A 70,450-nucleotide genomic window follows, 5' to 3' on the forward strand; every position below is an offset into this window, starting at 1 on the left:
TTGAGGGAACATGGACCAAAAACATGCAATTTTGCATGAGCACTATATCATTCAAAATGTTGAGTAGGCCTATTATAGGCCTATAATTAGCATAATTTTAATATATTATGTTATTTTTGATAATTACGGTAGATTAAAAAATGTAATATAACTTGAATTAGTCTTTGTACAAGTCTTTGGGCTTGTAAAACGCCCAAACGCATTTTAATTGCCCATATTTTCAAAAAATTACCAACAATTAAAATTATATAGAATTGCAGATTCATACGTAGTGGTAATAAAATGAAAGTAAATTAAATTAAACTTCAACACTACTTGTGTATTTTCGCTTACCGGGAGCGCTTTCGAGGAACTTCCTAGAGGTTGGTCTCTAGCCGTTTCCAAGAAATACATCAGAGCCATCAACATCGGCTGACGACGAGGAAGTTCCTCGAAAGCGCTCCCGGTAAGCGAAAATAAACAAGTAGTGTTGAAGTTTAATTAATTACTTTCAATTAAAATATGCCAGTGAGAATTTTAAAAAAGGATAGGGATTTCCGATTTAGGGCTAGCTATGTTTCATTTGGCAATACAGGACAGCATTTTTTTAATCGGAATTCACCTGCTATATAATTCACCTTCATCAACACCAATATCATCAGTAGATGATTACTTCATCAACACCGATATCAGCAGTAGATGATTACTTTATCAGCACCAATATCAGCAGTAGATGATTACTTCATCAAAACCAATATCACCAGTAGATGATTACTTCATCAAAACCAATATCAGCAGTAGATAATTACTTCATCAATACCGATATCAGCAGTAGATGATTACTTCACTTGAGAATTGTGCCAAGTTTTTGAATGTTGTTTCTGTGGTTTTGTATGAATCCAATCAGTAGGTGGTTACTTCATCAACACCGATATCAGCAGTAGATGATTACTTCATCAACACCAATATCAGCAGTAGATGATTACTTCATCAACAACAATATCAGTAATAGATGATTACTTCATCAACGACATTATAATAACACCAATGTCAACAGCAGATAGCTACTTCATCAACACCAACTGAAGCAGTAGCGAGCTACTTAATCAGTACCAATATCAGCAGTAGATGATTACTTCATCGACACCAATATCATCAGTAGATGGTTACGGTATTTCATCAACACCAATATCAGCAGTAAACTACTTCGTCAATACCGATATCAGCAGGTAGATGATTACTTTATCAACACCAAAATCCGCAGTAGGCCTAGATAGCTACTTCATCAACTCCGATATCATCAGTAGATGATTTATTCGTCAACACCGATATCAGAAGTAGGTACCGTAAAATGGGGTAACTTTGGGCACTTTTCAGAGTTTTTAAACCACTGCTTCCAAACAAAACCAGTTCTATTTCTAATTATATCTTTTTATGACATTTGGGTTCCCTTCTACACCTTGAAGTTGAAAAAGATTTTAAAATAATTTTGTAAGGGTGCCCTAGGGGTTAAAAATAGCCTGACCTAAGTTACCCTGCATTTGGGGCAACTTTGGTCAGAGTATTACACCCCATGAAGAAAAAAGATATAAAAAATTGATCTTCGCTGTATATGGGCAAGCACACATCCATGGTCATAAATATCGATTTTTATTTTTTCTGAAAAAAATGTAAAAAAATGCTCATTATTTCTTCCAAATATATTTCTTAACAAATTGACACCAAATATGACTAAAAACAATATTGCTGTATGAAAATATGACCATTTAAAAAAATATATTTGACCGACCAAAGTTACCCCGCTGACCGAAGTTACCCCATTTTACGGTACGTGACTGATTACTTAGCACCGGTAGATGATTACTTCATCAACACGTAAGAATGTGCTCCAAAATCTTGCAACAGATTGAAGTCAAAGCTACTGTAGGTGAGCTTTTGTTACCTTTTTTGAAAAATGGTGTGATGTGGGACATGAGCCGGTCAGTGGGGGAGCTGGGAATATCAAACTGAATAATAATGATCATGATAGGCCTACACTAATTTTGGGATTATGAAATAGGGCCTATTATCTTGTTTTGCCAAATGAAACATAGGCCTACTGGGCTAAATACTACCGTAATGAACCCTTTACAGCTAGTTCTAACTGACATTCATACACTCTTAAGCTGAATTTATACTCAATCGCTTTTGAGTAGGCCTATAGGCCTATAATTAGCATAATTATAATATTTTATGTTATTTTTGATAATTAGTTATGAAAAGATTCAAAAAATGTAATATAACTTGAATTTGTCTTTGTACAAGTCTTTGGGCTTGTAAAACGCCCAAACGCATTTTAATTGCCCTTTATTTTCAAAAAAAATTACCAACAATTAAAATTATGCTGATTTAGGGCTAGCTATGTTTCATTTGGCAATACAGGACAGCATAATATTTTTTTTAATCGGAAAAACTCCTATCCGACACTACCATGACTCCCGGCCATGACTACAGCACTAAGCACTTCGCCTGCTAATTCACATAATAGTGCAGGCTATACAGTGCCCGTGCGTGCGTATGGACTGTTATTAATAGATTGAGTCTAATTCATTGTTTCCGGTTGAATGTCAAAGGTCGTAGTTAGAGTACACAAACTTCGCTCAAAAAATTGTAATTGACGGCTGATTTATACTGAAGAATTCTCGTTTTGTGTGTGTCCATTCCCACTGCAAATGGGTAACACTCGTTGTATGTTGTTTGCATTTTCTTTCTCGTGAAATATTCTTGGAAAAAATGTAAATTTACTTCACCATTATGATATTTAATGTAGGGCAGTTGTAGGCTTTTGTGTAAGCTTACTTCATATCATCATTAAACAATCATGATAATTGGTACGATCTTTTCATTTCATGCTTTAGACCATCCTCGCTATCATGGCTTTTCTGTCGGTCGGACATCCAGGCATAAACCGGCTGACATTAATAGCACTGGAGTGAAATTGAAAACAACATTCGCATTCACTTAACTCTGTAGAGTTATTAATTTTTTATTACTTCTGTGGTCCGGATACGCGCTGGTGAATTGCGATCGTGTAGAAGTGACAAGGTCGCCTACTACGCGCCGCGCCACGGCAACGACCAATGGGTCAACCGGCTTGTTGTCAAGTGCATTGATCAGCCAATCAGCGTGATTGTTTATTTCTTCTGTGTGTGTACGCTCGTCTACGCTTGGGCGCGCACAGCTTGGTTGGACCACGGAAGTAATAAAAAATTAACTTAAGTGTATCATTAAGTGTTGCTCACGCATGCAATACATAGTATTGCAGCGTGGTAAAGACTAAAGCGAGTCTCTCTCGCAACTATAAAGTAATGGTCGTTTTTTAATCTGTTCAAAATGTGACATGTACACCAAATATAGTAGGTATATGCCAGGCAAACCTTAATTAACACATTTGCTAGTCAGCCAAAGTCGCCTAGAACACAATACATTTACATAGAAATGAACCTGTAGAGTCAAGGAAACCTACATATATGTTGTCTATACTTCACTTGACCCAAATATATGATTTTTTATGGTGATGAGACACTCGCACATGGAATTTTAGAGAGATTTTGATAGCAGTTCCACATAGAAATTTTGCTATCATCATGATTTTTGATGAAAGTCAATCTTTGACAAGATGTACCTTTGCTACGGAAAGTGCTACAGTATGACAAAAAGGTTTTCAGTTTTGGCTTTCTTTACTCAAGCACTTTAATTTGATATATAAAATGATGCAGTTTGATGGCAAATTTGAATTCACCTGGCATATACCTAAATATAGCCCCCGAAATCTACATCTACCGAAATGGTCTACTTTTAGCGTACTTCAACTCCGAAACAGTTTAGTCAATCTTAAAAATGTGACAACCCTTTGCTTACCTTTGGACGAATTTGTAGCAGTCTCCGTGTCGAAGAATGCCCGGTACTTGCCCGGTACAAACATAGAAATGGCCACATTGCTTCAGTCCCGTTAATGAATATTTCTTCCGTACTCACATGGGCGTCACAATGATAGTCTCCTACACAACCAGATTGTGGCGGTCTGACGCACGTCGATCCTAACAAACCTGTGATAGCCACAAACAGTCTGGTCTGAGACTAATTTTATACACACGTATGCGATGACGTATCAGCCAATCGTAAGTCTCGTTCATGTCCGTTGAGCTGCACTGCTCATGCGTCATGCCGATCAGTGGCAAGCGACATGAAAGTATGAAACCAGCATTAGAGCCGCCATTTTGACATGTGCGTTCTTCTCGTGAGTTTTTAAACATTATTACCATTGTGCGATGTTGTTTCGTTGACTATGAAAAGAAAAAATCATAATTCAGAGACCGGTATCAGATTTCAGAATTAGGAGTTCTGCTGAACTGATATTGTATATAGTGCTTGCAAAAGTACTTCTTTCAAATTATTTGTCTTTGTTTGGTTGTGTACTTTCAGTTGAAATGTAAAACACACAGATCTACAATATGGCCAGCAAACAATCAGCAAAACAAGATGAAAGAAATGCAAAACTATCACACGGTCAACCCAAATTGGCACCACCACCATCACAAAATACTTCCAGAAAACACTCCGCAGGGAGAATGGTAAGGGCATCATCAAATACAAAAGCAGCAACTCCAGGGAACTCAAGAACACATAGCGGACAGGGAAGAAATAGACCTACTCAGATGAATAATAATAATAACACTACTAGTGAGACATCTAGAATGGGGAAATCTGGTAGTGCTGGGAGGATGAAGAGTAACCATGGTAACACCGGACCAAGTAGGATAATGACTAATGGAAGCAGTCGTCAAAGAAGTGCTGACAAAACCAAAAGGTAGTATGGACTTTTATAGTGAACTTCTGAGTCATGCTTTTTCAAATCATTATGGTGGGTTGGAGGAGATCATGATCATTTTTTTAGCAGTGCTTGTCCTCAAATATTAAGACTAATAAAGTTGACATACCAGGGAATGGTATATGTTCTATAAAGGAGACCCCAAGGCTTGATATGTTGGCAGTAACTCAAGAACTGCAAGACCTATGGAAATATAAATATGATTATTTATCTTCCTTGACTCATTTGCTATAAGATCAAAGTATTTTACTATAAAAATGCCATACCACTGGCCTTTAAGTTCTACCATTTCTTTGTATTAATTGCAAGTTTGCACCTCCCTTAAATAGGAATAACCACTTTATAACCCTCTGTGGCTCGAAGACACTGTCTTTGAAGCTATTTCTAAACCATGAAGCTCCATGGTTGTATATAAACACCTCCATTGTTTGAATGCAGCAAACACGCATAAATTAAATTTTCTAATGAAACAGTATGTAAGATGCAAAGTTTTTCAAAATTACCCACAATTATCTTAAGTTTCTTCATCAACTCATACGTTGATAGACAAACATGTATTTTTTCTCTTCTAGGCAAGGATCCGGCTCTTCCAGACAGACTCCTCCAAAATCCAAAGACAACCTTAGTCCAGATCTGCAATTTGATGAAGATGATGTTGACTTGGATGATGAACAACCAGTCCAATTTCTTGATGTTACTAGTAATACCAATACTACCAGATATAGTGAAAATGGTGGAACTATTTACCCTAAAACCATTGTAAGAATATAATGTTACCATATTCAATCTATTTAGCACCTTTATTTAGTAGCACTACTACCTGGTGCTGAACGGATCTGTAAATGCTATTGTCCATTTTGCTTCCTCAAGATAGTGACATCAGTACTTCTTGTACGGATTTATCACCTTTGATCCCGCGTGTAAACATGCCAGGTTTTTTTTTAGTCAACATGTGTAATTTAATACTACACAAACTGCATCACGTACTGATGTCACTCTCTCTCTCGAGGAAACCAAATAGACTATTACAATAGTAATATGATGTCTTACATGCATTTTGCTGTGTGTCAAATCTAATGGCAGGTTCACTGCAGGAGCAATGTGCCACTGCAACAAAACACTGAGAAGAAGGTAGCCTGGAATAAAGCAAATCATTTTGAGCGGCAAACTTAGAATCACAGTGGAGAACTGAATAGGCATAATAAATTTTATTTATTTATTTATTTATTTATTTTATTTTATTTTATTTATTTTTATTTATTTATTAGACTCTATACACTGGAGATTGCACAATATCATAATAACAGTTAAATATAAAATAGCAAAATACATTCTGAAAAGATTACATTAATATACATGTTTAAAATACAATTAATACCAGTGCAGAGAATGGGACGAACAGGTGCGTATCACCTCTAAGACCATCCCACCTCAAGACCAAAAATAAGCCGCCCATGCCCAGTCCCTCCCCTTTAAGTAGACCTGCACATAGTGCAGCTACATGAAGAAAACCACGTGCACGCATTGTTGGCTTCAAATTTGAATCAAATTTTGAGTTTAAAAAAGAACCGCATTAGTTTTAAAAATAGAAAAAGATAAAGAAGACCTAGTACTAGGAGGAAGCCGATTCCACAAAGATACAATGCGGTTGAAAAAAGATGACTTGAATGCCTCAGTCCTACAAAAAGGAACCTTAAGAAGAAGAGGAGCAGTAGATGATCTAGTGGTGGGATGCCCTTGTCCAGACCCAGAGTTGCAAAATTTGACATATTTGTCAATGTCCAGGTCATACACACCTGTAATACACTTAAAAAACAATGAAAGGTCAAGCTGTTCCCTACGCATTGTAAGAGGGAGCAAGTTCAATTGGCACAAGCGCTCCCGATAGTCCAGATCAGGATAGTGCATAATGAATTTGGTAGCTCGCCTCTGGACACCTTCCAGGCACTCAACATTGTGTCTGGAGGTACCACTCCAGAGGCAGCTACCAAACTCAAGATCACTCCTGATCAGGGCTAGATACAGGGCTTTGGTGACTTTCACAGGTGCGTTAAAACCTACAGTGCGCTTAATCAGACCCAATTTTCTATTGCACTTTTTGACTACATTGTTGATATGAGTATTCCAGTCTAGTTTTGAAGATATTTCAATACCAAGATCTTTAATGGATTTAACAGAACTAAGTTTAATGTTGTTCATGAAATAGTCAAAATGAAATGGTTTTCGTTTTCTGGTGACCGAAATAACTTGACACTTGGAGGGATGAAAATTTAACTCCCAGGTGCTGCTCCAATCAACAAGTGCATTGAGATCATTCTGGAGCAATTGGCAATCATTTAAACTGTCAATATTCAAAAACATTTAGCATCATCAGCAAAAGGGCAACTTTGGTATTCTTGGCAACACTGGGCAAGACATTGCTATTTAACACCATGACGAGGTGCCCCAAGATGGATCCCTGCGGGACACCGAAAACCACAGGCAGCCAGTCAGAGTAAGTACCATCCACAACAACTCGTTGGCGTCTGCCTGTCAGGTAAGCTCTAAACCAACAAATAAGATCGGAATGGAAACCAAAAGAACTGAGTTTGTGAACAAGGAGGTCATGAAAGCACGCTATCAAAAGCTTTGGAAAAATCCAAATACACCATATCGACTTGCCCAGAGTTGTCAAGAACAGAGTTAATGTCATGGAATACCTCAATAAGCTGAGTAGCTGTGGAGCGGCCCTTAATAAACCCATGTTGGAGATGGTAAATCTGGTCTTTGACTACAGGAAAAATAATATCAAAAATGGCACGCTCCATAACCTTACCACAAATACATAGTAATGAGACAGGTCTATAGTTACTGGCTTGCTGTTTGTCAGATTTCTTAAACACAGGGACAACGTTAGCATCAAGCCACTGGCTGGGGAGTTTACCCTCTGCTAGAGATACATTAAAGATATAACATAAAGGATATGCGATTTGATGGCAGCATTCTTTAAGCACTCTAGGTGACAATCCATCCGGACCAATAGCCTTTGATACATCAAGCTTTTTAAGGATTTTAAGCACCTTATCTTCCTGAATTACTGTAGTACCCAAAAGATCATGGTGACGGATGGAAACTGTAGGAAGACTAGCACGGACCCTAGGTTGAGTAAAAACAGAGAAGAAATAGTTATTGAAAAGTGTGGCTTTCTCACTGGGAGTGGAAGCTGACGTGCCATTGTGACTCACAAACTGAGGCAAGGATTTAGATCTCGTTTTGGATCGATAAAAAAGACCAAAAGCGCTTTGGGTTGTCAGACAGCGTTGAACTAAACCCGGCAATGTAATCATCATACTTGCGTGAGATCAGGTTTTTGAGACGATTGCGCAATTTCCTAAATTTGGCCCAGTGGTTAGCCAAATCACTTTTCTTTGCACGTTTCCACGCAGTGTATTTCTTTTTCTGTAGATGCCGAACCTCTGAGTCAATCCAGGCAGGACTTGTGCTGTCTTTTACTTTGACCTTAGGTATATTCCTGTCAAGGATGGAAACAAAAATATGAATAAAGTTAGACCATGCGGAATTGATGTCAATGGCATTATAAACCTCAGAAAAATCAACACAATTCAGCTCAGCTCTAATTTTGTCAAAATTTGCCTTCTTGAAATTGTAAACATGCCTGCTTATTGGTTTTAAGCGAACAACTTTGGTTTTTATAGTAAATTCCAAAAGCTTGTGATCAGTTTGAAAAAATTCACAAGAGGTTACAACATCAGACAGTTTATCAGGCGTGTTTGAAAAAATAAGATCCAAAATGTTATCACAGTCAACCCGAGATGGAATAAAATTGACTTGGGTGAGACAATATGAATTCACGGAGTCAAGAAATTGACTCTCAGCATCAGATATATTTAAATTGTTTCTACAGCCATCTATCTTTGGCAAATTAAAATCACCAAAGACATGAATAATGTCAAAACAATCAGAAACACGAGATAAAGTAAAATGGAATCTGTTTGCAAAAAGATCAAGTTTGTAGTCCTGTGAGCGATAACATAAAATCAAGGCCATCTTCTTTGATCTGTTAGGTCTTAATTCAACAACAATTATTTCAGCATCAGATGGCTCAAGATCAATCCTCCGAAGAGACATGACAGATTTGTTTACACTACAGATTACACCACCACCACGACATTTCTTTTTGTCAGGTATTCTATCCTTACGATACAGTATGTAGTCTGGGTGGGAAACCTCAGCGTCAAGAATATTATCATTCAGCCATGATTCTGTGACGAGGACGATATCAAAATCTTTTTACACAGAATAAAACCATAATCTCTTAATTTATTGCACTTTTTGTTGACAGTCTTAACACTCCTTGTGTTTATATACAGAGTTTTCAGTTCATTGTTTGAATCTGGACCAGGGTTTAGTTCGATATCACCACTGATTATGATCAAATTGACCCGAAAGGTTGCACAAGAATTTGAGTAGTACTGTAAAGGAGCTGTAAGTTTCTGTTTCTGGAAGTTCGGCATAGACTGGTATACTGCTTGAAAATCTGTTGTCCAATAGCCAATGTCGTGACTAGTATTGAAGTTGGTAGTAACAGTTGTTGATGTTGAAATGACAAGCAGTGTGATGGCGGCGAAATACATGGTGAAAAAATGGAACATGCTCACCTTAATAGACTGAAGATTCAAGAGCTTGACAGTTAGGGATGTCAGCCAGCAATTGTAGAACAACTGGTTTCAGCTCCAAGTCTGGTCTGGACCCAAAGTACTGAAGGAAGCTTAAGCTTACAGCAAATGGTGCAGAATTCGGCAGGTGTAATTTCACAAGTGCAAAATACAATTTTAGCTATCAAAATGCAACTTGCAATTCACATGACAGTTGGCATACATGTGTAATAATGGTATAAACACCCTAATTTGGTTTTAAAACTTTAGCTTCTGAATAAAAATAGTGAAAAATATTGAAAAAACAGGAGCAGTGAAAAAACAAGTCATCCTCCTTCAAGCATCTCAGAAAAAAAATAAAGAATTATTTTGGTCATTGTATTTTTTTAATTCTATTAAATTCTTTTGCTTATTATAATGCTTTTAAGCATTATAATAAGCAAAAAGAATTTAAAATTAAAATTTGTAATTTGTTTTTATTATCTACCTTTGTTATAGAAAAATAATGTTGCAATGTAAGATTTTATATAAACTGTTGAATTTAGTAAATCCAGTAAAGTACTGTACCTTTAAGACCAGCAGCATTTTATTTATATAAAATAAAAGCAGCAACTCAAGAGTAACACCATAACAAAATGTTTAAAGCCATAATGTACAATTTCATCAAATTCTAATTTTGTTAATAATTCATTATTCAAAATGTTTAAATAATATTAGTAATAACTGCCGGGAAGGGTTGCTGTCCATTTAAAGCTGAAATAACAAGGAAAAGTGAAAGAATTCCCACTGGTTATTTATGACCATTTAACATGCAGTTCTTTGGGAGAACATTAAGTCATAATAAAAAAAAATGATGACTTTATGTCGAACTTTGCTGACCTACAGAGACAACAAATTTGGTCGATTCCATTTAGGTGCAAATATTACAAATATGCAAAAAATCAGGTTTGAAAAAAATTAACCAATTTCATAAGATCATACATTATGGCTTTAATTCAAATCCTTTATGTTGTATGATAAATTTGTTTGATAAAAAGGGGGGGGAATGTAGACATCATGAGTTCACTCATGCCTTTTGGCTGCCATATGCATTGTTGTAATAAACCTTGAATAATAATAATAATAATAATAATAATATAATATACTTTTTTCCTCTTACAGTTAGAACAGTGCCAAGAAAAGCAATACAACAAAGTGTATGAAATTGATCTCCATGCTTCCAAAATAACAAAGATTAACAACTTGGAAAAGGTAAATGTGAAGAAATACATAGGGCTATTCCATTTAAAACCCACACTACCCCTGCCGAAGATTTAGCTAAAGTCTTCCAAAGAGGGAGTATGAGTTTCAAATAGAATAGACATTTGGGTAACTTCCATTTGAAATACTCACTCCAGTTGTGGAAGATATAGGTAAAGTAATAATACAGGGGGAGTATGGGTTTCAAAATGATTAACCTAGACCAAATACATTTGAAAAACATACTCCCTCTATGGAAGATATTTCCAAAATCTTCCACAGGGGTAGTGTGGATTTTAAATGGAATAGCCCAATTGCTATTACCTAAGTGCAATCGGGTTTTATGTACAATTGCAGCCTTTTGTTATAAAAATTGTAGCACTGTTAAAGTCTGAGGGTAGAAGGGCGTAATCTCAAACCCAGTGTCTCATGCGATAACATTTCTAACAAATTTTGATTCCTCTATAAATACAACTTGATTACACTTACACGACACTCTACCCTTCATGGTCCCTTATTTTAAGCAGACAGAACATCTAGATCCAAAATCAGTACCATTTGTAATGCGACCAAGCTGTCTGATTTCGATCAAAATAAAAAAATTCAGTTATCAATTTCATTATATGAGCCATTTTCAGAGCTGTATTTTGCTGAAAACTACATTATTCCAGAAATGGCCATTTTACTGTTGCTCAGAACAATAAAATACAAAGGAAGTTTAATACTATTATTGGCTATTTCTCAAAATCAATATTCGTGACATCCCACTTATTTTGCTTGATCACATCACATTTTAGTGATGTTGTTTTGTTCAGGATGTGTGCTTTATTAAAAACTCGTTTATGGCGATAGGCCTATCATGATGGTCATTGATAAACAGTGAATTGGTTATATCTTCTTACCTCAAGCATAAGTTCCAAATGTTGGTGACAATTTAGTTTTGTTGGATGTGATTATAAATTTGGCTTTGGTGTTGACATAATAACACAGGAAATTGTTTTATCAGGAGGAGAAAAGAAATCAGAAAATAACCTGTACATTAAACTTAGGTTATCTTAACTGTACTGAACAATTGGCAGTTGGTATCGGCACAATTACATTAAAAGCTTGTTCGTGACAGTGACAGTGGACCAGCACAACCAAAGGCACAGGACAAGACTGAAAGACATATTTTATAAACACAAAGTAAGCATTTATCAAACCAGTAGAATTTCACCAGAACTATAGGATGCAAGATGTAATGTGTTTTCAGGCTACATGTTTACCAAAAATAAAGGAAGCTAATAGCTTTTATTTCTTTTCAACAGTTCACCTGTCTACGAGTGTTAGATCTGTCTAGTAACCACATAAGAAGGATAGAGAATTTGGATGCTAATAAGGTAAGCTTATAAATTAATATTAAGGGTCAGAGTTGATTGGAGTATCTAGCCTGAGTGAGAATTACCAACTAATTTGGTTCCCTAACATGCTCCCTTTTGACCCATTGACACTACACTTGCTGGCAGAAAAAATGATGCTTGTTAATATTTTGAGAGTGCACATTGTGTAAATACAGAAATGGGCCGATTGGCTGATTCAATCGTTTTACAATCATAACAAAAAAGCAATAATCTGATCGGGCAATTATACGTCAAAGCATTGCTGGTCGGTGCAGAGAGGCACTCATGAATGGAACACAATTTACACAAAACTCAGTATATGTTGCTAAAATCAGATCAAATCAGATTCAAATGAATGGACCAACGTTTCAATTGAAGTCTCAACTTTATGCTTCAAACTACTTATTCCATTCAATTCAAATTTTCTCTCATTGTTTTATTATTGTTCTCTTTTCATCAATAGGAAATGAAGGAGCTGAAGCTGTATGATAATGCCATCACTGAAATAAGTCATTTAGAAAGGTATGTTTAGTTACGTAACTTGTGTATTATTAAAAAAAAAAAAAAATTAAAAAATGCTCACATTTTTGTCAGAATAATTTCACATCATCAGCGGTGTGATACTGGTGAATGACTGATGTATGACATTTACTTCTTGACATCCTTTGGAAGGTGTATCTAAGAGTAGGGCTAGTCTCTTTCTTGATGAAAATCACCTCTCTCACTTTTATTAGCAATGTTTTTCCTTGTCGGCTCTGCAGATCACTTCAACGTTGTCAGTGTCAGCATGTCCTGTGCGTTTGTGGTGCTCTGCTATAATTGCTGATATGTTTGTGGCGGTGTTGGCAGTATGTTCTTTATGTCACACTTCTAAAACTAGCATTATATCTCCAATGTATACTCTGTCGCAATCTCCACAGGGAAAAATCTGGAGTTGTGTATTTGCAATACACAACTCCAGATTTTTCATCTTTTGATGTTTATTTTTGGGGGCAACAAGTACTTGACAGAGGGATTGATGGGGTTTGATTTTTTTGTAGTTATGTTCTGTAGCAAATTAATCAGAATCATGTATTCATATGATTAAGGTCATTGTGGCATGTCATTTACAAACTATACTAAAATGCAGTAAACCTTGACGAGCGCGTATTATAAGGATACATCGCATATTTACTACGTTAGACGCACTTGTCTCTGATTGGCTGCTAAGGCGATATTTTGTTGCCGAGTGGAAATTTATGAATGAACTGTGCGCCGTACGCGTTGTTAGCGCCGAATTTGCAACATCACGGTAGTCGCGCTCGTCAAAGGTTTGCTGCATTTGACTATAGGATTGAAATAGTTGTGTGAGTGTAAAAACATGTGAAATTGAGGTAACCCCATGAGAACTACCTGCCGATTGGCCAAAAAGAAGTTTTCATTATCAGTTGGCCCAATCAGCAACATTGTTAGAATAATTTCACCATGCAAAAAAATTGGGGTGAATTATTTGCAAAGCTCATTCTGATTGGTGATTAAAGTGAAAATATCATGTAATTGACCAATCAGAGGCAATGTTAGATCGGCAGGTAGTGCTCAGGGGTTGAATGCATTCTTTGTGCAGTATAAGCAGCACAGTGTAATATGTTAATTTTCACTGTTTCATTTCTGGTGAACAAAATCCACTCCAACTTTGACATTTAGGTTCATATGTCACCAAGCTTCTTCAACAGTTTTCGGATCATTTAAATGTACCTTATATTTAATCATACTTTTTATTGTATTTATTGTATTTATATAGTACCAAAGAACTGTGCACACTTCAGTTACAACACAATAGAATTAAGCAAATAGGTAAGTGACCAAATGTATGCTTTGATCAGCTGGTAATCGGCGGGAATTATTAGGCTTTTACCACTTCGCCGAAAAGTAGACCCACTTTAAGAGTGACAAAGTTGATTTGCCTGGTCTATATTTTGTGTGCTAAAGAAAGTACACAAAGTATAGGACTTCTAGCTGGCAAGATGTCACAAGACAATTCTCCAAATAAAATATATTGATATTAATCTGTGATGTTATAAGGCCTGCCGATTACGAGCTGATCAAACTATAGTTGCATGATATTGTCCAGGCTGTGGCCCAATCCCTCAATGCATCCCTCATTTGGTGACATTTTCAGAAGTTCAATATTTTGAAAATGTGGACAAAGTGATAAGTATCCTGGAAATTAAAAAAATTGTAGTCCATAAAAACAGAGGGCCTGTCTATTATTTTAATTAATTAATTAAAAATTTTTGTAACATATATGAGGGGCAAATTTAATGAAAAATCCATACAGGTTTGAACTTTGCTTTGAGAAGCTAGAAAATGTTGAATATAGTAGAATAGGCTTCTTCAAAATGACTGACCATGTCCAAAATCATGCAATGTCATGTGTGTTCAATTTTACATGCACAGATAAATATATGCCTTTTTTTCCTTCTTGGTAAGAATCCTTATTATGGATCTTCATTAGGCTGCTAATTGGAGGCTGCTGTAAAGAAAGTGGACTGTACTTTTGCCTGGCCCTTTGCAATGATATGTTAAATTTGTTTTATTTACTGAAGAAAGAAAAATAAATAAACGTTTCTATAGACCGCATCTAAATACGATAGGGCCCAGAAGATTACAAACACTTCCAATCATCTTGATAATTTCTTCTCTATTAATTTCTAATATCACAGTATGATGACTTAATTATAAACACTATGGAAATATATATTTTCCCCCTGTTTTCTAGGGAAGGGATTGTCATACCTAAGAAAACTATCTGTTTTAAGATTAGACAGCAATAAACTGAGCAAGATAGATTCAAGAGAGATGGCACCGTGTGGACAACTGACATACCTAGATATCAGCAGTAATAGCATAGATAATCTAGCAGTAAGTATGCCGCATACAAACTACATATGTTCCCGCAAAGCTGAAATTGGACAGCAGAATCCAGCCACTATAATGAAAGACAAAGATAAAAAGACTAGTTTGCGTCTGACGTCACTGTCAATCAAATTCTCTACGCTCCTTGATTGGCTAATAGCGCGTATAAGGAAGGTCGATTCATCTGGCTGGTGCCGATCGGAGAAAAGGAATAGCAGTGACTGGCGAAAAATACGTACTCTTACAAGGCAAAAAGCATCTTTTCTAGGCATTGTTGACATGGTGCCTTCACCGAAGAAAGTTTCCTACTATTAAGACCTAACTTTTGAGATGGTTTGTATGTTTGATGGTGCAAAATTAACAATAAGTTTTACCGCCGTGTTCAGCAACTCATATCATCACAACACTTGTAAACAAACCGTGCTCGGAGTTTGATTGACAGATGACGTCAGACGCAAACTAGTCTTTTTATCTTTGTCTTTCATTATAGGACACATGGGATATATTGCTAAATTGTAGTTGCAATTTCATTATGACTATAATAAGGATTACAAGGCTTCAATGCACTAAAAAATTAAATTGCCCCGATATTGTGTCCCTTACTACCTTTGATAGGCATTGTTACAGTTGCATATATTTGAACAACACAGACGTAAAGTACCCAGATGGCTATATAGATACAACTTGGCAACAACAGAGCTAAGTGATTTCTACATTAAGCATTGAAATCGAACATCTGTTTTAGAAAAGCAATATCCCTGGTTGGTTCATTGCAATATGTGGAAGTATATCAGTGATAATTCACGTGTCAAGTATAACCAATTAGCTTTTGTACCTTGACGGAACCAGCAGGAGTTTATTGGTTTCCTTATTGAAAGAAATGGTAACTTTTAGTCATAGGTTAGGTTATTAATGAGTTATAAAAACTTCTATTTGGGAAGTGAGGTGCAGTAGGTGAAGATATAATGATTAATTGACAAGCCTAGATAGGTGTATTTAAAGGAGTATTTCGTGATCCTAGCATCCTCTTTTTATGACATTTTTCAGTAGATAAAAAAAAAAAAGCTTATTCCCAAAATGTCAGTTGATTACACTGCTCCATAGGCCACTGTTGTAATTTCGTTCTGGTATACCAGAACAAAATTCAAATTTGACAATATTTTTGCTAAACGACTTAATCTGCAAGAAATTTTTGGTACATAAACAATATTTTGCCAGAGGTTTCCAGTGGTATGCATAGGATAAACCTTTTCTTCATTTTTATTTGTTTTTTATATTTGTTTGTTTTATGTAGCCTTTGAATTGTTTGTCATCACTGGAGGAACTCCATGCAACACACAACCAATTGAAATCAATAGCAGATCTCAGTAGATGTAGAAAGGTGAGATTAAACCAAACTACCAACTGTGTTTGCCAAAAGATGGTGCTTTCATGAATGGTAGCACTAAATATTGATAAAGATGAAAGTTATGAATGATGTCAGGTGTACATGGTAAATGAGCGAATACGAATGAGCTTGTGAATCAATAATTATTTAGGGAGGCTGTGTGGTGTTACTTGTAGGTACTAGCAAGTTTGTGAATGGAGTACTGTACAGTTTGTGATTTTGATTGACTGCAATTTGGCCGGTGGGCCACGATGTTATTTTTAATAAAATTGAATTGAATTATTTCCCTATGGTTACCTTTCTCTCCTGTCAATTACAGCTAAGGGTTACAACAAGATCATTTTAAACAGAATCCTTTTTACTTTAAAAGGATGGGTACTTTGTGATCCGTAGCCTCATCCCCCACTTATTCCAAACAAGTTTATACCAATAGAAACCTATCTAGTACTACATGTTTGTATGCAGATTCAATTTGTATTCAACACAGAGTAGTCTATTAACATATTTCAGTTATTTGGATATTAAATTGCAAGCATTTAATATCCGAATAACTGAAATTTTGTGTGGGTATCTATTGAACCATACCCCAAAACCTGAATAACAAATTACTCCTTTAAAATGCATTTTAGCTGATTTACTTTCAATAAGACAGGTCAATTAATTTGTTTGTTTGTTTATTTTGCAGCTTCAAGAAGTTGATGTTTCTTACAATCAAGTAACAGATATAAGTGGTTTGAAGAATTTACCCCATCTCACAGTAAGTTGTAGTATTCATGCATATACTGAGGTAGAATTATATAACAAATATAATAATTATTATAAATGTATTCAAAAGTCTATCAAAATAAGAATTGCTGCCACATTACTGACAAGTGTACAATATGTAAGAATTTGCTCATTTGTTTTTGGGCATATCTCTACTACATTCTCCAGGCATGTCGACAAGGTAGCGATAGCCCCTGGATCTGTAAGCATACACGCAGAGGGCCAAAAGTTATCCGTTGAAAGAAATAATGCCTTCTGGTTTTCCAAGATGGTGTAAAAGTATAATCATGCTTATTGGTAGAGTTTAAACCGATACACACAACTAAAATTGTTCACTTACGTGAGCTTTCGACACGACGACTCTGTCTCTTTTTCAAACTGATGGTGATTGGGTTACTGATCTGGGTTGTCACATGACATCGCATCATGACGAGCTGGCGATGTCATGTGACAAAACAGGTTCATAGACCGGAGGTAGCTGGTGGCGGCCTTTGTCCTTGTTGTATAATCATGCTTTGTAAGCATTTCCTAAATACAGTGCTTAACTTTGATGTCGCTATATTTTGAACCATCAATTTTTCCAGCGCTGGGCATGGGTCTGCATTCAGCGGCTAGCGTACAGACTATGACACATTTTGTTAAATTCTTTCACCAATATATTGATATTTAGCATCAAGTATGCAATTTCTCTCGTTCATATGATAAATTTAGGGATTCAATCATGTTTCACCGTTGTTCATCACCGTTTAACAACGATGTGGTCACGTCGTCTGCGTGGTTTACTTGCGCGAGGGCAGCTTTAGCTGCCAAAGACAAGTAGACGAAAACGCGCCGGACGCTAGTTGTTACTCGGTGATGAACAACGGTGAAACATGATTGAATCCCTTTCAACAACGAAAAGAAGCTAAAGATCGTATAATTTAAGATTATTTCACGAGGAAATATCAGTTAATCATTGTCACTAAGTCTTACAAAAACTTCGATGATCTCTCTGTTAATATCAGCAATAAAACTACATAATAAAACGGCAAAGTTTAGCCGCTACCTGAAAAATACTGAATTCAACTTGTAAGCTTGCATACGCACAAAGGTTCCAGGCATGACAAATTTTACGCACTCTCGCGTAACGCGTAGTCTCGCTCGCGTTCGCTTATACGCTACAGTAAAAGTGTGGATTCATCACGGATTAACAACGGTTGGCTCCTGTACAAAGGTATAGGAGGAGTTGTTGAAATAATCATAACCCTTGTAAGCAAATGATTTAATTTTGAGGCCGGGTTTAGTAATATGTGGCATTTACAATTGAAATTTGTCAACATTCAACTCATTTTGCCTGTTTGCATTTCATTTGATATTAGTCAATATTGCAACAGTAAATCAATATCAGTAAAAAAGAAAGGTTCTTTATATGTTTGAAGAATTCAAACAGAAACTTAACAATTGTTACACTGATCATTTCCGTTCTCTCAACAGGTATTAAGCGTGTCTAATAATCTTCTCAACACATCTTGCTTGAAGGCAGTTGGAAAATTAAAGTAAGTCTTCTACATAAAACTGATAAACAGTAAAAGAGTTTTCAGTGGGTCTAGTCAAAACTGATTATGGAAGATTATGTTGGCACAGATTAAAATTTGTTTACCAGTACAACATTTACTTACTTGAGAACTCTAGCTTCAAATTTGCACAAGATAGTTACGCTTTTGACGCTAAAGTATGTTGCTGTCATTTTTCGGTCAGTAAGCGTTGACATTTTTTGCCACAGATTGTTGCACAGCCGCCATCATCGGCGCTGTGCATTGTTTTTACCGCGTTCTTCTTTCTTCTTTCTTTCTTCTGTCAACATCATAATCAGCCATCGTAGCCACATGCTTTCAGGCATGTTGACCATACTTGGTCAGTAGAACTGTTTGGTGGTGCCATAGATGTCACATGATCAACTTCCGGTCAAATGTCATCCACTTCCGGTCAATGGCCAAAATTTGGATTTTCACTAAAAATGCTACTCCTCCCACATATTACATAGCACCGTGACGTCACTTACACACATGCATCATCTATAGCCAGTGTCTAAAAGTTGTTAACAGAATTGGGATCAAAGGTCATTAAGGGGTCACTTCCGGTAGTCTGAAAAATTTGTAAAAAATATTCAAAAAATCACTGTCTTTACAAATTACATAGCAGAGAGTCGCCATTAGCACATGCATCGCTACTAGCTAGGGTCTTTAGGATGCCTACAGTTTTGGGGTCAAAGGTCATTAAGGTGTTACTTCCGGTCAAAAACCAAAATCATCAAAAAAGTTTAAAATTTTTTTATCTCAAAATGTAAACAGACCAGAGTAATATAATCATCATACATGAATTAGTGTTACCTAATGTATGTATGGTATTTTTATTTTTGGGGTCAAAGGTCATTAAGGGGTCACTTGCTGTTTTTAGCTAAATAACTTTAAGAATTTTTATCTCGACAACTAAACATAATAGAATTTTTAAATCAATATTGGAACAATGCATTTTGTCGGTGTACATAAGGTTTTTTTTTTTTTTTTGAGGTCAAAGGTCATTAAGGGGGTCAAAAGGTCAATCATAAATTTAAAAAAAATTAAAATCCATGTATAAGTTCGATTAAGCTGAAATTCACCAGGAATATTCCTTATGACATCCTAAGCACTATGTAATATTTTATGGGTCAAAGGTAATTAAGGGATCACTTCCGGTTCTCACAGATTCATTTGTCACTGCTGGCTGTGCATCCTCGCGGTCGCAGGCGAACGCAATCAGATCTCGTTATTTATTCTGTTAATGTTGAAATTTTGTTGAAAGTTATTTTGATGAGTCAACTGTATCTTTTGAGTAAAGATTGCTTATTTTGAACAGTCCAAAATTTTGTTTAGCAACATTTTTGATGTGATCGCCTGTTGTAATCGGCTGTGTTTATTTCTGAACTTCCATTGCTTTACATGGTGTCATGCTTCAGCAAATCCAACTAGATTTTGAATGCATTGGTATCTAGCCTCGAAGCTATCGGTGAGCAAATTCATTGGCTAGACTTCTTGAGCAAATCATCTGTAGATCACAATAAGAATATTGCCCTTTCACACAGTTTTATAACAACTGGAATTACTTGAAATAAAGATATGCTGAAGTTTGACCGGATAGCAGAGTTAATGAGCAATTAAGAACGATAGGTTTGCATATTGAAGTAAAGCAATATTGTAACATTTGCTGAAAAGGACACCCTTAATGTTTTTCAAAATTCCGATTTTAGACAATTGTAATGTACTTTAATAAACTAACATACATTTGTACCCTACAAAAATCAAGGCTTTAGGTGCAGTTTTTGTGACAAAATCTGAGATTTTGAATAAAATGACAGATGACATTATTTAATTCAAATGACAAATATTAGTCAAACATGTCACAATGTTCATAACACCTTACGTACCTGGTGTATGGCACGTTCATAACGCATTAAGACAACCAACCCAAGTCGCAACCAACGAAGTGACACACATTGGCGACATCAGTCATGGAATTATATAGCAGTTTTCTATGTTTTACTTCATTTGTTTGGCTCAAAATTAAAAGGAGACATATCTGACAGTAAAAACTAACATTTTGTGAAAAAGAAATACAAATCTATTTTTAGATTGGTTAAAATCCATCCTGATCATAACTCAAAGATATTCATTCATCCTGATGCTAATACTAGTCTAACACATCTAAACCCTATGGCAATAGACAGCTCTTATGCTTAGGTACTAATTAAATGTCATCAATTAAAAAAACATACATTATGTTGCCTTGTTTTGTTTTTATTTTTTCAGATGTCTGCAGACATTAGACATATCTCATAATAGGTTATCAGATGTCGATTCCATACCTATGCAGTTCCCATCATTAGAGGTTCTAAATATTACTTACAATAACATCAGTAAATGGAACACAATGGTAAGTTCCTGCATGTATCACTTAAGATTCAAAGTAAAATAAAAACCAATAATACATTGACCCATATGTCAGCTGTAAAAAGTTGTCTTAGCTAGAAATTAGCTCTGTACGTGATGTTAATCAAACTGCTCATTCAAATTTGATCTTGCAAACATTACACATGCACCCACTGCCTACTGTGGATCAGCAACATGTTTTGCTATGGCATTCACTTAAGAATTTGATCTACTACTTTGAAAGTTGGAATAAAATGTATAACATGCAGCTGTAAAAATACTTTATTTGCACCTGACAAAGGCATTAACTTTACCCATCTAAAACCCCAGTTCATAATGACTGGTGGAGTAGTAGCTAGCTAAAACAATGGCTTTGTTATTTGTGCATGTAACTGAAGAGCAATGTTATTGTGGTTACAAATTTACGGCTGGAAATATGCTTATTCTGAGAACCTTTGAAAAATAGCACATTCCCTCGTTCACTCATATGATAGACCAGTATGAGTGATGCATTATTAGACCAAGCTAGTTGAATAGTGACTATCAATGTAGTCAATGACTTACTGTGACATAAAGTAAAGATGGGTATGGTATATAGAAAATAGTTACCATGTTACCTTCCAAAGCACAGTTGCACAAGTTACAGTATGTATTTGAAATAGATTGTTAAAAGCCTATAGACCTTTTTCTCAGACGTCACCAATCAATCGATATTGGGGTCCAGCATTCGAGTCATCAGCACCCAAAAGCAAATACATGCTGGCGCTATGCTAGCGATCAACTTTATGCGCCACGCTAGGCGTCCTGCACGGAATTGCCAGCTCGCAGTACGCGTTTCATTCGTCACAGTGTAAAAGTAAACAAGAATGTTAAACAAAACAAAGATTAATTTTCAAATAGCATGACGGGTTTTCCGTATCTTTTGTTTTTTGTGGTATCAAAACAATCTGAAACAAAGGTAACCAGTATAGAGTTCCATTTAAAAAATTATTTTATGGAAGCTAAAGTGAAAGATGACAGAACAGAGGAGAAAATACGCAGTATTTGGTGGGCATGTGGGAAACGCACGTGTTGTTTGTTTACATCTGAGACCCCAATATCGATTAGGTGACGTCATCAGAAATATTTTGTCAAACTCCACCACCAAACAATGTACAATTGTATAGGTCGATCTGATCACAATATCATGTCTATTGCATAAATCATGATTATAACTTGTTTTAAAAGTGTAATTTGCTATTCTCTATGTCTAATGCTATAGCATCGTACCATGCTGAATTCAACAGCATTGGAAAGATAAAATGTGTAAATGGACATTCTTTTAAAATAAAAGAATGTCCATACTATTAATACTAGAATTTCTATTTTGATGTCTGTTTTTGCCTTTATCAAATTGCTTTCACATTTGGAATTTATCTGCTTCAGGAGCACATCTATGCTTTTTCCAAAAATGCAAAAAATCTGAATTTTTATGACAAATCACTGAATCATTGTAAATAACTACGCTTTATGATTTTCTCCCCAATTTATTGCAGTGTTCATTGAGTAAGTGTGAGAACTTGTCAGAACTGTTTGCATCAGGCAACCCATTCTGTAAAGACAATGGAGAAAAACCCAAGTAAGAAAACTGATTTTGATGATATGCACACGCATATTGAAGTATATTTGTATGATTCTTAAACCTATGGTACTACAGCAATAATATCATAACCTTTTAAGTGAAGGCCCAAAATTGAATGATTAATTGGCATCTTAATTCTAGTATGCCCCAAAATGTTGGCATGAAGCATTTTGCATGTGTAATTTGATAGCAAAGCATGCGCCATTGTCTATATGGTTTATTTGAAGCGATGATGTCATTACTTTGTTGCAGTTACTTTGTGTGTGTACAGATGCAGTGCCTTTGATCATGGGTGTAAACACACCAGTTCGAGTTAACTTACGAAATTTAATACTGCACCAACTGGAGCATGTATTTACGTAACTGTCTCAAGGAAACCAACTTGAGGCTGTAGGAATCAAAATTTGCTGCATGCAAACTATTCGCAAACATCCAAAGTCCCCATGCTTTGTATGCTGTGAATTCTCGCATATTCATGAGGGCTGATGGTATTTGTCTAACAAACACGCCAGCATTGTGTATATGATAGAGTGTTGCGCTTCATCACGTTTACGTGAAAGACATTAAAAATATGTGGTATGTGCGTAGCAGTTTCGTCTGACACACTTTAGGGAATGATCACCCCTCATTAACAGGTGATACTGGGATGTTTGCGAAAAGTGTGCAGTAGTCTGTATAAGAAACACTATAGTGTATCACATTATTGTCAATAAGTATATCAGTATTAATGGTTGAATACGCTGGCGAAGTTACGTAATAATCGGATTAACTACCATAGCAATAGGTGAAAACAATTTTTGAATATACCGCGCTCCACTGATACCGGCACGCGGTACCTCTTCATTGAACCATATCAAGCTGATTACTTGCACCTGTAAGATTAGTATCTTTGAAAAGACCAGTATTGTATTCAATCTATGATTGCAGACATACACAGGTGATGAGTGTAACCTGCTTTTACTAAGTTGTAGTGCAGCGTGATTTGTTCAATTTTGTTTTCACCTATTGCTATGGTAAATAATCCGATTAATTACGTAACTTCGCCAGCGTATACTGCAATCATATTAAAGACAATCACCATTGTTGGTAGGTTTTGTTATCTTGTTCAGCTCTATTTATGTAAGCATGTAATATTACATGGTTTGCAGATGAACAGAGAGTGAATACCCAATGTAGTAAAATGTATATGCAGTGATGTAAGTCTTTTGGAATTCTGAAATGGGGCAATTTACAGAATTGGATGATGAAATGTTTTTAAAAAGCCAAGTATTTGATCATAAAAAGAGCAGACAACTTTTTAAAGGGTATCATTTTTCCCCAGACAAGCCCCCATAAATGCCGCATGCGGCCAACTGTCCAAGGGCCAGGTTGATTGTCAGAAAATGGATCTTTTACCCACTTACACCCCTGCTTGTGTGACCATACCAGAGGAGATAACAGACCCGAAAGTGTATTTTGATCCTTACATATAGCACTTTTATATTTTACAGCTACCACAGTGAATTACAAACAGTAATTCCATCTTTGGAGATTCTAGATGGTGCTAATGTCAAGAAAAGTACAGCGCACTCTGCACCTGTTATGAGGCCCATGTCAGCAGCAAGCAGTAAGAAAACACTTTTCAATAAACTTTTTAAGGGGGTACTACACCCCTGTGGTAAATTTGTGACTATTTTTGCATTTTTCTCAAAAATTAATAACACATCGGTAACAAAAGTTATGTATATTATTGGGGCAAGGAATCCAATTACTACACTGAAATTTCAGTGAATCACTACAAGCGGTTCAGTAAATATGAGAGGAAATGACGTACAGCCTAGCGGTACCTCATTTTCTATCACAAGTATCGAACCGCTTGTCTTGGGTCACTGAAATTCCAGTGTAGTAATTGAATTCCTTGCCCCTATAATATACATAACTTTTGTTACCAATGTGTTATTAATTTTTGAGAAAAATGCAAAAATAGTCACAAATTTACCACACGGGTGTAGTACCCCCTTAAGAGAGCGTGAATGACAGTGAAAATGACTAACATATTAAAGTGGCACATTTTTTACATCATTAGTGTAGTGTGATGCAAGCTCATCAAATTATTTGAAAGTAGATAAATTATCACTTGAGTTGTATTTATAATGTAAAGTAGACTATTCCATTATGAGAATGGAAAGTTTAGTGTACAACATGGTATTGTCCAATATCATTTTCTAGATTACCTGATAAGTGAGATTTATTTTGTTTTTCTTTTCAGTTCTTAGTGCAAGGCAAGTTGAGAATCAACTGAGGACAGTGGAACGGGACCTAGCTGATTTTGGAGCTAATCTCGCAGCAATGTAGGTGTATGATTGTCCAAAAGTTTCATCTGTTGGTAAAAACTATCATAAAACTTTAATTCAACTTTTAAAACAAAATTGGTATATATTTTGTGCATAACATAAAGGCTTCCAATATAATTATGCTATAGGTAAATCCATATATTTCAAAGATCAAATTATTTACCTCCCAGCAAACCAAATATGTATGATAACTTGTCCTGTTTGCGTTTGTTTTGGTTTTCAAAGAGCTTTATTGGATTGTGATAATTATTGACAAGAATAACTTTTGTTTAAAAACAAGCAGGCAAAACTGTGCTCCTTTCACTGTCAATGGGAACCAACTTTTTCAAAACTTTTATGGTGGCAATGATCCAACACTTTTGTTTATTGTTTATTTCTTCTTTACCCTGGGTCCATAATCAGAGGTACATTTAAGTATCCGTCTGTACTCCCATATGGCCCAGCATAGAGTGGAGTGAAGCAGTGTCACTTCCAAGAGTTGTGTAAAACTTTGTTGCTGTCTCAAGCAGTTGATCATTAATAAAGCGTTGAATTGTTTAGCATGTTTAGTGTGTGTGTTGCTTCAATTTAAGTCAAGCTTCTTAACACCACAAGCAGAAGCACTTGAACTTGCTAACTCTGGATAGTAGATAAATGAATCCAAAGTGACAATACTCTCATATGTTTTCTGTCAGTAGGATTTCAGAAACAAAATCATGTGCTACAATAAATCAATCAGTTACCATATCCAATTAACCTTCATTCCATCTCATCTAGAGTACGCATTTCATTTTATTTTTCTAAAAGATTTGAGAGTGCCAGAACAACTGTTGGTTCCTTACCATCAGAAGCTCCCAGTCCACGACCTGATTCCAGACCATTTGGGGTTCCTAGTTCACGACCAACAAGCCATTTAAGCATTAGGAGTGTATCATCTGTAGGAGATTCCAGACCAGTTAGCAGATGTAGCAGGTAAGATTGGGAACCAACCAAGTGATACAGATGGTCAACCATTTACACTGTCTTTCAGAAAAGAACAGCACTCTCTTGATCTGATCGATGCGCAGGGTTTTATGTTCCCTTCATGAGCACCGCCCTGTGCCGTCCAACACTAATGCTGGTTTCATACTTTTTGCCGCTTGCCGCTGAGCGGCGTGATGCTTCATCATGCCGCTTGCACTTGTCTGCAAGCGGAGCGGCACACTGGTGTGCTCAGCACCGCTCCAAAATCGTATATTTTGTTCTCATACGTCAGAGCGGCACCGCTCCGAGTTGACTTGAATTCAACTCCCAGCGGTGCTGCCGCCCCGGCAAAGCAGTGGAGTGATCGATATATCGGCTTGTCGCTGGTCACCGCTAGCGTTTCTGGTGCAACTGCGCAGTGAAGTAAAATCAAGCGGCATGAAAGTATGAAACCAGCATTAGACGCGTAATAGGCTAATCAGATTACTGGTCTGTTGTTATGATTATGAGGCATTTTTATTAGCCAAGCAGAACCCCACTTCTGTGAGAATTTACAGGTGGGTATTTTGCTGGTGACCATGATAGCATGGCTTCTTTTGCATAAACAGCCTTACACAGGTCTGTGACAGAACCATGTGCTGTATGTTCCAAAATGCATTTCAAATTTCAAACTTGGGTTAAATGATTAACTTGGTCACAACTACGTAGCATTAGTTTGCAAGATTCTTGGGTTAAAAGCTGACACACAAAAATAGCTCGCAAGTTTTCAGTTACTTAACAGTAACATTGGCTGCCTGAAAGTTAAGTCATTCATGCTTTAAACATGTACATGCAGCTAGTAATATTCAATCTTTCATCATTATTCTTATTTTGCGTTTTAGAGATACAATCAAATCCATTGTTCTTTCAACTCTGTGGATAAAGATTTCTGAATAAATTGTGAAATGTGCCATTTTGTGGGCATCATGGATCCAATGCATAAACTTTGTTTGTAGGTGACAGTTAGCTTTAATATGCTTACTCAAGTATAAAAATATACTTTCAGCCAAGGTCTTACTATTTGAAATGAAAATTATTGATAATGTGCCATGTCAAAGTGGCTTTGGCTGAATCTATTATGATTCGGTCTTAGGTGATACACCAGGTGACCAAATGTTAATTTGGTATTTCTCTTATTAATTCTATTATAGCTAAAATAATGGTTTCTCGATCATGAGAGCTCAATAGGCACGCAATGATAATTGCGTCGGCGTACAACGCCTACCACACACGCTTTGGGTAGCGCTGCATTTCCTGTGCATGCACAATCGATCGCGCTATCTTGTCATTCCACTAAACTTGCGACATTACGCAGTGCACGCAGTACATTCATACTCTCATAATTGAGAAACTATTATTTTAGCTATACCTCCATTTCCCCATTAATCTGTCTACACACATCATATTCAGGCGCATTATTCGCATGATGTGCAGCAATTGCAATTGATAAGCAAACATATTATACATAGAGCATTACACATGGTTATGCATCAAATTGGTGGATACGTGTATGCACTCTACCTTAATGTTAACAACAAAATATTTGGGTAAAATTGATATTTTCTCTTTAAATTACACTATTTTGCTTTAATTGAATAGAAATGATAAAAGGTATTACAGTATAGTATCCTTAACATGTACACTCATATAATGTGCAGTAAACATGTTTAAATGATGGGTTTGGCTGCGCCTCCCCCATTATTTACATTTTACTGTCTCGGACAACATTTGGGTGTAAAGGATACTACTTTACCCATTATTTCCTTTAAAATAATTAGCATTAATAATTATGAGCAGACATTTTACCTCATTATCATTGCTTCATTTACAGCCGCCGTAGAATAGCAGATGCAAAAGCCTTTGCAGCAACATATTCTTGAAGAATGAAGATGGGAACAATAAAACAGGAGGGCTGAGCTTCATGGTAACCAGTTACGGGATAACAAATATTTCATTGGTTTCTATATTTAGTTATATCCCAACTATATCCCATATCTGAGCAGCTTGGACAAAGATAAGACCTGAAGATTATGATCAGGGATCCATTTCACTACCATTTACGACGTTCCATAAGTCTCAAAATCCATCATAACTTACGACACATCGTGAAATCAATTTTGCTCAAATCTAGTAACAGGTATTTAGTGCAGGAACTCTTCACAAAGATTTGACTACAGTAGAAATTTCATTTGAATGAACACAGCTGCCATCAGCGTGACGATTTTGTGCGATGAATGCCCGTGTGCGACTGTGTGGGTAACACGAAAGTGAATCCAACCATGCCAACTAACTCATGATTGGTAATTAAATTATTGTTTCCAATGACGTGTGTTCGCATTGCATTTTGAAATATGTGATATACGACCACGGTTATATTGAGTATGTGAAATTTCTGCTGTAGCAAGAGGGTATTTGTAACTTGCGAATGGTTATTTGAGTTGTGAAGGGTTAACAGTTTAGTGAATACACCAGTTATACCACACCCCTGGTGTTTGTATCTGATTCAGGACATTTTTCACTTTACATCCAAATTGGGCTATTCCAGTTGAAATCCATACACCCTATGGAAGACACAGGGGGTGTAGTCACTCATTCAGTTAACCTCGATTGAAATTCACACTCCCTGTGTGGAAGTTTAAGGTCATGTCTTCCATAATGTATGAATTTCAACTGGAATAACCCATTGCAAACATGCCTGTACTAATGATGCTGGGTGCAAAGTGGCGAAGCAATCGGGAGGTATTATACTCTCCCCCTGCAAAAAAACCTCTTCGGTTCTACCTCATTGAGGAGCATGGTGGGTGGTTTTTTTATTGTTTGGACAAGTAGGGATGGGCTTGTCGGTGAAGTCATACTTACACCTGCATGGTTTGGTGTTATACGCCGACAAAGTGATGTAATAATCGGATTAACTACCATAGCAATAGGTGAAAATAATTTTTGAATACATCACGCTGCACTACAAGCAGGTTGCACTCATAGATACTGATCTTACAAGTGTGAGTGATCAGCACAGGTATATTCAAAAATTGTTTTCACCTATTGCTATGGTAGTTAATCTGATTATTACATCATTTTGCCAGCGAATAGTGAACATGAGTTCATGTTTCAATAAATATATTAAATGTAAGTTCTCCAATATTGTGACCAAAGAAAATTCAACTACCTTGTATATCTATATCTGTTGTTTACATTTTTGAGTATAGAAACTAGGTTGATGAAATGTATTGTTTTTGTACATTCATGTAGAAATATTTTAAACATATATAAATATAATTTTTATTTGGTGCCTTTGCATACAGACAAGCTCTTCTTAAAGGGATTACCACACATAGCAGGCCTTAAATCACTAAACTGTAAATGATGTACATTCTTGTAGCAAAATATGATTTGCTACAATCAACAAGTGATTGAATTTTGATACTTGGTACGAATGGCAAGCATTTGTGTGAGCTTGCTGTACGCTTGGCACAAATTTGAATAAGAAACAACAAACATGATGCTATAATGATGTATATTCATACGTAGCGGTAAACGTAAATAGGAAGCAATTTCAGACTTCTACGCTACTCAAATTTCACTCACCGGAGCGCTTTCACCGGGTCAACCGTCGTCTTTAGCGGAACCAATGGGGCGCCACCATATCTTTCAGTTTGACGTCATCTACATCTGTGACGTCATCGGAGGTGTTCCAATAACATCATACCAGCAACAAAAAATCTTCAGAGTAATAACATCCGCTGAAGACGCCAGTTGACCCGGTGAAAGCGCTTTGGTGAGTGAAATTCTAGTAGTGTAGAAGTCTAAAATTGCTTCCTACATGTATTAAGCATGATGCTATTTAAAAATCAATCTTGTTTTTGTTTTGCCACTGTGAGCAGGGTCACACTTGTTAGTGATAATGCATGTTGCATCAGCACAATATTTTAAAATTTGCACATGAAGAAATGTCATGCAGGTCCCATAATAAGACCTTGAGGTCCCTATTAGAGGATTTTGGTTATGTACAAGTTTGTACATTCCATGTTGTTTGATGGTGGCATGTTATTGGCTTCCAGGTATTTTAATGCAAATAATTGTTAATATAACAATACTGTACAAGTAAAATATTTGAAATAAAAGTTGGCATTGCTTTTTAATTGTTGTAATAAGCAATGTACAGGTACATATTTGTGCTGTATATTTTCTTGCAAGTATAATTAGACACCACATATGGTTTTCTAATACTGTACTGACAGTCCCTAATTTTTTTGGGGGAAGAGGACATCTTTGACAGGAAATTGGGATCATTGCATCGGCAATTTTAAGGTATTGTAGTACAAACAACTAGCCATGTCCTGCATGTATATCTGCTTCTCGTTGGTGTGACTCTTTTCATGCAATTTCTGATTTGTATATGACATGAGCATGCAAGTAGAAATACAATAAAAATACTTCTGAAGAAAGGTAAAGGCGATGTTATCAAATTTGTTGCATTGCAAAGTTGTTTTTGCCGTGGCCACTATCCATGATTGGGGATTCTTATCAGTGGGAGTGGTCTATTACGTACACACACACCCCACGTCATCATGAATGTAGATAACGTGTAACACGCTCATAGAATTGCGTGTATGTATCGCGTTGTATGTGTAGACGCAGTGCGGAATACTCGCACACGCTAGCAGTACGCGCAACAAAAGAGTGAAGTTGTAAATAAGTTTCGTTCATTTTAGAAAAAGGGGAGTTTTTATGACGGTAACTTCATTTTTGCTTTAAAAAATAGTTATTAAAATAAAAATTCCTATCGTTTATTCTCTAAATCTTCACAGGTCATTTACGGATGGTTCATAATAAGTTAAATCGCCATTGAAATTTGAAATGCATTTTGGGACAGTTTGTGCAGTTTTGGGACACCCCTCTGACTTATCGTGAAAATTGTTTTTTGTGCCTACAAAATATTATTTAAGATGTTTTACTAGAATAAAAATTGTTTAAAAAATATGATCATTTCATAAAGTAATTATTTAAAATATAGAGTGTATGCAATAAATCACCCGGAACAGTATAACAATTGAAATGGCAGCCATGCTGGAGGACATATGTTTTATTTTAGAATCATGCGAATTGCCCTGTGGTACCTTATGGAGGACAGAATTTTATTTAAATGAGGATGACTCTGTCATGAGTGACGTCGTATTGCATACCCTCTATTGTTAATGGTAATATTATTACAATAGTAAATGAACAAATAATAATTACAGCAATTTCCCTGATATGCAACGAACTATGCCGACACCCATGACATCATGCTGGACACTTTCCATTCACTGGCAAAAAATTTATGGATGTGAATGGATTGTGTAAATAGATATCAAATCAATCCAGCTTAGATCTACCATAAATTGAACAGGACGTGTGTCTTATCAAACCTCTTAAATTGACAGGGCTCCTCTTAGCTGAAACAAATAATAGTTCTTAGTATTCATGAACCAGGACCAGGTTATAGGACCATTCTATACATTTGAACACAAACTAATGACCACATTACATTCAATTTACTTTTCTGTATACAATTGCATTGTAATTTATTTGAAAAACAAACAGCACAAATAAAAATATATTTCTGTACAAACATTTCTTGATATTACTTTTATCAAAAGCAGACTAATAAAGTGATATATACAATGTAACATCATTGGGGTATGTTTAACATCATTTTACCCAATGTCATTACAGCTTTGTTTAACATCAATTTACATAATTTGCATCAAGTACATATTACATTTACTGACAATCCTGATGAACTTGAAAAAATCTACACTCTCAAAGACTCAAACCCCTTCTTAAGGGACCTGGGAGCACATCAGACATATCAAATTGCATTCTGAATACGAGGAATGTCCTTTTTATAAATCTTTATATACAATTTACTTCAAGGACTGTTAAATTTCAATAATATCAATTTTTTATCATTTGCCATCAAATGTGTATTATATCGTGAATTATTTGATATCAGAAGGACATTCCTTGTATTCAAAATGCAATTTGATGATATGTCTGATGTAAAGATCAGGTCCCACAAAAAATATGTGAAAACATTGCTATCCGAGCACTTAAAAAACTAGATATGTTTATAAGGACTCGTTATTCTCGTTTTGGTCCATGTTCCACAGTGGCGCAGCACTATCAGAGGGGGGCACCTTTTAGCGACAAAATCAGTTAACGTTACAAATGCACGCGAATCGTGCAAAAAATTTTGCCATATAAAAAATTTTGCCATATGGAAGCTAAACTGGTTAGAAACACTGACAAAATTTGTTCAGAAACACAAAAAGTCTTAAATGTCAGGGCGGGTCACCATCCCACGGGGCAAGACTTTTCACGCCACTGATGTTCCATCACAACATGAAATCAACATCAAAACATTGTTGTTACTAAGATTTTCAGATTATAAGCTCTCCCTATTTTCTACTTTGAAGAACGCAAAAAACAGGGTTCACAGATGTTATCATATCATGTCATTTAAAACACATACTGAGATACGAATTTAATGAATCGGCTAATTAAATCAGCATTTCAGTTGGTAAAAATACACCACATTCATTTGTTGCATGAAATACATTAGCATTTTATCCAACATATTACTGTATATTTGTCCACAACAAGCTACCGGTAATTATTAAAGCGCTTTCAATAAAATGTTTGATTTCACTTCATCTTTACATTGCATCATCACAGTGCCTGCTTACAGTGATCTGGTAGCTTTTCCCTGTATGCTTCATCATAGTAGGTATATAGCCATAGGCATACTGGGGATACTACTACTGGTATACAGAATGCTGACAGCCAAGCACCTGACATAGATCTAGTAAAAAGGAATAGAAAAAACATACCTTTCATTTGAATTGTATTTATAAGTTAAATTAATTAATTAAAACATAATTTTTTACCAAGTTCGCATCGCAAACAATAAAGGTAACAAAATCAAATAAATTAATATGTATCTTTTTTAATTCCAGTGGGATCATGTCATAAATTCATACAAAATTGTTCATCATTGTGTCGACCCTCAGATTCGCTTTCTTTTTCCATACCCCTTCCTCCTTCTATACAACTTTACCTGTCATGAAACTGACACAGCATCAGCCACAGAACAACAAATACCAATCCACCCATTTCTCTGCAAGAAAATTGACAAAGAATAATAGATTTAAAGTTGTGTAAAATAAATTTGCAACCAATAGAGGTTGTGCATATGACGTATCATATCATAAATACGGCGGACTACTCAAATGCATTCAACAAAAGCACGATTGAAATCTAACGTGACAGTTCATCTCACACACATAACAAATGCACTAAGATCAAATAGGTTGATAGAATGGACTGCACTGCGTCATGATTATGGTGAAGGGCACCACTTCAAATCCTTTGCTTGGAGCCACATTACGTTTCACTACCTGGAGAGAATTGATCAAAAATTGAATTCCCTCCTGAGGTTCGTATCTGTCAATGAGTTTAGCAGATCACAAGGATGTCATTATAGCTAGAGGCAGTATATAACACAAATGGGTCAATGAGTTACATAAAAATGGCCTTGTTTGGTATTTGGTTCCCAGGAAGTGAGTTTTGCCTGAGGCAATAGATGGTTACATGTTGATCCCTCACTACAAGAGTTATTACCGTCGATTTGGTTGAAAAAGGAGGTGAGACATGATCAAATCTCCAGGTAATAAAACGGTAATGAATAGAAAATTAAACATCATGCAGGGCCTCTATTATCACTAAAAACATGTTCAGATTAGAGCCATTATATGGTGTCACATCCATTCTGGTTTATGATATTGATGTAACATAATTAAAAATAACTTTTTTGAACCAATTTCCCAAGAGCCAGCGAAGTCTACCATATCGTACTGATGTGCAAAAATCATAGAATATACGATTTCAACATCAATCATGGTGGACCAAATGTAAAAATAGTGCATTTCATTGGGTACCAATTTAGTTGTCAGTCTATTGAACTCATTTTGTTAAAAAGAAATTTTGTATACAAATCAGAATCAATTTTACATCATTTAAATCACAATTTCTTGGGCTTGCATTGTTTATTTCCGATCCTCGCATATATTAATTGTGTCTTGCATTGTCTTATGCCATGCTAGGAAGAAGCATGTAGGTTGCCTTCTTCATTATTCAAAATAAAATTTATTTAAAAAAAGATGGTGCAATTAAGATAAACTTTTTATTGAGACAAAAATGAGCAATTACTGTGAATTTGGTTCATTATGAACAATTACACCTGAAATTGAAGGCGATTTACTCACGTTTTAGTAACATTTCACCACTACACTAGTGGTTTCATCAGACTGGCAAATCATCACATGCACATCAGATTTTCCTTTTACTCACTCAACAACATCTTTGACCAACTCATCACACCCTCTACGGTGCTTCCTGTTGTCCATAAAAGGAAACAGTTTGATGTGCCGAGTTGCCAGTCTGATGAAACCACTAGTGTAGTGTAGTAAATCACCTTCGTTTTAGTTGGAATTGGTCATAACGAACAAAGTTCACTTGTTCAAAGATTAGCAGTTACTACCAACCTGCCTTCTTCTTTCTCATACCATCTGAGGTTACCATAGTTACTGGTATCTTTGGTGATCAACAATCCATAGGATATATATAAAGCACCAAGAAAACAAACTGCTGTGTGGAGCCACATGAGACGGGATATCATCCAGTGGGCTGCAAAATTTACCATATCTTGTATTAACAATTAGCATCATCAGTTTATGAAAAAAATGGTTTCATACTAAAGCAGCACCCTAAAAGTAGTTTTGTTGTATGTTCTAGCTATGGTGACACCTTGTGATATCACGCTAGACAAATTCCATTCACTGGTAAGAGGTGGTTTGAGTGATTGTGAATGCAATGGAGCAAATAAATCTGCAATCAATACGGCCTTGATTTGCTAAGAATTGAACAGGGCACCTGTCTCATCAAATCAAATCAAAACACTTCTTCAAAAGTGACAGGTATCATTGAAGGTGGAATCGATTATAACTGAAAGCAATGAGCAAAATTACCTATTGATAATCAACAAAACTTAACCCTATGTGAACTACCTGCTGATTGGCCAAAATGAATATTGTGTCCAGTTTTGAACCAATCAAGGAGGGTATTAATAAGATCATCTGCAAATGCAAGTTTGACCATAAATAGCCTAGTCATAATTGGCAATTGAAATGAGCATTTCAAGTTATCAACCAATCAGGAATGCTGTTAGATGATGAGTAGTGTCCAGGGGGTTAAAACAAAAACATAAAGGATACAGTATTATGAAGTACAAAGCAGATGTTAGAATTACAAAATTTACAGAGTAAATCAGGGTCCATTTCACAAAGACACTCAATCAATTTATCACACATATAGGAGCTACTAAAAAGGTATTAGTTCGATCACTGTCTTTGTGAAAACGGGTCCCTAAACCAGAAACACTTAACTCACATTTAAATTTGAAAAATGAGACTTGAAGAAAAGTAAGTACTGCTGGTAATCCATATATGGCCTGAAAATCAAATTAAAGATGAGGAACATATCATTAGTTGAATTCAAGAAGGTTGTAAGTGCATAGTAATAACAAGGCATTTACAACCTTATTGTACTTAATTATATTTGTCAGTGTTGGTTTGAATACATGATCCATTGGTGATGGGGTAAAATAAAACGGGCACAAACATATGGTCGAATCAACCAAAAGTGTCCACGGGCCAAAAATAAAAGTCCGAAATAAAAATGTCTCCACAATTTTTTCCTTTTGCCCATTGATTGATGACATATTGGCCTTATAGGAACCAAAAGTGCCATTACTAATCTTGAAAAATAAATCCAGGGCGTGTGATAGTATATGTGATATCAAAACCCAATGTTACCTACGAATACCACTAGGATGCTTTCACTATCGCAATACTAATCAACCTAAAACAAATGGAATATTCCCATTAACGCTTTTTTTTTTTAATTTAGACCACAGGGTGTCAGGAAAATTCTAGCTCAACCAGAAAATATTTGTTTTTATTATTATAACGCGATCAATATGATCTTTGTCAGTTTATGCTAGTTTATTATTGAAAATGAAGTTTAGGTCAGTTTCTGTATTTTATTTATCAAATGAGTATGAATCAATTTACACATTGTATAATAACGAGTAGGATATATGTTTTCAAGAATATTAGGAATTATACGCATACACCTAACGCTTTATACAATGAAAAGGTGAAGAAACCCGGTATTAAGTAGGTAACATGAGCGATTTAACAATATCTATATTGAGTTTAGAGGTTTAAATTTGGCTATTATGGTAATGAATTAATAAAATGGTAGTTTTTAGATCTCTTTCAGATGGTACGTCCAAATGAATAAGTGCTATTACCTTAGATCAAAATTTTTTGATGCTTTTAGCAAGATTTTGACCACTTCATTTTGATATACAAGTAGTTAATCAGCAATTTTACATAATAAATAATTGTTGAATGAATCCGTATATGGGTAATAATAGTGTCCTGGGGTACCGCTTAAAGTTTTTGACAATTAATTTCCATTGGCAGGGACACTTCATTACACATGTCATGTATTATGGTGTATTCGTAAGTAACATTTCAGTATTTGTAGGTAAGAATTAGACTTTTGGTGGATATCGCAATCAAAACTTCATTTTATAAAGCACTTTGAATGTAATATTTTCTTTATGTGCGTTTATTGATACCCTATCATGTATTAATAATGTCGGTTCACAGCGGTTGAAAGAGGATTTAAGTAAGAAACAAAGGCACTAAAGTGACTTTAATTTGATTAATTGCACACAAATCGCTTAAAACCGTTATTGCAGACTTGTGAAGTCCATCTTGGAGTCAGTTACGTCTTGTGGCCTTTCTTTTGAGGGCAACTACAATTAGGTTTATACAGGGTCCATCACTGTGTTGTCTAGATCATGAGACAATGAGAACAGTCGTTTTTTCCATGGTATTCGTAGGTAACCTTAGCGAAAACGTCAAAAGTTACCTTCGAATAAATGAATTTGGACACAAATTACTCAGAAACCAGAAGGTCGGTAAACATTTAAAATGAAGCACACATGACAGTTGACAAATCCAAGTATTTATCCCCTTCTAATCTTCTTTGAATCTGATTTTTCTTTCAAATGAGCAGACCGTCGTCTATTTCAGTACATATTTTTCAACAATTAAGCCAGTTCGGTTTTGCATGGTGGGCATGTATGTGAATTCGCAACTTTCATTGACATATGATTTGATAGCAAACATACAGGCCTTCATTATGTACCAATATGGGCATTGGCATGAATGGCGGTGTTTCACAATACTGACATGATGTCAAATTGTATTAAATAGGTAATATTCGGTTACCGAAATTTACCTACGAATACTTGCTTTTATTGTTGACATCTCAGAAACATTTAAACGCAGGCTATTGAAACTTGGTAGAAATAAAGAGTGTATTACCCTGCACCTATTCCTTAACTATTGTTTACTATTCTCTCACTTTGTGGAAATGACACAGCTTTTAACATGTATTCGGAGGTAATGCATATTTTTACCAAACCTACCTTTGTGCCATTTAGAATTTCTGGCAGCTAAACACAATAATAAAGATGTCCGAATACAATGCATTTCAGTATTGGACATATCAAAGCTTGTATCAATTGCGCATTTATTAGTGATTTCCATTTTTTAAAGATATATCTAGTGCTATGAAAAATTGTATTCGTAGGTAATGTAACAAAATACAACTCAAAAAATGATCACAAAAAATTCATAATTATGTACAAATATGTGAAAAATTGAACAGGCAATCTTTGAATACACACCTTTCAGGAAATCAATTTAGATTCAATCCAATGACTTCTTTTCATAACTGATTTAGATGTTTTTAAAAATACCTTAAGAAATATTTTGAAAAAATGGGTAAAAATAGCATGTTTTGGGGTCTCTGTGTCTAAATTTTTCACAGAAGGGGGTCTTATTATATATGGCGCGAAGCGTATGATCAAGGCGAATAAAAACAATATAAAAAAAACGAATGTCAATTGATTAATACTTTTAAGTTATGGCCCTGAACATGCCGTGTACACATTTCGTTGGATTCGACCATATACTCTCACAAATATTTCTTGCATTTCTGCATTAGCAATGTCATGTTCATAATGCAGCCAAGTCACAGGTATATAATCTTGGCACTTCATACATATTTCAACATTATATTTCTTTGATTATTTGTTAACAGTACTTACCATCCAAAGGGGTCCATCGGGATCATTGATCTATACAGAAACAAACAAAGATAAATAACAACAATGAATACAAATTATACATTGTTAAGTAAACAACCCATCAACAAACAACGATCCACAAAACCATATCAACCTAAATTTGGTTCATATCTGACCCCGTCCCTCCATCTGTAACAAAACCAGTACAAGTAGGTCAAAATAAAACTGGTTTAACGGTTAACCCTTGGTACCTCCCTATAGGAAAATAGTTTCATTTAGACAGCTCCATTGATCTTTGAGTTCGTTCCCCAAATTGGGGTAGGAATTGAGTCCATAAAAGTGAGTTTATAACTTTCTAATCAACTATTTTGTCCAAATTTGTCCCAAAAAATGCCTGCACACTACAGTGTGTATTTTTTTTTTTCATTGGGGTGGTCTTCATGTATGCAATTAACACATCCACAAATAAATTGTTTTTAATTCAGGGACACCCTAGTTTTCCACTTTACTGCAAAATTACAACAGGATATTGCCCCACGTATTATTAATATTTATCCATGTACCTCCTCCTCAATATTGACATTTATTTGGTAAAAACTGAGAAACGATTTATTTTATTTAGGGGCTGTGCAATAGTTATGAGCTGGGGGGTATAATTTCCAAACGGCCAGCCAAAAAATTGCTTCCCCCTCCCTTTTTTTGGCTCGCCAAAAATTTCTTGCCTCCCCCCTCCCCATTCCCAAATTTTACCCTCCCACCAGGGGGGCTCATAATTATTGCACAGCCCCTTACAACATTAGGCCGAAGCCAGGCAAAGCCCATACTCCATAGTGCTGAAGAATTACCAAAATGTATTTTCAACCCAAATATCTGACTTCGTGCCACTTTTCAAGCATGTTTAATAGCTGTATCAGGTGAAATGAAAATTTGAGCCAAAAAAATGGTTTTTTTTTAAACATTAAGAAAGACTTGGATACAATTACCGAATATAGGGTGCAACTTGCTAGACTTGAGTCCAGTCCTCGTTTACGAAGTTTAGGGTTAGGGTTTTAAATAGGGTTGAGGTAGGGCAGTCTTGTAATAAGACCAGTACTAATTGCACCATATTTGGTAATCGCTCCAAGAATTGTTTCCACAAAATTCTGAAAATAATTATGTATGTGCCCTCTAAGGGACTATGCAATAATTATCTTTCCCCCTGGGTTGGCAAACCACAAAGTGTCCCCCTCCCCTCAGCTTACCAAAAAGCCTACTCATTGACTGGCTCCCCTTTTACCCTTCCAATTTGCCCCCACTCCATCCATTCACGCTATTGCTCCGTCATTTTACTGAATGGTGATTTGCTTAAATGCCCTCCCCCCTAAAAGCTGCTGTGCTACATATAGCATATAAGCTTACCTGAACATATGCTGCTAGTGAAAAGAAACATATCATGCATACGCAGCAAATTGTCCACAACATTTTCATGGATCACTCATGTCGTATCGTTAATAATAATCAGCATGCTGTCTTTACCAGAGAAGATTTTAATAAAGAGCAGGGGCTTCATGCGACACCATGGTGATCACTTACGTCATGCCACCAATCCAGCCAGCGATGTGATTACGAAATCACAGATGGTTTGTTTACTTCCGGGTTCTCTGGGTATGCTGGCATTGCAGTCGAGAGCCATCAACGGCTTACCGGGCAGCCGTGCACAGGAAAAAGCACTATGCTATGAACTTTGCTTCGTAAGTTCGTACACTGTGGTGTAAGGACATTTTCGTAATTTTGGGTTTTTACTGTAGGGGGTGGTAGTGGACAAGAAACATATTTGCGGGGAAAATGTCCTCTTGTCCCCCACCCCTAATGCCATCACTAGATAAACCAAACAACAAATGTAGGCACAAAACAAGCGAAGTTCGATGGCCAATAATTACCAATTCCAGAGCCCACAGAAGTGTCAGGAAAACAGTACAAAACTATTATACTGGAACAAGTGACGAAAATTACTGTGTACATATTCAGACAAACTAAATCATTTAAAACCAAATAGACAAAAAAAACCGACGTTTTCTTCAATGGCAGACAACAGAATATAAAATCAAACAACGAAAACTACACAGTAGTTTTAAAAGCAAATTCAAGTCAAAAATTGAAGTTGAGTTCAAATAGAACTCAGTAGCAAATAAGACAACGAGCTTAGAGCCAAATAAGCTGTGTCTTAGCTAAGTGAAAGTAGCCTTGATTTCAAGGCGTAAGTGCTTCTAAGATAGTGGTTTCTACACAGATACTACTCTGAGATATTTTGTCATTATGCTGATAAACAAAAGCCACAGTTTAATAATCCATGAACTACTGGTGTTTTCATGGTTTTTATGATATTAAAAATAATATAGCCACAAGTCATCTATGGTCAACCACTATATGACTAGGACCATATGTCCAAATATGTCAACTGTCACTCTCTCCTTTTACAACAGCAACTCCCTGAAGGCATGTCACTATTAAACAGCCAACAGGGGGGGGGGGGGGGACTTTTAAAATATCATACCAATTGGGATTAGATTAATTAGTAAAGATTATTTTGACAAGGGACTAGACTCTAGCGTATTATAGGCCAACAGCATGAGACAGGGAAGTGCGAGTTCTGTGGTATACCAGTGGCTAGAATACTTTTAGCAATAAGGGGAGGGAGGACATGTTTAAGAACCGGGGCTTGGTCATAGAGTGACAAGGGCCATAGCTGAAAAAAGAATAAGATATCATATCACAGAGTCATCAGGTCCGAAAGGGCTTGAGCAAGTCTAAGTGAAAGCAACTTTTGGTATATTTATGGGGCACCTTTTGAATAAAACGCTCTAAAAAGGCTTAGGAAGAAAACTTTTCTTTCTTTCTTCTGTCTTTCCTTCTTGCTTGCTTGCTTGTTTGTTTGCTTGCATAGGCATACTTGCTTGCTTTCTGCATTTTTTTATTGCTCGCTTGCTTTCTGCCTTTCTTTCTTTCTGCCTTTCTTTTCTTTCTTTTTTTCTTTCTTTCTTTCTTTTTTCTTTCTTTCTTTCTTTCTTTCTTTCTTTCTTTCTTTCTTTCTTCTTTCTTTCTTTCTTTCTTTCTTTCTTTCTTTTTTTTCTTTCTTGTCTGGGTGTGGGGTGGGTGTCTGTCTGTCTGTCTGTCTGTCTTTCTTTCTTTCTTTTTTTCTTTCTTTCTTTCTCTCTGTCTGTCTTTCTTTCTCTCTTTTGTTTTTTCTTTTTTCGTTCCTTCCCTCCTTGCTTGCTTGTGTCCTTCTTTCTTGCTATCTCGTTGGTAATTCGTTTTTTTATATAAGCCCTATAATCATGGCAGAAGAGAAGAGTTTAAACAGGTGTTAGCCATCCATGCTGCTCTTCTATATTGCGATGTCTCCTTTTTAGAAAACTAGAAGGGTCTATACAAAGACTCTATACAAATTGATCATTACATATCTATACTAATCTATACGTATATTGATCATTACAACTTTGGCCCAAAGTCAAGGGCTCTTAAGTTGACCTATAACTATAAGCATGATAAGCGTAAGACTGTCTGATCTGATTGATCAGATCTGGAGAGGCTAATAACCTGAGACGAATCAGCTAATAACGACGTCTGAATGATGGCCCAGCCCTTCTCTTATATTACAAAGAATAGGTGAATAGACTAATTATGGGGATGGTGCTTTTATTAGTAGTTTTGCAAGAGACCTTCTTGCATCTATATCCTATAGATATGATAGAGGAGGAGACATTCTCATAATTTGTGTCTTTCAAATTTCTTGTATAATTTGTCAATAATTGCATGCAAACAACGCGGGGAGGGTACCCCGCAGTGTCAAACTCGAAAGAATCGTCTATGATAAACTTGAAATAGCTGCCTATTTATAATAATTAGGCCTATATACAGTCCACCAGTTCGTCTTTATATGATTGAACAGAAAATCAGATGGACAATTTTAAATTTAATGCAATGTCAAAAAGTTCTTAATATAGCTATAGGGCGGGCAATTAAAGGAGTATTTCGTGATCCTAGCATCCTCTTTTTATGACATTTTGCAGTACATATCCACGAAAAAAGCCTATTCCCAAAATTTCAGTTGATTCCGATTTTGCGTTTGCGAGTTATGCATGAATAGAGAGCTTGCGAAATGACGTTACTTTAACTTTAACTTTAACGTCTAGAGGATTATAGAGGATTATGTATTCAAAACCACCTTGATTTTGAATACATAATCCTCTATAATCCTCTAGACGTTAAAGTTCAAGTTAAAGTTACGTCATTTCGCAAGCTCTCTATTATGTATATTACACTGCACTGCTCCATATAGACAATGCGTTGTAATTTCGTTCTGGTGCACCAGAACGAAATTCAAATTTCACGATATCTTTGCTAAAAGAATTAATCTGCAAGAAATATTTTGTACATAAACATTATGTAGCCAGAGGTTTCCAGTGATATAAAAATCTCAACTTTTTTTTGAGAAAAGTGGGGATGAGGCTGTGGATCACGAAATGCCCTTTTAATATCTGCAAGCTGGAATAAATACACACAAACATGTAGTTGATGCTCATGTAGTTTTCATTTACGAGCACAGTCTTTACTTTGTGATATTTTGTCAATATGACAAAAACGCTCAAATTTTCATAATAAAGCAGATAATACTCCTTCACAACTGCACAAAGAGAGTTTGAGGAGTGACTATAAAGTTGACTGTTCCTCCATTCATTATTATACCATCAGCATTCATCTCATCCGTGTTTAAGACTTCATGTGTTTTAGTGCCATTTAATGTAATGTAATTTAATGTAAGTATACTTTCCATCCGTACAATCCATGTTTTGAATGCCCATTAAAGTATATTGCAATCTATTCTCTATATATCTATTTGCCAACATGCGACCTCGCTTAATGATAGAAATGCTCAATGGAAGACCTTCAGAAGTTCAACTTCAAGAATTCATAGAGGCCAATTTATATAGCTTTGGCTTTGTTTGCACAGAAATTCCATACTCAAGTAGGCATACTTTTGTCAAATTTATTGCAACTTTAAGTTCGGTTTTTCCACATTTCATTTCTGTTCGCAGATCAAATGAACATGTGACTTGTTTGTTATCGTGTGTTGTTGTTTGTTTTGTTTGTTTAAACGGTCGCTCTGTGTGGAGACACAAGTTCGGTCCCGGACTTCGGTCCTGAATCCTGATGGACCAGGCTCTAACAAAATGCTCAAGTCAGGTTAAAAAGCCTATATAAGCATGTTGACCTATATAAGAAAATCCTCAGTCAGATTTGAAGATTAAGATATAAATGAAAAGAAGGCCACTCCCCAACAATCAAGTGAACAAATTTACCGTCAGCCTGATTCAAGAGAAAGGAAACTTTTTAATCCAATCACAACTACCATTAAAGGGGCATTTCGTGATCCACAGCCTCATACCCCCACTTTTCCCAAAAAAAGTTGAGATTTTTACACCAATGGATACCTCTGGCTACATAATGTTTATGTACCAAATATTTCTTGCAGATTAATTCGTTTAGCAAAAATATCGCCAAATTTGAATTTCGTTCTGGTGCACCAGAACGAAATTACAACACATGGTCTAGGAGCAGTGTAATACACATAATCATGCATAACTCGCAACCGCAAAATCGGAATCAACTGAAATTTTGGAAATAAGCTTTTTTCGTGGATATCTACTGAAAAATGTCATAAAAAGAGGATGCTAGGATCACGAAATCCTCCTTTAAGGCGACTATATAAATTCAGTTGCTTCGAACCCCCGGGCTTCGAACTGACAATCCATGATGCAGTCATGTCTACAGTAGAATTCATCTCGACCTTTGCAGGACTTAACCCCATTAAAAGCTATTAAACCAAGATAACACTCATTGAAACAGCTCAACTGATTAAATCGGATCTTCTCTGGCTGTGCACATGTGACTGTTTTCATGTGCGATATCGCAATAAAGTTTGCGTATTATAGCTTCAGTTGGGTAACCGATTATAAAGGAAACGAAAGGAAACAATGGTATGTGTACTTTTGTTCACGAAATGAGACAAAGACCTGCTTTTTGTTAACCAGCATTCTTCAAAATGAGCAACATAATGATTGTTGACTTAACACGGTTTGGAAATAATTTCTTCATATTTTTGGTGTTATCTGTCGTTTACATATCCTTCCTAAAACACAAAAGTGCGACCCTCTCCAAACATCTAAATTAGCTAAAAATTTAGGACATGTTACAAAACTTTATTTTTTAGAACCTATTTAGAATAATTTAAATGTAGCTTTTACCGTTTTTTTGTGGCATCCTTCAGAAGTGAGCGGTCCGATACCAATATTTTCGGTCAAATCTCCATTCAATTAACACGGGGAGTTGGCTAGCTATGCCTTGCCCTCACTCATATTTTACAAAAGTGCGACCATTTCTGAACATCTAACCTAGCTGTAATTTTAGGTCATGTTAGAGAAATATATTTGCTAGAAGTTTTGGAGAATAAATAAAATATTGGCTGGTTATTTTTCACACAGTGATGTTAACTAGGCAAGTGTCCATTCTCCCAACATACATCATTTGTACAGGTCACGCGTCAATGGTGAGAGCACTGTGTATTGTGTATAGGAAAACGGACAGTAACTGCATGCCTAACATGTTCCTCGCCTTTATCCCAATTTCATGAAAACCTGAGGACCGCGCTTGAAGATGCGGTCATTTGGACGCGACGTTGCCTTACTCGATTGCGTTCTAGATAACCAGGAAAAGGTCTACTCCCGGAGTCTACGATAGTAATGTGAACTCTATTTCAAAGACCCAATTGTGTATAGCCTGCATGTAATATTAAAAAGCAAATTAACAATACTAAAGAAGCTCTGCAAACTCTAATGATCGTGGATATTCATTCATTTATTTCAACAGGCAGTGTTTAATGTTAGTTCAATCACGGTTGGATGAGAAAGGTATAGTGCGGGAATGCAGCAAAAGAAAATCGATCAACCATCATGTTGATTTGGCGCCCAAATAATTAGTAAAATTTGACATAGCATGGCACTTCGACGATGGGTGCGGCAAAGTGCTTCAGTTCACGCGGCGCAGTAAATAACCACTATTATAACCAATCTTTCAAGTATCGATCACAAACATATCCCTTATAGGCCTATTGAAGGTGTAGTACAAGAAAGGGCTATCTGCAATGGCTGCCATGTGTCATGTGTACAATATAGAATGCAGATATGGTCAAATTGTTTATAGGGCAGCTATTGCAGATAGGCCTTTCTTGCCCTAAACCCTCGATATGTTGATGATCCCTGACGAAACTTGGTTGAAATAATAAATGTTGACGAAATAATGATCACGCTGTTCAGGGCGCTGACCATGTCAACTCATTCAAGAATTCTTTAATAATTTCGTGTTTTTTTTCGACAAATTCAAGTTGAATAAAATTACTCGATAAGAATTAATGTAACATTTGGGAGTTTGTGTATTCACTGATTTACCAAATCACAACTGTCTATTTATGTGCATCTATTGGACATAGAAATGGGCAGAAAGAGTGGGAAAAGAAAGAAAACCCTAAAATCAAGTCAATCCAAATCACCAAAGGCCAGTAAATGGAATAACCCCCCTGGTCACCTAACAAGTATGTAGTGTTTCTTGCAACATGTACGAAAAACCTCCTGAACCAACAACGTATTTCCCGATTTCATTTCCTTTCAAATGAGAGCCAATATCTCACCTGAACCACTTTTACCCGCTTGTCTCATTCACGGCGAAGTCATGACCACTCCATGTAGCGTTTATACATTCACAAAAATTGCGGGTTTGGCGAATGACAAGGTTTCATACAAATAAAAAAACAGGAAGAAAAGAAAAAGTTTTTTGGGCGTGTATGTTATATGTAAAGGTGCTTAACAATTGGCAACTGGTAACAAAAAAATGCCGAAGGAAATCCGTCTATTGATTTGGTGAGTGCCTATTCAATTCAGTATCGAAGTTACGTAATGTTACTATGTCAACGGGATCACGCGCTAGAGTAATGAACCACGATCGAAATGATCACCACATAAAGTATATGGCACTCGAAGGCATACCAAAGTAGCTTGATCCGGTAACCAAGAGAATTACGTAACCACTTCGATGCTGAATTGATTCATTGAATGATTTTTTTCTGGGCTCCGACCTCGACCAACACTAAAACAAATTCTTACGAGTGCACTGTTAAATTGCATATCAGCGCTTTAGCCGTTGACAAGGTGTGTGTACACGGAACTCACTTCGTTCATACCCGCATATTGCGTGGATACGTAACTGCTGTGTGTGGAGGCTACGGCTTGACCGTGGATGGAGTTAGTGGGTATAAATGGTTCTTGTAGGATCTTGACACTCCTTTGGAAAGATCATTATCAATACGGAGCTGAAAGACTCTAAGTGAGAGGTTCGACCAAACTGCCTTTTCCATCGAGGAAGCCGTACAAATATGGCTCCAAGGCATATTTTGGTGTTTATATTTGCTGCGTTCCTGCAACAAGTGCAGAGAACTTTTACTTTTCCCACTGGATTTATTGAAATAGGTGGTGCATGTACCACACTTTTTCCTGAAGGACATGCTGCTGCTGCGCAAACTTCACCAAGCCCCTATGGAATATCAATTACAGGAGGAAGATATACACCAGGATTGCCCTATGAAGGTAAGATTTAAAAAAATAAATAATAATGATTGCTTGTGTTTATGATCACTACCCACGCCATTAGAACGCTATACGCTACAGGTGAATTCAATATGCTCTTAACAGATAATCAATTTATGTACATGGAGCATGAATAGGTGTAGTGTTTTATAGTGTGGAATGTTATTTGTATACACAATACTATTATATAAGCCACACCCTCACACAAAACAGTTTAGATCTTACATAATTAGTTAAATCATGTAATAAGCATTTTCATGAAGTTATATATACCTTTGACGTGTGTTAAATTACCTGGTTTAATCTTCTATATCTGCATGAGTTTTTATATGGTAATGATGATCATGATGGTAGTGAATAAATTATCAAACGCACCATTCCTGCATTACCAAACACCGGCTTTTTAAAATGAAATGTCCTTGTATTGTTAGCTTTAAAAGTTAAGCCTAATTTAAGGCGATTATTAGGCCCTGCTTTTATAAATGTCATGCTTATGCAAATTATTCATCCGAATACAATTCATGCACCAACAAAACCGATATTTGCATTTTAAAGTTTCAATTCAGTGATACATGTATATCATTTATTATTTTAAGCTTCCATGATAAATAAAACTAAACTATGAAAACTAAATATCATATTATACTAACACACAACATGAACCGATCTAAAAAAATCTCTATCGATCCAATCTAATTTTTTAATTAATCAATTTGAAAATTTAATGAATCACTGGACTGGACACATGTACGAATAAAATTGATTTTGTCTCAGTCATCACACTATATAGAAACACATGCTAAACTCAAAATTATTACCAATGTTTATACCCAACTCATCTCAAATAATATCACTATTTTTCACGAACTCAATTATTGTTTTACTTCTTTAAGAATCGCTTGGATAAGTTCTTCCGTGTTTTGGTGACCATGAACCTCGATGATTCACTGATCACAACTTATTGTCAAACTTTTGACCCGTTTGTTTGAGCTTATTTATCTGTGTTAAATCAACTTTAACGTTTGAATTTATGTTACGTGCAATTTGTTAATGTTAGTATTTGAGAACTTGGTCTTTAATATTAACTGCATACATTCTTATATTATAATTTGATTAAACAAATAGACATAATAATATCAGGATAAATTGCAATGAATGTTTGCATCACATGACAAGAGTCCCAGGGACAGAGCTTGAAATCAAGTATAGCTTTGCTTTACACAACTCTGTTCACATGATCACATCTCCGTATATAAAGAAGAACACATATTTCATAATTATTATTCAACGTCAATTTATTAATAAATAATAGGCCTATTACTCGCATGTACATTGTACGCACCCACAAACCCACATACATGTACAAAACATTTGAAGATACTAAATGTAATGTAATGTAATGTGATGTGCTGTAAATGTAATGTAAATCGTCAGCCTATTACACTTTTCTCGTCATTTTTTGTAATTTTGAGCACAAAGTACAAAATATGGTTCAAACGTGGATTTAAACATATTTGTTCACCAATCTTTGCACAAGAACAAATGATAATGTTACAAATGAATCCTAAATAATGAGGGTGATTACGTAACTGATGCATGCTTGAACCACATTTATTTGTTCTCAAAATTACAAAAAATTACTTCGGCAATTAGCGTACATTTAGTAGGAGGCTGACGAAATGTAATGTAATGTAATGTTATGTAATGTAATTTTTGTTTAACAAATTTATTCTAAACATTGGAACACGTGCCGTCAAACAGGTAAATAAACCAGCAAAAAATATGCACTCAAAAAAACAATAACATATCAAGAACTGAGCAAGTATTATACCCATCATTGCAGCTATCTGCTTGAGAACTTAAAAAACACCTTGAAAATTACACTATTAGTGCCGACATGAATGCGGTTGTTTCAAACGTCTTTAATTCTTTATGATAATGTCATACCATGCATTCATGGAAGCAACTGAATGAGATCCATCATCTTTGCCATGGTAGCGGCTACAGCTCGACGACGTTCATATTATTAATTTTTTAAATATCTAAAATATATAGGTTCGTAACCTGTTGAATCGAATGCGTGAAGTAAATTTTATATGTGAAATTACTTATATCGGAAGTACTGCGTCATATTAAAGAGGAAATAAATAAATCATTTATAATCGGCTAATGTTTAATTAAAGAAATATATTGCCTTATTATATTCAGCTAATGTTTCATTTAAGAAATGTATTGCCATCATGAATAAAAAATGGTAAATTACACAAAAATACCAATGGTATTCTTACTTCGACGTGTTAGATGTCTTCGACCTTGCATATTGTTAAAAATCATCACACATCACGTACTAATTGATGCGAACTTGTACTTTGACTAACTTTAAAGTGTCCGACTCGTAGAGTCCTATGCAGATTCTATTGTTAAATATTCTTTGTAAAATATAATCAAATATATCAGTTATTAGTTATGGTCTAAAAACGCGATTATTTAATCTAGAAGAACGGAGTCTGACTTAGAATAGAATAGATGTACCTTGTATAATGAAGTTTGTTTTACAAATATAGCTGAATTGACCAAAATATTTGACATACATCATTACATGTAGTCCTAGGCCTTTTTGTTCACAAATTAATCGGAAGCCTTAAAATAGGTTTTCTTGTGTTGAGATGCATACATGTTATATCAAAATTCCAATATGCCACAAGAACGGAAGAACTACGTCAAGACCAAATTATGGTTCCAATGTGATTTTACCACATCCTGCTAGGCCTTGCGAGTTGCACTATACAGATAAGCACGTACTTCTTACGCTGATGTGTGTGCGATTTAATACATTTATTAATCACATTTTTTCAATTTCTTACAAACTTTAAATTGCAAATACACTTTTGCGGACGAACTTTTTTTATGTAATTTCAAATTCCATCAGATTACAAAAGTGTCCAAATTCAATATACATTATGTAGTAAACTTATCTGATGCCCAGATACCGTGACGTAATAGGTGACCGACCGTACTGTATGGACATCAGATAAGTTTAGCCATTTACAGCAATGCGAGTCTGTAATACCGCTTTGCATCGACTCAAGTATAGTAACACAATTATTGCACAAACCAGGAGACGTCACCATTGTCGCAGATTTGTAGCTAGCAAGTCACAAGAAAAGTGACGAAGAGCATCCTGCTGAATGAAGATGCATTTCAGTGGCGGCGCCGGAAAAAAATTTCGGGGGGGGGGGCGGGGGGAGTGAATTTCGGGGAGGGGGGCAAAATCAACAAAGTTTTGCGCAAAATTGCAGCAAAAAGTGGACATTTTGGGTTTTTACTGGGGGGGGGGCAAGTGTTCTGACTGGGGATTTCCTCCTCATGCCCCCCCGTGGCGCCGTCACTGATGCATTTTGCATTATCTCTTCACATAGAGGAAGGACGTGACCATATCTTCGAACTATAGCATTAAAGAACAACCTTACATCAGGTGTGCAAAGCCAAGCTGATTTATGACAGAACAATGGATTGTAAATCTTACTCCAATTCATGTTCAATTTGTAATTCACCTGCTTTAATACGTGAACAAAAAACTTGTTCAGTGTTAAAATCTTAATCCTACCGCGATATATCGATGGCTGATATTATCTGACGAAAAGGGCAAACTATATTGCGGCCTGCGGCAATAAAATTTGATAATCATTTCTGGAACATTAGAAGAGATTTGTCAGATTTTTGTAAGGTATATACTTGACTTTCTAATCTGTTGGTGGATAAAGGAGAAGGTCATTGACATTTATTGCAGTTAAGGCGGTACTACACCCTTAATAAGTTTGTGACTATTTTGCATTTTTCTCAAAAATAATAACACACTGGGGACAAAAGTTAAGTATATTACAGGGGCAAGGAATCCAGTTACTGCACTGGAATTTCAGTGACTCAAGACAAGCGGTACGTTATTTATGATAAGAAAAGAGGTACCGCTAGAATGTACCTCATTTCTTAATATATAGGCCTATAATAATGAATCACTTGTCTTGAATCACTGAAATTTCAGTGAAGTAATGGGATTCCTTGCCCCTATATACGTAACTCTTGTTAGCAGTGTGTAGTTATTTTTTGAGAAAAATACAAAATTAGTCACAAAATTTATCAGGGGATGTATAGTGAATACAAAAATGTAGTGCAATAGTACCGCATCACCAAAATATTACCAAACTTAGATTATTAATTTTACAAAGATACTCAAAAATTCGATTATGCTGACCTTTCAAATTTGACTTCATGACTTGGACGATTTACATTTTACAGATTCTGCTCTACCTGTTATAGTAAATCTATTCTTTAGGAATCAGGTAAATAATATGCAGTGTTCTCTCAATAGATAATACTATTGGTAGAAATAACAGTTATATGCCTTCTTTTTGGCACAAATTCCTTACAAATTGTGTGCTTTTCGGGGATAAAGAAGACGGGCAAATATGTATATAAAATTCTTGCATTTGCACAAAAAGACCCCAGGGATTGGGTGAATAGAGAACTGAATTGGTCCAATGGATTTACTGCTTGGGTGCTCAGGACTTCTTTTATCATAAATCTGCACTAAAATAGCTGGGTTTTAGTCATTCTGCTGTGCTTTTGTAACCAGTAAATTACCATTATTACCAGTACTAACCTTTGTCGAGGCTATAGTTATATTGTAGATTGGTCATTATTATATAATATTATAATAGAAAATATGTCTAAAAAAGATGAAGTGATGCAAGGAAGAAATAATTATGTGAAAATGTATCGTCAATGATCATGATGATTAGATTTATTTTGGTTTTAAAATTATATTAAGTTACTGATGTATGTACTCGCATTCTCCATAATAGGACGTTATTATATTGGGTCGGTTATATATTGGTCTACACATCATGACCTGCATGCCTGCATGACTGAAGCTTTTTGAATGCAATGTTTGGTAAAAATACACTCACTTGTAGAAACTATAGAGCACTTTACAAAACCAAATCATAAATGCCAACACACTTGCATTGACGGACTATATCAAACTATGACCAGAACAAATATACACCGATACCAATTTTATAAGTACTTTCCACGCTGCAATATTGTGTAATTTACAGAAAGGGGGCTTTTAAGTGGGGAACTTTTTGGAATATCGTATGCCATAAAGACATATACATATATATTATATACATGATATACGTTTTTACTGCGCTTTATTCACAGATCTATGAATAGGCCTATATATATCCTCGTGGAAGGAATAAAAGCTAGCATGCTGCTATTTTTTTATAATCTAGAATTACATGTAGCGTACAATGTATCAGTAAAACAACTCACAACGTAAAAACTTACATCATATGTATAGGCCTATACAATTAATGATGACGCATAGCGGTGGTGATTTGCTGGTAATAAAGAGACGGAACCAAATGTAAACATTTCATTTCATACAATGTAAGAATTACGATTTTAACATTAATTTGTCAAACGTACTAATAAAAAGTTAGTCACGACCTGAAGGTATATCCTATTCGCACACTGGCATTTGAAAGTAATATAATAATGGCCGGCAGCGGACAATTTCGTCCCAGAGAAGTTTTGTAGATATATAGGAGACCATTCTTCTTCGAAGAAGAATAGGAAAAATACATATTTTGTGACACACATTGACAAATAATGTTGAGCTGTGTCATACAGTGTACCTATATAGCGTATAGTATATAGTAATTTACAAGATTTTTACAAAATTCGTGCTCAATATTATTATTAGTACCGACACCTTTTGTTATTCTGCAGGTTTTTTTTGTTAATGAATAACCAATAGAGATTAAGCCTTTTAATCTAACTAAATTTGCACTGCCTTGTACAAAATTAAAAAAATATTTAAAGAATTATTTCGATGGGTGTTGTGCTACGTAATGTTTTGACGTGCGACCTAAAACTTTGACAGAGGTAAAACACTCATTAAAGCATTCAACTACAAAAGTGTTGTGGTTTATGAGTGGACCGTGAACAAAAGAGTTCGGTAACTTCCTTTGTAATGGAATTTACATTTCATATATTATTACCCTTTATGTGCTCTTTTTACGTGTAATTTTTTTTTATTAAGTGTCCCACTTATTCAAATTTATTTTATTACGTGTCCTACTTACCCAGGGTTAAGGTTTTTTCTTGAACATGTTGAATTATATGATCATTTGAATTGGTGAATTATGGGCCTTTCTTCACACGTAATACTTTGGTATATAAATTTAGATGGTTTAACGGTATATAATTATTGTGACGAAAGTAGATTTTTAATTACCCCCGTTATCACGACCATTGATTACTTGTGTCCGGCGGCTTGGAATCTTCCTGGTAAAGAATAATGGTAATTTGATAATAATATTGTAATAATCAATATTTTTAATCGACATATTACAAATTTTATGACAAATTTTTACAAATTTTTGATATCAGTCCTCGAATTTAACTTTATAAATCTAATGATATGTACTTCAACTTAAAGTGTATGTAGCTGGTATGAAAAGCCGACGATCAATTGAATATTTGATCTTTCGTATTGAAGATATACATTTTTACCCCCAAAGACCTAATTGTTTTGGGTGTTTTGGGGAAAAAATCCATATCTTCAATACGAAAGGTAAACATTTTCAATTGATCGTCGGCTTTTCATCCCAGCTACACATACTTTAAGTACATATCGTTTGATTTATAAAGTTTACTTCAAAGACTGTTAAATATCAAAAATATCAATTTTTAATCATTTGCCATAAAATGTGTATATCACGAATTTCAACAAATTGAAATTATTTGATATCAGAAGGACATTCTTCGTATTCAGAGTAGCAATTCGATATGTCTGATGTGATCTCATGTCTCACAAAAATACTGTCCAAACGCTCATACCAGAGTCCTTAAGGGGGTACTACGCCCCGGCCAATTTTGTGCCTATTTTTGCATTTTTCTCAAAAATTATAGCGCATTGGTGACAAGTAAGATATGTATATTATAGCGGCAAAGGACTACAACTACTGCACTGAAAATTCAGCAACTCAAGGCAAGTAGTTATTGATTTATTGATCAAATATTGGTTTTCCCTCATTTTTGACCGTAACTCCACAACTATTGTCTGTGCTGAAATAAAATGTCCAGTGCAGTAGTTGTAGTCCTTACCCCTATAATATACATATCTTACTTGTCATCAATGCTCTATAATTTTTGAGAAAAATGCTAAAATAGGCACAAAATTGGGCAGGGGTGTAGTACCCCCTTAAAACCCCGATCATAAAACGCTGATTGCGGTACATGTATAAAGATGTAAAAAAAGAAGACAAAAAGTGGCACATAATATATTCAATTTACACATCGCACTCTCCATTGTAATGGCTCTGTTCCTCAACAAACAGAAAATCAAGCTTAAAAGACTTGACTGGGAACCACTTGAAACCCCTTCCATGCAATGCATTTAGTTAAGGTCTTAGGATTTTAAATTGCTTGACTGGACTAAAGCGTATTTATTATATTAACATGAGAAAAGATGAAAAATGTACTCTTTATCAATTCAGACCTCCCTGCATGTATGGTGGGAAATACGTGTTACGTATTCAAGAGTTACGTATTCAAGATAAATAGCCTAGGTATAGTCGAGATTTATACGTGAAAGGTTGAAGAACTACACTGCAAATGTTCCCGAACACGTGACGCCTCTCAGACGCGTCCGAGGTGTTCATAATTGTCTCTTTAGAACACTAGTGTATTTGAAAATATGATAAGCCTTGCACATTAGTGTTCTTTTAGTATAATGTAGAACACATCGTATTGATCAGACATGTCACAAGTGTTCTGAATGATTATATTGAATACTGGTATTCAAAAATGGAACGGATGAGCAGATAGAGGCGTTGGAGAGCTGCGACGTGTCAGCGAGAAATACACGGTGCTCCTTTGAAGGAGGGATATAAGTAACAACAACAATGGCGATGAAACGTGAAACGCTTCCGGGAAACGCTATAACAAACTGTCTTTTCCAAGACAAATGGGATGATAGTGAGAGTAAATTCGAAGGATTTAGAGAAGAATGAAATTCAGGGCAACTTTGGGAGCGACTCGGAGCCCGTATATCTGTGGACAGCGATGAACAAGCATAGGAGAGACACAAGAGGGTGACTATGGCCGAGCGATTTTAATCGCAGGAAAATCGCATTGAAATGCGTTGCGCTGTCAGCCGGGAGATACGATCGGCGAGGGTTCGAGCCTTGGGCTTGCCTTAGGTGAAAACTCTCTGATTTCATCTCTCGGAATTCTTCGGAACACCGCCATTATCTTGTTTCCCGGGTCTTGTTTATACTACCATGTATTTGTTTATTGTCGAGTAATGAGATTTTGAAAATGTATAAATAAAGGTTGAACACCAGCATTCTGAAAATCAATGTTTGAACACGTGTCATGTGTTAAAAACTGTTACATTTCTTTCATGTGTCCGAGGTGTTCATAGATAGTAATTTTGAACACCAGAGTTTAAAGGATTAGAACATGTTACACTAGTGTTCTGAGGTAATAACACCTGTGTTCTCTACATTAACACTAGTGTTCTCTAAATAAGTTGAACACGTGTCATGTGTTAAAAAACTGTTACATTAATGAACGCGTTCCATGTGTTCTGGCCAATTTACAGTGTAGACGAATGATAAACGGCTAGTCCCAGGTAACTCAGTCTATAGAACTGGTTTCACATGCGCATATTTTTTTAGGGGGGCTTTGGTGCGAGGGAGAGCTCCTCGGGGTAAAAGCAGGGGACGTCAAAAAAGAACGGGCAGCAGAATGGGCGGCAAAAAGAATTATTAAAGAAAAAAGGGCGTAACAATTATGAAAAAGGTCTAAAAAATGGAACTATACATAAAAATGTTTTGATTTTAGGTCGCTAACGCCTATAATCCCTTTTTTTTTGCTCTTCACTTTTTCAAACCATCGAAAAAAATTGGGTCAACCTTTTCGGACTAAGGGGGGGAGGGTGGCAAAATGTTACTTTTCTGCAGCCCCCCGGGTAGAAGCGGTCATGGTGCGCCACTGTTTCAGTTCTTCGAGGGAGGGGCGGGGCGCACGGTCGCTGGTAAACTGAGATTTAAAGTGTCAGAGATGGCTTGTCATGAGAAGAAAAGCATATTCATTTTTATAGTGATGTCTATACCTCCGCTCCGACGTAAATGCCTCAATTTATGCGCACGCACGCACGCACGCCACTGATGTATAAAATACCAAAATGATATCAATTGTTGTAACTGGAGAGACGGGTATATATATACATATAGGCTACATGTGTAGTTTATTAAATTGACAAGGAACGTAAAAATGAAGACCGTTATATCCTAATATCTTATTCATGTTATTACAGCTATATGTTCATGAAACTGGACATTGAATAACGCTGGATTTTTAATAACAATTTGCTCGCGGGAAAGAAGTGATTAATCCGAATAAATATTGCGAAATCAACGCGTGAAAATATGAATTAAACTTTAATCTACCTTTGTTCTCCGTCCATTTGTTTAAAACTTCTATGAATTGATCAATTGTCCGACCAATTGTCGACAATCCATGAATATCAATGGAATTCTACTTTTAGTACATTTCTTCTGTGCATCATTATGCATTTCTGCTTGATTATTTTTTGCACCATCCAGAGATAGTTTCAAGGCTCCTCGCTTATTCCTTCAATTTTTTTTCATTCATACAAAATAATATATAGTTTGATAATAGATAATGCTAAAATTCATCATTTGACAAAAACTAAGCCGATTCTGAATGGAATTTATGCTGGAACTGGTCAATTGTCACCTTTGTTGTTTCTAAAGCTTAAAGTAAAATATTACGGTCTAAAAAATGTAGTTATACAAAGCGTGCCAGGGGTGAATGGGTGTGTACAAAAGGTACCGTTTCGAAATATGATAATTCCTATTGTTATAATCAGGACATCGGTATAAAGAGAAGTCATTTTTATGATAGAATTAGACAGAAAAGTTGACATCTGAATGTTTAGGTGATTGGTATTGTACAATGCGCGAGATCTCCTCAAAAGGAAACCAATTCGCACAAGTAATGAGTATCTTCGTAAAAAGATGGGGTGGGAAACTTTGGAAAAGCGCAGAAATTACCATCTCAATCTTGCTGTTTTTAAATGTCTTTCTGGGCTGGTCCCAAATGCTTTGTGCAATCATTTTTCACTTGTAGGAATTCACACACTCTCAATACTCGCTCGAGTGCTCACGGGAAAATTAGACCCATTAGGCCTTTTCTTGAATATGGCAGGCGCTCATTTCAATATAGGGGGCTCTTGCTTGGAATCAACTCCACAATTCAATCATTTCTCCGTTACCAACCAGTACTGGTGTTTTTAAATCAAGATTCTATCCAAAATAGTAGGTTTATAAATTTCTCTTGCCACCAAACATTGGTTTAAAATTTAGGCTCTTTTGTTGAGTATTTTTAAATAATAGGCATTGCAATGATTGTTACAGGATCAACTTTTGCCAAATTTCTTTTGTTTAAATTTTTTGCTGTTTGATTATTGTGTTCTATCCTACATTTTGTAGCCACTAAGTTTTTATCCATTTCCTTTGATTATTTGAATGTAGTTTGTTGTATTTTGAAATCCTGATTTAAATTATTATGCTGGCATAATGTTTTATCATTTTAAAATTTAAATTCTCATAGTGCAATAAGAAATAATAATAATATTAATTTTGTCAATGTATTTGAAAATGTAGTCTAATTAATGCAATATAGTGTGTGCTATGTATTATTTTTTACCTATCTCTTAATATTATTGTTGTACTCAATTAATTTGGTAATTAATGTAATTTAAGTTAATATAGTAAATTATTCTAAGTGTTTTGTAATTATTTATTTGTATTTTTGTATGTAATAACTGGGCCATATGGAAGAACAGGGGAATACTTAAATTTTCCCCTGAATATGGACCCAGTATAAAGAAGAAATAAACAAACAAACAAACAAAGAAAGGACTTTCATTCTGACTTGTACTTTTTTAAAGTGATAAAGAAACTTTCCAATAGGCCTAGATATTAACCCCTGGTATTTAACCATTAGTAATTCAATTCATCCCAACTTAATGAATATTAAAAGCATGATAAGTGCAGATGACATCCTAAAACGATGAAAAAATACGTATAAAAGTATATTTTATTTGTGTTTTATAATTATGAATTTTTATTCGCGTATAAAAATTCTTTAAAAGGGCATGCCGATTACAAGGAGATTTCGAAGTAGAGGAATAGATCCGCGCGTCATGCATATTCATGGAGGATTTCATGAGCCTGGTTATTAATTTGTACTTCACTTCCAATAATTATGTGACTAAAGGTGGTACTACACCCCCTGATAAATTTCTTGACTAATTTTTTTTTCTCAATCACACTCAGTCACTGGTATCAAAAATTACGTATATTAATTTATTATAGGGGCAAGGAATCCAATTACCGTACTTCCCTGAAATTTCAGTGATTCAAGACAAGTGGTTCAGTATGTATGTTAAGAAATGAGGTACATTCTAGCGGTAGCCTACCTCTTTCCTTATCATAAATAACGTACCACTTGTCTTGAGGAGTCCCTGCTACAGATCGTATACCTATATTATCCATAGGGAGATAACAGTGGCGTACCGTGGCCGCCCCTTCCCCGGGGGGCTGAAGAAAATCCAATTTGGCGCCCCTTCCTCAACAGCCCGAAAAGGTTGCCCCAATTTTTTTACGGTCGTTTGAAAAAGTGAAGAGCAAAAAAAAAAAAAAAGGATTTTAGGCGCTAGCGCCCTAAAAGCAATGTTTAGTACCATTTTTTCACAGTAATTCAAATTTTTTCGCCCTTTTTTCTTTACTAATTCTTTTTGCCGACCTTCTTCTTTTTGCTGCCATTCTTTTTGCCGCCCCTTCTTCTTCCGCCGCCCCTTCGTTTTTGCCGCCCCTACTTTGACCCCGGGGGGCTGGCGCCCCCAAAGCCCCCCCCCAAATACGCGCATGGATAAACTACTAGGAACCACACACTCTTGGAAATGGGTAATGCTCGCTCCGCTCGCTATTCGTGGGGCATCGCGGTTTGTGACTCGCGGCTCGTGTCCCCCATAAATCGCGAGTACTGAAATTCCAGTGTAGTAACCAGTGGCAGCGCTACGGGGGGGGCAAGGGGGACAAGGGGGGGGGGCAGGGGGGCAATTTCCCCAAATATTTTTGAGGTCGGGTGGTGGTGGCTTTCGCATTCTGTGCAAGTAATGAAGAGCCTACGTGATGCGGTCTTCAGGTGGCCAGATAGTCGAAATATTAATGCCCGTTTCAGTTTTGGACACACACAAAAATGATCGTCAATCATGTCAATTGCACTTTTTTATTCACAACTCGATTTCCCTCGGAAATGCAAGTTATTTCAATTAAGTATTAACAGTATTAAAATATCAACTGTTAGAATCGTTTGTCACTGATTTTAACTTCTCCTCCCCTGGCCCCTTTTACAATACGTCTAGACATCTTAGCCTTTATTTTGAGTTCAAAACGTCCATACATCATGTTTTTAAGCACGTGGGTGTCAGCTTTTTACTGCTCAACTGGCACAGTAAAAGCAATTTTTAATGCTGCTATACGAAGGGCAGTATTAAAATGCTGTTTAAAAGTTTAAACAACCCTGTTTACGCGTAAACTGAACAACAGTTATATTTAAAATAAATGATCAGGCTGTTTAAAATATTATTTTTAAAAACACCTGTTTAAATATTGGGTGTTTAAACTTTTAAACATCATTTTCAGTGTAGATGTCCTTTGGTTTGCCATAAACCAAGTACCATGCGTGACTACATAGCCTACTTGGGTATCGTCGGATCATCTTTTGCACTTTTTGGATACTTAACTATGCTTAAGGGCTGGGGTATGAACGTTTGGACAGTTTTTATTTTGGGACATTAGAGCACATCAGACATATCGAATTGCATTCTGAATACGAAGAATGTCATTCTGATATCAAATAATTTTGATTTTTTGAAATTCGCAATTTAATACACATTTTATGGCAAATCATTAAAATTGATATTTTTGATATTTAACAGTACTTGAAGTAAACTTTATAAATCTGATGATTTATACTTAAAGTGTATGTAGGTGGGATGAAAAGCCGACGATCAATTGAAAATTTTGACCTTTCGTATAGAAGATATGGATTTTTTTCCCCAAAACACCAAAAAACATTAGGTCTTTTTGGGAAAAAAATCCATATTTTCAATATGAAAGGTAAAATTTTCAATTGACCGTCGGCTTTTCCTCCCTGCTACATACACTTTAAGAATATATCATTAGATTTATATAATTACTTCGAGGACTGTTATATATCAAAATTTGAAAAATATCAAATTTTTATAATTTGTCATAAAATTTGTATTATATTATGATTTACAAAAAATGAAAATTATTTGATATCAGAAAGACATGCTTCGTATTCAGAATGCAATTCGATTGGTCTGAGGTGCTCTCATGTCCCACAAAAAATACTGTCGAAAAGCAATAAACGCTCATTTTAGATCCCTTAAGGTTATTAATTATTTTAAACTGTTGTGATTTGGTAGTTCACAGCATCTTACGAATGGTAGTGAGCTTTGGCAAAAACTGCATTGCTCAATTCATAGCGAGCGTGTAGAAGAATTAAAATATCACAGATATACTTTTATAGGTGCTGCGGTTCTTGAGTTACGTTGAAAAGAGGGGTGAAACAACAACACTTTTGTAAAACGTACATAACTAGTTAACAACAATAAATTAAGCAAGTTTGCAAAGTATACGATTTGTAGAATGAACTTTTGCAAAACATCAAGGTGTTTATTTTCAATAATATATTGATCTAGATAATAAAAATCAATTTTTTAGGTTGCTTCGACCAACAATACCTCGTCTACCCTTAAGTCTATCTAATTGTTATTAAATAGCCTAGCGAATTTCTTGAAATGTAAATCGGTCGAATTTTTAAAAAAAGTGCACCAAAATTTCTATGTATCGACACCATAAGATTGGCGTGTTTTAAATAATTTATTTTGCTCCTGTGTTTTTCTTTTACATCGTTTATAAATTAAACATTTTACATTACCAACCTTACCAATTAAAATGTTTGTAAAAATAGCGATTGATGTAACCAACCAATTATTGCTATTTAGGGTGGAGTGCATTGAAATCTGTGAAAATAACAGCTTTGTATCATAATATTGCATTATCGACCTAAATATGACTGAATCAGATGGGACATATATGTATTGAATATTTCAAATTACAGTTATTGATGTCCATTCTCAATATCAATGGAGGTTAATTTGTAATGTGATAATAACACAATGAACGATCACATGCGTTTTCAATATTCTGCGTTTACTACATGCACAGGATATAAAATACAGAAATGGAAAAACTAAATAATAATATGACAATAAACAAGACAAAATAATTAAACACATAGTTCAAACAAATCAGATCTATTAATTTTACAATTGAGCGCTATAACTGATATGGATTAAAGGGGTCTCATATTTTTATGAACGTAATGTACATGTTTATTGTTGCTGTATACAGTATGTGGGAGGGGGTGTGTTTGTGGGGGGTGCTTGTGCGGGCGAGTGTTGGGTGTTGGCGGTGGGTGTGGGTGTGTGTGTGTGGTGGGCAATGACGGCACCAAGAATGTTTGTCGAAGGAGGGGCAAAGTTCCGGCAAACATAAAAATCAACCAATTTTGCACAAAAAATGCCGCAAAAAGTGGAAATTATTTGTACTTTTAGGTCTTTAATTGGGGAGGCATGAAGGCAAGAGTTCTGATGGGGGCCATTCCCCATGCCCACTGTGGCACTGCCACTGGTAGTGGGGTGGGATGTGTGATGTGTGCAATGGTTCTCGTTCGCGGCCATGTGTTCCCTACAGGTTTTCTTATTTTAATTATAATAAAAACACTTGTGTTGTTCATGTTCATAACGTTGTCTTTCCTGATCCTGCGATACCATTTATTAAGATCGTTGAAATCTGTTTGTGTTACAAATTAACAGATGTGTGGTGTGTGGGTGGATGCCCGGGCGAGTGGGTAGGGGTGGATATGGAGGGGTGGGGGTACCGGGTGTGGGTGTGGTAAATGTTTAAGTGTCTATACAAATAAACTTGTTTATGTTTATTTATTTTTTTATTAGTTCATGAATCTAACACGTCTATTATTTTCTTTTAATTTCTTTTCAGTTACACTGACGGGTTCTCAACCATTTCGTGGTGTCTTATTACAAGCTCGAGTAGTTGGGACAGACACACCCATTGGAACATGGGAAATAAACAATGAAGCAATATTTAGACTTACTAATTGTGGGGGACAACCTAATAGTCTAACGCATCAAAATAGTTTAGATAAAACATTACCTAGGACGGTCTCCTGGAAAGCTCCTTTATCATTACGAGACGATGTTCAATTCATGTAAGTATTATATATTTGACGATATAATTTGACAATTGAAAAGAAATGGGGTTTTAAATTGAACTTTGGAATTTGAAAAGTATAAATCACGTTGGGTCTAAGGCTGTGCTAACACTTTTCTTTGATCACTTTGACCACAATTTGTTATTTTTCAAATATCTTAAAAATACAAGAATCTAAGATAACTGAACAGACAGTAGTGCTTTCTTAACCTTCGAATATTCTTATGACACCTAAAATTTGGTCTTCACTGATCATCATAAGGAAGCCCGACACTTTTAGGCAGGTTTCGTAAATTATTTTGAGAAGTTAGAAATGATTAGCATTTGAATGAAAGGACCCTCTTAATATAATTATAAGTCTAAAAGCCCGGGTCTAAAGTTGCAGATGAAACCATGAGGCACAATTGACCCCTTGACCTTCAAACGAAGGTTGGACAAACCGTTCAGATGTATTGACAATAGCTTTTTTTTGTACATCAGAAAATGGGTTAAATCCCCATGATAAATCAAATATCATGTCATTTCAATTATTGCATTACAGAGTTCCTTGCCCTCAGACCCCGCATACATATTTCACATCTACATGTATGTCCATTACGATTCAGACAGTTATATCCATGTACCTGCTTATATAATGAAGAAATGATGGCTCTGAAAAGAGATGTTTAAATTATAGGTGCCCATTTCCTGCTGAAAATACGGTGGCTCTGAAAAGAGCCGTTCAAATGGGCTGTTAGTCTGTTAGAACGTAGGTAAGTGTTTCTGAAAAAAAAATGAACGGAGTAAGTCCAGGCATAGGTTGCCCCATGACTTCCTACGTGGATATCATGAGTTGGTTATACCATGTGATGGGTTCTCGGTAAAGTCATTCATGATCATACTATACGAAGAGCCATTGGTGTCTGCAACTTCAATGTATAGATATGAATGGCTTGCAAAACGAAAAAGCTTCTACTTTTATTACTATTGAATAGCTGAATAGAAATGCTTTTAGGGCAATCCAAAAATACAATCTTCATTCGACAAGAATGTCAATTTTTTATTGTTAAACAAGTGATGCAAGTTAAAATCACAGACAAGTGAAATAAAAACATTACGCCAGCATACAGGTGTGAATTATTACAGCCTTTATTTACCCTCGTATTTTGACAGAAAAGAATGAAACTCCATCTTACTATATAGGCTATAGGCTACTATACTGTATTGTCGATTATGAGTTACGGTGGCAATATTTACAAATTGCTTATTTTGCAAGTTTTTGACTGTCTCGTCTGTTCCATTTCGCTTAGTCTAAAGTTTCCCGTTGGCTGTATTAATGAACATATCAAAATATTAAATATAAAAAATACGAATTTAAGTGATCTTTGACGTTTTTACGTAAAATAGCGAATTTGGCAACAAACCGTTGTGTTTGGTATGGGACCAAACACGTTATGGTTGAACAGGTACAGATCACAGTGGTACAGATATTCACTCCGGGATTACACCTGAACGAGCAGTGTATTTCTGTTTCAATTCCTGCTGTATTGGCATTATTCCTTGACCTGTGAAAGTAAAATATTCATTAGGTATAATATGGTTAATAATATGCCAGGTGAAAGGCTACCAATAATTAGGTAAAGATTTGTCAATTTATCATTTGTCTTGTATGATGGATTTTTTTTAATACAGGTGGTATTGATCAAATACGAGGTAGTTGGTCACTGTCGTTGATATCAAAGGCCTTAAACAAACCGGGACTAAAAGAGATTACAAAAGAGCTTCGGTTTGATTTGTAGAAGTGAAAATAAACAATGACATATTTATATTTATCGTGCTAATTAGGAGAAGAAAATGAACGTGAGACTGATCATATGATGCCACCATTTTAACAGCGCAAAGTAGGGTCAGTAGCTAGGCCTAGTCCAGGTATCATTTAAAAATATATATATAATGTAAAGTGGACCTTCCAAATTTATGTAGGCCTATGTCAAAATAGCCGAAACATTGAACTTATTATGTATAGCGAATATTTCTATTGGTCACATGTATGTATGTATTATACGTTTGTGTGGAATCTGTGGATGGGGGTGGGGGTGATGAGATACTGCTCTCTTTTACCATGTTTACAATATTGAACATGATGAATGAAAAGGTTATGTTGTCCTAAATGATTCATACAGGGACATTGAATCTCTTATTGGAATCAAAATAGGTTTGGCTTTGGTCAAGACTCGTACAATTCACAACTAGCGTGACATATCACGATATGATGTAAATTTGGTTGTGAAATATGGTTTCGATTCTATGACAATTGAATTTTAAGACAAATCTCGTGAAGAAAAGAAGGTCAATGTTGGTTTCTCACCTATACAATCCTGTATGACTGCAATAGGTCAATGAAGCCTCCGATTGTTGGCTCGCATCACGGTCAGATTCACATTTATTGTTAATTTGTACATCTATTCTGAGCTGAAGCTGACTTCACTGGGTATAGACAATGGATTCAGGGTTCACGTCCTATGTTTTTTCTCATCATGCCCAGGCACTAAAATTAACAAGTCATTTGTCACAGCCAAACAACAGCATAGTCTATGGCGCTTAATAATATGAGCTTTCAAATATACAAATGTATATGCGTAAAATTGTAAATGTGCTCTTGTTATTAAGGGATCTAAAATATGAGCGTTTATTGCGTTTCGACAGTATTTTTTGTGGGACATGAGAGCACCTCAGACCTATCGAATTGCATTCTGAATACGAAGCATGTCTTTCTGATATCAAATAATTTTCATTTTTTGAAAATCACAATATAATACAAATTTTATGACAAATTATAAAAATTTGATATTTTTCAAATTTTTGATATATAACAGTCCTCGAAGTAAATTATATACATCTAATGATATATTCTTAAAGTGTATGTAGCAGGAAGGAAAAAAAGCCGACGGTCAATTGAAAAAATTTTTTTGGTGTTTTGGGAAAAAAATCCATATCTTCAATACGAAAGGTCAAAATTTTCAATTGATCGTCGGCTTTTCATCCCACCTACATACACTTTAAGTATAAATCATCAGATTTACAAAGTTTGCTTCAAGTACTGTTAAATATCAAAAATATCAATTTTAATGATTTGCCATAAAATGTGTATTAAATTGCGAATTTCAAAAATCAAAATTATTTGATATCAGAATGACATTCTTCGTATTCAGAATGCAATTCGATATGTCTGATGTGCTCTAATGTCCCAAAATAAATACTGTCCAAACGTTCATACCCCAGCCCTTAATTAGAAATGGAATACGATGTACTTGTATAATATGTGTACACATCTTTAATAATGACATTGAATATAATTATGATGGTGTCGTAATGAACTTTTGAAAGTGTTCTTTTCGGCTAAACTTTAGAATACCCTACCACTATACTATATTCGCAGATGACACTTTACAGATTGCGCCTTGGGTCTGTTTTCATGATTTAGTCTTAACTCGTCCATTATTTTGTTCTCTTGTAAACTTACACCACATATGTTAAAATAGAGAATATTAATTCAATAGCCGTGGTAACAATGTGGTAATACATTTGCAATATTGAACTGGAATTGAATTAAGTATTTTGTAATGATCCGCCCTAGTTTACACATTCTAATCACATAATAGCCTCTAAGACCTGATGCGGTTTATACGCAAGAAAATACGGTACATTGCCTAGATATTATACAATAAAGAATGCGCAATAAAGTTAATTGTTGGGTTATTGTCTATAACCTCTTGTTTTTGCAAAACGCTTAATCAATGTTCCTTTTATTTTCAGAGCAACATTTGTACAGGAAAGAAGAACATTTTGGACTAGAATAAGGTCGGCATCGGCGCAATATTCTGGTACCGGTAAGTTATAAGTGTTTGTTTGTTTGTTTCTGCGTCGTTTATTTGCCCCTCGAATCTTCGCTAATGTTATAAATGTAAATACCTATCTGTTGGTTTTGTTGTATACAAGCTCATCAACAATCAGCGAAGTCGTATGACGCTATAGGCCTAAAGGTAAACCCTTCCCGTCCTATACTTACTCCATCACTATCCTAACCCTAAAATCATATGGCCTAAATGATGAATCCTAGCCTTAAATGGTCAATCCTAACCCTAACAACTCTTAACAAATAAACTCTAAAAAACAGTATACTATTGGTTACCCAAAACTGTAAAGTTATATCGAAGTCATGATGTTCACAATGGATTGACGGAGAGGACATAATACCACAGAAACTGACCAGAGGCAAGCTTGGACATTTGTCACGTCCATTCTTGTTTGTTTTGTACTCAATAACGAATTCACAACAATCGAAGAAATGGAGACTTAAATGCAATTATACTTACAAGCTTGCAAACAGTTTGTTTTCATATGAACTTACATAAGTCTCCCAACCTCTGTGAGGAAATCATAATCAAGATTAAAATCTTACACGTTCCGCATGAATAGCTTGTGGTGAAAGTCAAAGGATTTATATCATTTCACGCCTCTGGGTTTCAGTTTTGGTTAATCCAGGAGACACAGTAGTTCCCATACAAGATTGTTCATTTGCTTTTACACATGTTCGGGCATTTTAGTTACAATTTTTTTAATTAAGAGTGTGTATTTCCACATGAATTACATTTAAATAAATATAAAACTTTTGACGTGCTTACTCAAACAAATTCCTTGTAATTACTTGAACCACTGTTGCTCTCATAGTCGCAGTGTCGTTGTCATCGTGTTATTTAAATTACTTGGTGATGATGACGATGATGATGATGATGATGATGATGATGATGATGATGATGATGATGATAACGATGATGACGATTACAACAACGATGACGATGACGATGACAACGACGATCCTGATGATAAAAATTAGATTTTGTTATCATTGTTATTATTTGTATTCATTTGAAAATATTATTTCTTTCTTTCTTTTTTTTAATTTATTTACTACACTTTATCACTGGCACAGAATTACAAAAAAATATAATATTGCATATAAGTTACATCAAAAATTACACAATATTATGAAAGGAACAATATTTTTTTTTTAAAGTCCAGTGAATGGCTGGAGCGAACAGGTGCGAGGCACCTCTAAGACCGCCCCACCAAAACCAAAAAAAGAAGGGAAGGGAAATATAAATTAGAGGTGGAAAATGCAGGTTATTTACATTTGCCTGCAATTTGGACAATTTCTACCATATTGATGTTATTATTTATGTACATTTGTTAATATTTTTCTTTCTATCATACATTTTCCCTAGTGTATATGGCATGCAGTAGTGCACCGTGTTTGAATGGCGGTGTTTGCAGTCCTGGAGATTCCAGTGGATATGGATATGCCTGTCAATGTCCTTCTAGTTTCAGTGGCTTGAATTGTGAACAACGTAAGTTAATTGATGTTGTTGCTAATCTTCCCCGCAAGATAGTTAACAATTTTGGAATAATGTTAGCTGTTTGTTAATAATGTTGGTAATTCTGGGGCGTAGCCAGTTTTCTTGGTCGGGAGGGGGGGGGGGTAAAAATTTCAGGGGCAAAGACGAAGAATTTCCGGTTACATGATTTTGACCCGGTATCATTGGTGGGATATACACATATACCAATTTTCTTGGACTACATAAAAGATTTCCAAGCTTCATTGCCACTTTTCTTTTCTTTTGCCGGTCCGATTTTTTTGTCGGATGGGGGATTTTTCTTTAATTTCTTGTAAGGGGGGACTCTTCCCCCACCCCCGCTGGCTAGGCTACGTTGGTATAATGCTAGCCGTTAATAAATCGACAAAAGTAATTATCATATCATAAGGTATATGGGACATATTTACACACAATTGATATTCATGTAAGTTGCATAACACGGGGAACATTTTTCCATACTAACACTAACATAAAGGTATGGTAAGAAAATTAATTTCTCTTTACTAACATAAATCCATTCATAACCATTACTTGGCTATGCATTTTGTTTCAGTAAAAGACGCGTGTGCAAGCCAGCCTTGCCAAAATGGCATATGCTACTTGCTTGCAAATGGCCCAGGTTATGTATGCCTTTGTAATGCTGGTTTTACAGGGGCAAATTGTCAAACGCCTGGTAAGAGAAGGATAACACCATCTCACGCATGATATTTGGCATTTTTAAGTTTCCATGGTTACAGAATGTTTCAAATTCAGTTACGTTTTTGGTTGTAAAAGTTGCATTTTTGAAAGTGGTTGGCGATGGTGGAGGTACTCCTTTTCAAATGCATGATTAAAATTGTAATGTAAACATCAATGAATACTTGGTATTAATTCCTAGAAAACTAAGGTATTTGTGTCGCTTAGTGCAATAGGGAAAACGTATAGGCTCTAATATCAGATGAATATCAGATTTATGCATGCATCTTGTTTAATACCATAATACCAAATTATATCATAAACTAGTTGTTTTAAATATTGTAAATAATAGATGCATGGTGCATTGTTCTTTTCTCCGGAGCCTGGGGTCTGGTCCCTGGTTGTCATAAAAACTACTCTTTTCCTCTCTAATGCAAGCACCCATTCTCCTCTTTTCAACTCAAACTCAAAATTCTTATTATGTAATCAACTGACTTATAGAAAGACTAACGAAAACAGAAGAAATATAAATGAAGCCACCCAACATCCATCCATGCTCCAACTCTCCCCCATATATCCATCCGCACTTACCAAGCAAATCCTTGGCGTTCATACTGCAAATTAACATTGCTTAACCTTAGGTCTAATATCATAAGTCAACATTATTGTCAAAATTTAACAATTTTTTGGTTAAAAATTTGTCAACATTGTATAAGATTTTTTAAAATTATTGCCACATTTAGACCAACGTTGGGTATTTGCTCATTTTTTCCATTCTGTATAACAAAATACATTAACCTGTAAAGTTGCTTACTTTGCATTATTTGCTAAATTGCTTGCTAATGTGCTTGCTGAAGGGATCTAGAATGAGCGTTTATGGCGTTTCGACAGTATTTTTTGTGGGACATGAGAGCACCTCAGACGTATCGAATTGCATTCTGAATACGAAGCATGTCTTTCTGATATCAAATAATTTTCATTTTTTAAAATTTTATGACAAATTATTAAAATTTGATATTTGTCAAATTTTGATATATAACAGTCCTCGAAATAAATTTTATAAATCTAATGATATATTCTTAAAGTGTATGTAGCTGGGAGGAAAAGCCGACGATCAATTGAAAATTTTGACCTTTTATATTGAAGATATGGATTTTTTTCCCAAAAGACCTATTTTTGTTGGTGTTTTGGGAAAAAATCCACATCTTCAATACTAAAGGTCAAAATTTTCAATTGATCGTCGGCTTTTCATCCCACCTACATACACTTTAAGTATAAATCATCAGATTTATAAAGTTTACTTCAAATACTGTTAAATATCAATTTTTTTAATGATTTGCCATAAAATGTGTATTACATTGCGAATTTAAAAAAAAGGACATTCTTCGTATTCAGAATGCAATTCGATATGCCTGATGTGCTCTAATGACCCACAATAAATACTGTCCAAACGTCCAAACGTTCATACCCCTTCCCTTAATTGCACGTTTAATTATGCTTAGTGTTAAATTGCTTGCTAATGTGCTTGCTTTGCTAAATCTGCTTATATTGCTTACAGCTGATTTACCTTGTGCCAGTTCTCCTTGTCTAAATGGTGGCGTATGCTTCACAGCTGAGGATCATTCCAGTTATATATGTTCTTGTCCTGCGTCATATATGGGAACCAATTGTGACATTCTATGTATGTTATGTTCTGTAATGATATCGTCTGTATATTAAGTTTTTTTTATTTATACATGTTTATTGTTTCACTGTGACTTTTTGAATCATTTAGAATTGTTTGGACCAATGAACAATAAAAAACAAAACAACAACAACAAAAAACAAAACAAAAACAAACAAACAAGAAAAAAGCATCAAAAGTTAACAAATTTTAACT

At 35.5% G+C, this 70,450-nt stretch overlaps 3 protein-coding genes across 5 annotated transcripts in view; 2 read left to right on the top strand and 1 right to left on the bottom strand.

Annotated features, from left to right (window-relative positions):
- The first annotated feature begins 2,583 nt into the window (after nucleotides 1-2,583).
- On the top strand, nucleotides 2,584-28,297 carry LOC140146778 (uncharacterized). 3 transcript variants are annotated; one of them, XM_072168676.1, is made up of 17 exons: nucleotides 2,584-2,753; nucleotides 4,444-4,828; nucleotides 5,422-5,608; nucleotides 10,666-10,755; nucleotides 12,051-12,122; nucleotides 12,586-12,644; nucleotides 13,903-13,955; nucleotides 14,881-15,023; nucleotides 16,312-16,398; nucleotides 17,090-17,161; nucleotides 18,643-18,704; nucleotides 20,994-21,117; nucleotides 22,649-22,731; nucleotides 24,225-24,340; nucleotides 24,983-25,064; nucleotides 25,854-26,018; nucleotides 27,880-28,297. In XM_072168676.1, the coding sequence occupies exons 2-17, from the start codon at nucleotides 4,473-4,475 to the stop codon at nucleotides 27,926-27,928; spliced, it is 1,800 nt and encodes a 599-aa protein (XP_072024777.1). In that variant the 5' UTR covers nucleotides 2,584-2,753; nucleotides 4,444-4,472; the 3' UTR covers nucleotides 27,929-28,297. The 3 variants fall into 3 exon arrangements, with proteins under 3 accessions (XP_072024777.1, XP_072024760.1, XP_072024770.1); XM_072168659.1 differs by having other exon boundaries at nucleotides 2,584-2,706; XM_072168669.1 differs by having other exon boundaries at nucleotides 2,584-2,694.
- Nucleotides 28,298-32,399: 4,102 nt separating this feature from the next.
- LOC140166169 (transmembrane protein 220-like) lies at nucleotides 32,400-39,921 on the bottom strand. The gene is made up of 6 exons (XM_072189568.1): nucleotides 39,715-39,921; nucleotides 38,338-38,367; nucleotides 35,538-35,598; nucleotides 34,634-34,775; nucleotides 33,148-33,207; nucleotides 32,400-32,892 (listed from the first exon to the last, which is right to left on the bottom strand). The coding sequence occupies exons 1-6, from the start codon at nucleotides 39,781-39,783 to the stop codon at nucleotides 32,760-32,762; spliced, it is 495 nt and encodes a 164-aa protein (XP_072045669.1). The 5' UTR covers nucleotides 39,784-39,921; the 3' UTR covers nucleotides 32,400-32,759.
- Nucleotides 39,922-46,488: 6,567 nt separating this feature from the next.
- LOC140158969 (uncharacterized) overlaps nucleotides 46,489-70,450 on the top strand; it is an 80,563-nt gene continuing 56,601 nt past the window's right edge. The window contains exons 1-4 of the mRNA XM_072182273.1: nucleotides 46,489-46,991; nucleotides 62,252-62,480; nucleotides 66,278-66,351; nucleotides 67,747-67,869. Coding sequence (XP_072038374.1) covers nucleotides 46,781-46,991; nucleotides 62,252-62,480; nucleotides 66,278-66,351; nucleotides 67,747-67,869 — 637 coding nt within the window. The 5' untranslated portion in view covers nucleotides 46,489-46,780. The remainder of the gene's footprint in view (nucleotides 46,992-62,251; nucleotides 62,481-66,277; nucleotides 66,352-67,746; nucleotides 67,870-70,450) is intronic.

This window comes from Amphiura filiformis, chromosome 1 (genome assembly GCF_039555335.1).
Source record: "Amphiura filiformis chromosome 1, Afil_fr2py, whole genome shotgun sequence".
Taxonomy (NCBI): domain Eukaryota; kingdom Metazoa; phylum Echinodermata; class Ophiuroidea; order Amphilepidida; family Amphiuridae; genus Amphiura; species Amphiura filiformis.

Excerpts from the sequence above, each read along its gene's own strand:
- LOC140146778 (XM_072168676.1), top strand. The coding sequence starts at position 4,473 with ATGGCCAGCAAACAATCAGCAAAACAAGATGAAAGAAATGCAAAACTA. Across the intron at positions 12,123-12,585 it reads AGAATTTGGATGCTAATAAG|GAAATGAAGGAGCTGAAGCT; the intron begins GTAAGCTTATAA and ends TTTCATCAATAG. Across the intron at positions 26,019-27,879 it reads CCAGTTAGCAGATGTAGCAG|CCGCCGTAGAATAGCAGATG; the intron begins GTAAGATTGGGA and ends CTTCATTTACAG.
- LOC140166169 (XM_072189568.1), bottom strand. The coding sequence starts at position 39,783 with ATGAAAATGTTGTGGACAATTTGCTGCGTATGCATGATATGTTTCTTT. Across the intron at positions 35,599-38,337 it reads CCGATGGACCCCTTTGGATG|GCCATATATGGATTACCAGC; the intron begins GTAAGTACTGTT and ends TTTGATTTTCAG. Across the intron at positions 33,208-34,633 it reads TATGAGAAAGAAGAAGGCAG|AGAAATGGGTGGATTGGTAT; the intron begins GTTGGTAGTAAC and ends ATTTTCTTGCAG.